This window comes from Eleutherodactylus coqui, chromosome 6 (genome assembly GCF_035609145.1).
Source record: "Eleutherodactylus coqui strain aEleCoq1 chromosome 6, aEleCoq1.hap1, whole genome shotgun sequence".
Taxonomy (NCBI): Eukaryota; Metazoa; Chordata; class Amphibia; order Anura; family Eleutherodactylidae; genus Eleutherodactylus; species Eleutherodactylus coqui.
Genome location: NC_089842.1, coordinates 17010346 through 17063949, shown reverse-complemented (window position 1 = coordinate 17063949; position 53604 = coordinate 17010346). Strand labels below are relative to the sequence as shown.

Below are 53604 nucleotides of genomic sequence, written 5' to 3'. Positions count from 1 at the left end.
TCTTCTCTTCTGGGCGGGAATTTAAAAATCCCCGCCTTCTGGAAGGGCTGGCTATGATTGGCTGACGCTTAGCCAATCACAGCCAGCGTTCGATGAATGGCAGTGATTGAACCAATCACAACCATTCATCGAGCGCTGGCTGTGATTGGCTGATACTTAGCCAATCACAGCCAGCGCTTCCAGAAGGCAGGGATTTTTGAATCGCCGGCCAAAAGAGGAGAAGATCACTGCTGGGGACCCGGGGAGAAGATGCGGCCGCGTTGACAGCGCAGGACAAGTGATGTATGTGTGTTTTATTTATTTTCTTTGTTTTCTGCAGCCAGGGCTTAAATGTTAGCTTTGACAGTAAGATTTCCTACTGTCAAAGTTACACCACACGAAATTCACGTTTTCATGCGATGCAACAGAGAGGAAGGCTCCATAGAGAAACATGGACTACAAAACCTTACGAGTCGCGGGCATATAGCGGGGCCCATGAGGTTTTTGTGTTGTTTTGTAGCATGCTACAAAACCTCGCATGTCTGAAGGAACCCATAGGAAACCATGGTCTTTTCATACATGCGATTTGTAGCAACACTAAAAAAATTGCGCGACCGGAGGTGTGGCCTGGCCGATGGAGAGCTAGGACGTGCCACACTTCAGCTCCGTCCTCCCCACGGCTGAAACCACGAAAAAAAAGGGCATCCAAACCTACTAACCACACCAAACCCGAACATGGTCAGGAGAAGAAGAGCTACAAGCCTTACCAGGAGCAGAGAGGAAGATTCCGGGCCCCTGGACCGCTTCATAACAGCCGGTGGGGATCGCTGCAGGCGGGAAGAAGAAGGCGGGAAACGGCCCCCGGCGGTGAGGACGAGAGAGGGGAGAAGACGTCGCACGGAGGAACCGGAGGAGGCGGACGTCCACGAAAGGCCCCGGGACGGAGAGCGCGACCGCAGGTCTCCCACACGGCAGGCGGACGATCCACGCGGCAACAAGATGGCGCCGGATGAAGCCCCGCTGACGAGCCCGAAAGCCACAACAGAAGAGGGAGCCCACCAGACTCCCACAACGGCGCACATCGGCTCCCCGCCGCACAAGGTGCCTCACTCACCAACCGCCGAGGCCCGCCGCTCACCGCCAGCGGAGTCGCGAGTCCGGAGAATCCTGCCGGAAGTGCGGGCCCGGCCGCCATCTTTATCCAGCGCTACACCGGAAGTGAGGGAGGAGCAAAGCGCGAGGCCGCGAAACGCCGGCACGGAGGCCCCCAGCAGCAGCCAGGGACCCGGGGAGACTCCAATCAGGGGGAAGGGAGGCCAGAAAACCCCCGAGGACCCCAGTCCTACCCGCAGGGCAGAAGCCGAGCAGGTAGGGGGGTCAAAAAAGGGCCAAAAGGAGCAGCCCAGGCCACATGAGCCCAGGATGGAGGGGGATGAGGAGGGGGCAGCCTCCCCCGGACCCCCACCCGCAACATGGGGTGGTAGGGACGGGACAGTAAATCCAGATCAGCGACCTGACACCAGGAGGAAACAGGGGGACCCTAACTCCTATACACCCCTGCCACCCAGACCAGCCCTAGATCGTAGGGGTCCACCGCCAGAGCAAACGTCCCACACCGGGGACTACAGAGAGATACCCCCCACTCCCCCTACATATGCCAACATAACTAAAGCCCCACAAAGGCAACAGAAACCGGCCACACAGCCTCCCACAATGACAAGCGACCGAGCGGGAAGCGGGACCCTTACACAGGCCATGGATCCCTCAAACGACAATTGGGACTGGAAGGAGCACCTCAGATCCATCCCAACCAAGGGAGATCTTGATCACCTCTTCGCCCGATTCGCCTCATCACAAACGGCAGCACTCGAATCCCTGCAAAAAGAAATCCAGCAGATGGGACACCGAGTAAGAGAGACGGAGGAGACGCAAGAACAAATACTCCACCACGTGAACGAGCATCACGACATCTTAAGCGAACACGCCAGCCTGATAGCAGAACTCGCCACCCACCTAGATGACATCGAGAATCGCCACAGGCGTAACAACCTCAGGATTAGAGGTCTAAGCGAGGAGATCGAAAGCAGACACCTGGAGACCTGGGCGCAAAAATGCTTCGGGGACCTCCTAAGCAGAACCTCAAACACACCGATCGAAATCGACAGGATCCACAGAGCCTTGGGGCCCAGGCCAACAAACCCAGACAGACCGCGTGATGTGATCTGCAGGATACACTTCTATAAAGAGAAGGAAGAAATCCTGCGGCAGATTCGATCGAAAGGCCCAATCAAGGTCAGGGATAAAGAGCTATTGATATTACCGGACCTGTCAAGAAGAACCTTACAACAACGTCGGGCACTTCGGCCCTTACTGACATTACTGAAAGAACGGGACATCCCTTACCGCTGGGGCTACCCCTTCCAGTTGGTGGCCGGCTCGGGAAGTGAGACAGTCATATTCAGGTCCCTTGGGGACTTACCTAAGTTCCTTGCCGCCTTCGGGCTCCCAATGATCTCGCTCCCGGAGTGGCAGATGACGAGTGCCCCGACACAGCCTCCACCCAAAAGCCAATGGCAGACCGTACAACCCAACAGAAGAAAGGAAAATAACAAGGATGGAGGCCGACGAGCACGTGACCCCGCCTACTGAAAGACAAGAGATCCTTAGACAAGAGAGACTTCCTTTTCACCGAGGAATCTTAGGGAACCACAAAACAGATTCAACCTGCTCATACCTCAGCCTGCTGCTATACTCTTCAAGATCTTTAGAAGCCCCCCCTCCCTGATGATGCTGTGATACTTAAGGCTAGGCCCTGAATCACTACCCAAGGAAGCTAGCCACCGAGGTCCATCACCCTGCTCCCGCTGGAACAGAGCCCTATCCGCGTGACCACTATTCCTCAAGCACGAGACCCAAGACGGATGGGACTATCCAGCTTATGCAGGCTCACGATAACGAGACCTCTTGGGATGCAGCATGGGAGGACTTCCCCCCCCCCCCCCCTTTTTATATATATTCTTTTTTTTTTTCTCTTTTCTTTTTTCCCTCCTTTCCCTTTTCTCTCTCTCTCTCTCTCTCTCCCCCCCTCTCTCTCTCTCTCTCTCTTTTATTTTCTCTCCGTGCCTCTTTTCTTTTCTTTCCCTCCATTTCCCCGCCCTGCCCAAGATACCCGCATCAAGGTTTGCATGCCCACCACACAACCAATTTTTTCTTTTCAGTCGCCGTGGGGGAGAGGAGCTACGTCCGAGAGACTCGACCCGACTCAGCCGCTCCCCCACTAGGGACCGCAGCAAGTTCTTGCTGTAGAGACGTTAGTCGTTTGAGAGCTAGTGTTTAAGTGTTTAAGTTTTCCACCCTAGGCTTTAGTTTGTTATGTTCAAGTGGCTACCAGGTGGACCAATGTTACCCCGTCGTCCCCCCCCCCACCTTCCCTCATGTGTGTCCCCCGCCCCTCCCCGCCTACAACCCCAGGTGCTGTACACGAGCGGGACTCAGCCCCCAAAAATTAACTGGCCAGCAGGTCATTCTCTTAATACGTCCAGATGACACGGCTAAATATATGCTCCTTCAACACAAAGGGGCTTAATAGCCCCAACAAAAGGAACCAAGTGCTGTACAGACTCCACAGGAAACAGGTCGCGGTTGCATTACTACAAGAGACGCACTTCCCACGCTCGGGCCCACCGGACTGTGGTAGGAACAAATATTATCCCCTGTGGTTCCATTCCACCCACCCTGAGACCAAAACCTGTGGAGTCTCTATCGCATTCCATAAATCTATAACCCCAACGGTGATATCCCAGGAAGGGGATGAGGATGGGAGGTATATGTTTCTCAAGGTGTCTATCAATAGTAAAATATACACGATTGCTAACATGTACTTCCCTAATCAAGGACAAGTGAGCTTCGCGGCCGGGGCTCTCCGGAGCCTTTCGGATTTCGCAGACGGAACCCCGATCCTGTTGGGAGGCGACTTTAATATGTGCATGGATCCCCGGCTGGACTCCTCTACAGGGCGCTCAGCGCTCTCAAAATCAGCCACCCGAAAGGTTCAGGAAATCTTCGTGAGTATGGACCTGATAGATCTCTGGCGCATTCTCCATCCGGGTAAGCGAGACTACACCTTCCACTCCATGGCACATAACTCCTACAGCAGGATCGACTATATTTACATCTCACACAGTTTACTAGACGGGGACCCTCGATGTTCCCTGGACATCCTGCTGTGGTCCGACCACTCCCCAGTGTTTGCATCCTTGGGCCCGGGGGACACGGAGTTGAGGACGCCCACGTGGCGTCTAAATGACAACCTGCTTAAAGACGTTGTCTGCATGAATGACGTCAAAAAAACAATAACTAACTTCAGGATAGATCATGAATTAGACCCCACGCCCGCCCCGCTAAAATGGGAGGCATTAAAATGCGTCCTGAGAGGGGTTTTCATATCACATGGTGCCAGGATTAAAAAAGAACAAACAGCTAGGCTTACCCAATTGATAAAGGACCTCCAACAAAAAGAACTGGTCAACAAGACGCACCCATCTCCCACCCTCCAGGCGGAAATCTCTGAAACGCGACACAAAGTCTTAGACATCCTCGATCAAAAAGCCCTATGCAGAAGGGATAAGTTCAAAGCGGGATTCTATGAATACGGGGACAAAAGTGGCAGATGGTTAGCCAGGGCCCTACACCCCAAATTGTCCCACCCCCACATACACTCCATAAACTCAGCGGAAGGTAGGCGAACCCACTCCCCAAAAGAAATATTAGAGGAATTTCGACGGTATTACTCAAAACTATATAACATCCCTGAGCCACGAGACATCTCTGACACTCAACACGCACAGAAGCTCGAGGAGTATTTAGACCAGTATGTCCCCAGAAGACTTTCGTCAGACGAAGCTGGGGATTTAGAGAGGGACTTCGATTTAGAAGAACTCTCAAAAGTATTAGCGGACATCAAGCCAGGAAAGAGCCCAGGCCCGGACGGTTATTCCCCGAGATTTTATAAGGCATGCGGGGACTGGGTATCGGATCTATTGATGCAGGCTTTTAACTCGGTGTCCCGGGGGTGCCCATTCCCCCCACAGGCCTTACAGGCTCATATTGTCTTGATCCCCAAACCTGGGAAGGATCCCCTGTCTTGTGGCAGCTACCGCCCAATATCACTGATCAACTGCGACATTAAAATCTTTTCTAAAATAATAGCCAATAGACTAAATCCGGCGATCCCGCGTCTCATCCACAACGACCAAGTGGGATTTGTCCCCGGGAGGGAGGCAAGGGACAATTCCACTAAAACCATGTCCCTGATAGATCGGGCCAGGAAAAAGGGAGCCCCACTCTGTCTGCTTTCTGTGGACGCTGAAAAAGCGTTTGACAGAATCAGCTGGAGATTTCTGGAGGCGACGCTGGGGAGGGTGGGGATGGGGACGAGGGCACTATCCTGGATACTGGCACTATACAACAACCCATCGGCCCGGATCAGGGTGAACGGCAATCTGTCCACCCCCCTAGAGATCAAAAATGGTACGAGACAGGGGTGCCCCTTGTCGCCAACTCTGTACATATTGGTAATGGAGACACTCGCAAATGCCATCAGAAATAATCCCTCAATAAAAGGGATGCAGGTCGGGCAGGCAGAATATAAAACATCACTTTTCGCAGACGACCTCCTAATATACGTTACCAATCCCCGTGTAGGCCTCCCAAACATTATCCGGGAATTTAACGAGTTTGGAAAAATTAGCAACTACAAAGTTAACGCACAAAAGTCGGTGATTCTGAATATTTCAATACCTCAGACAATCGTAGCTGACTTGTCCTCAGAATTCCCTTTTATTTGGAAACAGGTCTCAATCAAATATCTAGGGATCCAAATCCCGACAGACCCGACCGCGACATATGAACTAAACTACAAACCCCTTCTTAGAACCATTGAGAAGGACCTGGAGAAGTGGGAGGGAACCCCGTTATCCTGGTTTGGTAGGATGAGTGCGATCAAAATGGATATCCTCCCGAGGGTCCTATACATATTTCAGACCGCACCATGTAACCCTCCAAAAGCATTTTTTGACAAGTTACGTAGCCAAATCCTTAAATTTGTATGGAAAGGAGGATCCAGGAGACTTAGCTACAAAAGCCTAACCAAGCAAAAAGGGAAGGGGGGGGGGCGGGACTCCCAGACCTGCGTCTATATCACAAGGCGACAATCGGCACCCTCATATTAGACCTCTTTCACCATAGATCTGACAATCAGTGGGTGCAAATAGAGAATGATGGTAATGACATTGAGACGAGGGGGGTGTTCTGGGTCCCCGGCCTGAGGACACAGGAGAAATCGACGATCTCGTTCCTAATGAACTCCCTCCTGGGGGCCTGGAGGGGGGTGTGTGATGTGTCGATACCAGGGCCCCTCACACCACTGGCCGGCAACCCACAACTCCCAGCAACACTGCACACACGCAACCTGAGGTTCATGCCACTCGGCGTGGAGGCAAGGATAGGGGAGGTGCTGGAGGCGGGAAGGCTGCGGGACATGGCAGATATCAGAGGAGCAGTGCACTCTCCCCCGGGCTCATGGATGCAATTTCTTCAGATCCGTAGTTACTTGGAGAAAATAAGACCTGCTGGGGGCTGGACAGCGAACCTCACCCCCTTTGAGCAGTTATGTTGCGCTTCGGAAACGCCCAGACACACAGTCTCATTGCTATATAACCAATTACTGGACGAAAAACTAGGTGATCATCGCCCCAGGTGGGTGGGGGCTTGGGAAGAAGCGCTAGGCCGGCCGATATCGGGAGAGCTCTGGTCTAGGGCTTTTCAGCTCACACATAAGATGTCTATCGCGAGCAGAATCCAGGAACTAAATTTCAAAATCCTATCCAGATGGTATATGACCCCAGAAAGATTGCATACCATCTTTCCAACAACCTCAAGCATCTGCTGGCGCTGCAAAGCAGAGACCGGCTCGATGCTTCACATTTGGTGGGAATGCCCCATGGTCGCACCCATCTGGCACCAAATGAAAGACCTGTACGAGAGTACGTGCAGGGAGACTCTGGATTTGACACCGGAGCTGGCGCTTTTGTCGATCGCCCCCAACACCCTGTCCCTCAAAAAAGGCCTCTTAAAGTTCTTCCTTTTGGCAACCCGTCTGGCAATCCCCAGGTTCTGGAAGCAGGACAGGGAGATTCCCAGACACGCGTGGGTGGGGGCAATGGACGAAATAGCCCGGATGGAGAGACTGAGGCTAACCGATGACCCCCAGGGATACGACAATTTCTATAAGACCTGGGCAATGTGGATAGATATTCGGGAGACACCCTCATTCACCAGATGGCTACAAACAGGTTCTTGCACATAAAACCAATCGATCAAGGCTGGCCTCTATACCACTGAACCCAATGCCTGGACCCCCCCCCCTCTTTCCGCTCCTTCCTCCCCCCCTGGTCCCAAACCCCTGTCTTGTCATATGTTACTGTTTGCGAGATGACAAATTTCAAGCAAAACGCATCTCTGTTTGAATGGAATTTATTGCAATAATATTCATGGAGCCATGAGTGCTCTGCTCATGTTCAATATCATTTACGCGTTAATGTAACTGTTTTGCCTTAATGTTAAAATTCAATAAAAATTTATTGAACAAAAAAATTGCGCGACCTTCTCGCCTGTGTGAACGAGACCTTGGGCACACAAAATGGGAAACCACTGGGGAACACTGACATGGAGAAGGACTTGGGGGTTTTAGTTACCTGTAAGCTTAACTGGAGGAACCAGTGTCAGGCAGCTGCTGCCAAGGTGAATAGGATCATGGGGTGCATCAGAAGAGGTCTAGGGGCACAAGACAAGAACATTGTTCTTTCTCTTTACAAGTCACTGGTCAGACCACACATGGAATATTGTGGACAGTTTTGGGCACCGGTATTCAAGGAGGACATAGAGGTTGAACGGGTATAAAGGCGGGCGACTAAAGTAATATATGGAATGGATGGACTACAATACCCAGAGAGGTCATCAAACCTGGGGTTGTTTAGTTTAGGAAAAAGCTGGCTGAGGGGCGACCAAATAACTATGTATAGATATATCAGGGGACAATACAGAGATCTCTCCCATCATCTGTTATACCCAGGACTGTAACAAGGGGGCGCTCTAATAACTATGTATAGATATATCAGGGGTCAGTACAGAGATCTCTCCCATCATCTATTATACCCAGGACTGTAACAAGGGGGCGCTCTAATAACTATGTATAGATATATCAGGGGTCAGTACAGAGATCTCTCCCATCATCTATTATACCCAGGACTGTAACAAGGGGGCGCTCTAATAACTATGTATAGATATATCAGGGGTCAGTACAGAGATCTCTCCCATCATCTATTATACCCAGGACTGTAACATGGGGGCGACCAAATAACTATGTATAGATATATCAGGGGTCAGTACAGAGATCTCTCCCAGCATCTATTATACCCAGGACTGTAACAAGGGGGCGACCAAATAACTATGTATAGATATATCAGGGGTCAGTAGAAAGATCTCTACCAGCATCTATTATACCCAGGACTGTAACAAGGGGGCGCTCTAATAACTATGTATAGATATATCAGGGGTCAGTACAGAGATCTCTACCAGCATCTATTATACCCAGGACTGTAACAAGGGGGCGCTCTAATAACTATGTATAGATATATCAGGGGTCAGTACGGAGATCTCTCCCATCATCTATTATACCCAGGACTGTAACATGGGGGCGACCAAATAACTATGTATAGATATATCAGGGGTCAGTACAGAGATCTCTCCCATCATCTATTATACCCAGGACTGTAACAAGGGGCGCTCTAATAACTATGTATAGATATATCAGGGGGCAGTACAGAGATCTCTACCCGCATCTATTTATACCCAGGACTGTAACAAGGGGGCGCTCTAATAACTATGTATAGATATATCAGGGGTCAGTACAGAGATCTCTACCAGCATCTAATATACCCAGGACTGTAACAAGGGGGCGTTCTAAAATCTATGAACAGATACTAGCTGATATTCCCAGCTTTGCCTGAGTTAATTTGATACAGAAAATTTTATGAAGTCATAGTTACTTTAGAGGCACCGAGAAATAAAATATGCATACACATAGAGGAGTTAGATTCTCCTCAGACTGCATGTACAGATATCCCTCTGCAGAATGTGCCACCCCTTCCCCCAGGAGCATCCATGGAGGGTGGGGAAGACCGTTTTTTAAAGTGATTCCTCAGGTAACAGATAGATTACTTCCAGGCGCTTAGGCTTGAGAAAACATTTATTCGGGGCTGACCACTCTTTGGACACGACTTACTCAAATTCTGCATGAGAGGGAAGAGTCTTATGTTAACGTCTTGCACATCGGAAGGAGAAGACATCTGTGGTGGCAGAGGAATCCTGGTCTCTCACGTGGAGCGTCTACTTAACCGCCTCTATGAGAGGGTCTACTTTGGAGACTTTCGAAGACAATTTCTAATCTATGAAAGAGAATCCAATATTTTGCAGGAAAGCAAAGTGGGATGCGCTGGCCTGAGGCGTGGCAGTGGAAGGAGGCAGCGGTATATGACCACAAGGGCTCGGAGAGCATTGTTGTTTCCTGGTCCTACCATGCGTGTGTGCTAGTATGAACGGTTCCTCAGCATCAGACCCTTCAGTCGGTTTCTGGCCGATCTGCCCAGCATCTCCACAATGAAAATTGAGGCTTACATAAGGTACAAAACCGCCAACGCTAGGGAACGTGCCCATCCGGGGTCAGGGCCCTGTATGGGCATGGCAGGGGATGATCTCTGGGACAGGTTCCCTGACTGGTCTGAGAAGCAGTTTGTGTAAAGAGGCTCCTGAGACCACATGAGAATTTGGTGCGACAACAGGAGCATAAGAAGTATGTTGCAATGGCCATGCTCCGTTTACTGGTCTGCCCCCTAGAATCCAATATTGTGGTTGTACATGCAGAGGAAAATATACCTAACTGCAACGTATGCACAATGTGGTGGCAATAGGCTGGGGAGCTACAGGCGGGCTGGGGTGACGAAGAGCTTCATAGGGCAGGTCTTACCAGAGTCCAGGAGGTCCCCCAGGCCTGTGGGTGAAAGGGAGCCGCAGTGAAAATTGCAGCCAGGACTAAATGTGTGGCAAAACAGAGGCGGGAACGACTGCCAGTAGCAGAAATCCCTTTTCTAGAAGTGGGCCTCGCCAATCGTGGGGCGGCTGAATACGAGCACCCAGCAGCAGTGAGGGCATGGTCTGCGAAAATGCAAAGGAAACGTCTCTTCCTGCTGATGCAATGAGGGCCGGCTGGAAGAGGAGTTGACTGAAAGTACGCAGATAGGGCAGAAGGGGTGTTGACTAAAGTAATGCGGGTACAGCTCCACCGAAGTTTGTCATAAGGTCATGGCACCGAAAGCATCTGGACTGATGTTCAAAAAAATATCGGAACTCCCCATAAACACGGCATAGCCCAGGAAAGGCCACCCCCAAGCACACAGGTCAACCTCACTCTCAGGCCATTTGTATTGAAGGGCGCATGAGATGGGAGAAGGACAGGAGGCTGGGATAAGGGAAACTATGGGCCATCATAGTTGCGTTCCCAGAGGGAAGTGGCACATGCCATGACATCGATATCCAGCCTGATCCTTCACTATTTCTCGCCTCTCTTTGGTGTGGGAGCAGAGCCCAGCGACAATCTGCACTGGCGGGTCACAGAAAAGTTAGGGCCTCTCTGTGCCGCCTTGCCTTCAGGAGGTAGGGAAACAGCAGCGAAGTTAGGAGAACCCCGGTGTCCCTCCTCAGAAGGGTATTAGGGGAATTATATCACCCTGGCAACCCAAAAAGTCTAGGGAACTCCAGGATCCTGAAGACCTGCAACAGGAAGGTTACCTCCTGGGGCCAGTAAGCTAAAGCTGGTTTAGCCGAGTAACTACAGGAGGGGTATATCTGATAAGGGTCCTCAACTCTTCCTTTGCTTAGTGTGCGCCTCCTAAAAGCCGTATCGGAGGATCGCAGCTGTACTGAAGTGATGGGAGGCAGGCGTTTATGAACAAACACGGCCCAATATTGCGCTCGGCTGTGTAACACTACCCTGGGGTTATATTCATGCCGAACGGAAATGCTGTGGATTTTCTACAGCTGGAAACTACAAAGATAAATCCACAGCATTTCTACTGGAAACCAACTTGTGATCCGCAGCCAATTTCATCCTGAGCAGCGCTCCTCTCACTGCCCAATACGGTCCGCTGCTGCACACCAACTGCTACTGAGCGCCATCTCCAGCGTTCATGTTGTGCGCCGGTCATGCGACGTCACTTCCGTGTTTCCTGAATGGCGCGGTTCAGTAGCGGTTGGTGTGCGCAGGCCAATATCAGCTGCTGATCTGCAGCCGATTTAGTCAAAATCAGCACCAATGAGTTTCTGATGTGGAAAATCCACAGTATTTCCTGCTACGTGTCCACGTACCCTTAGGGCGAGTTCACGGTGGATTTTGGTGCAGACTGACGTGGTTTTTGCCACAGATCTGCAGCAGATATAGTTTCAATGGAAGGCATAAATTGCGCTGCTGATTTTGACGCAGACTTTCTGCACCAATTCCATTACATGTGAACGTGCGAGTCGGACAGAAGCTGCAGCTTTAATGGCTTAACTACAATCCTTCTAATACATAAAACACGGATTCCAAACAATGGAGTTTATTGCGGGTTCACGTACAGAATGGTGTCCTGGCCACACGCTAAGGCACCCAGATGTTAGAAGGCTGGAAAAAAGTAATAAAACACCTCTTATGATACATACAGACCGTTTTTGGAAGGGTCTTTCCAAGATCATCTGGCCGACCTGCACACATAGCGGTAAGATCTTATTATGGGTACGGGGGGCGTATAACGTGTGCAGCTACAACAATATCGACTGTTCAGGGAAAACCCACATTGCTCCCCCTTCTGACAGGTGGAGGGTTGGGGGTCTGCACCCACCATACACAAGGAAGGGGTTTAAATGTAGTCATTGCATATTCATCAGATGTACATGGAGGAGTCCATCCCGCAGCACAGGTACCTGCAGACGCCTCTGTTAAAACACAGTAGCGTCTCCGTTCCTCCGGAACATTTAGAGTCATTGTACTTTATCAGAGCTGGAGGAAAAGCTGCGGTCACGTCCTCCGATTCCTCCCCACCTCAACTGTGACACTCCGGAAATCTCTTGCCATGTACAAGAGGAAACTGTTATTCTGATTCCCCATCATCATCGTCGTCATCCTCCATTTTTTCTTCACTCTTTTCATCTTCCACTAAAAACTGCTTGAATTCTCCGGTCTCTGCCACCCACATGGATTTTATGGTCACTTTAAAATCTGCCATCTGATAGCCAAAGAGTTTCTACAGAAAGAGAAGTTTCGTCAGCAGAGGACCCAACATGGATGCCATGATGGCAGCGATAAACGAAGACTCACCAGGAGCCGCGCTTGTTCCGGGGTCAGGGTGTCGCCCTCTTTACACACCTGGTAATCTGACAGAAGGGTCACCACTCCTGCGGGGAAGAACAATGGAGACGTTCAACACAACTGTAGAATAATGCATTGAGTCTACAGGCACAAGACAGAGGACACCTACAGATCTCTGCTTGCTGTCAGTGTATGGTAAGACTTTATTCAGAGGCTGATCTACCCCTGTAAAAGCAACCCCAGAACTCGGACCAAACACTTCTGAACATTTGTCCTCCTTGTTCCCAACCGTCAGTTCCTGGGACCCCAATCCGGTGATTCAAGATGGCCATCGCACTGCTAATCAATGCACACTATGTATTGGTAATAAGCCATTGCATGCTGCCGACTGCTCACATGAGTAGTTTTTGGCAAATTAAGCAGTTTGCAATGGCTTAGACTGCTGATACAATACCGATCTACCGAGTGCTTCAGTCCAAGAAGTGAAGCAGCCATCTTGGATATCCGGAGTGGATCCACAGGAGTTGGCAGATCAGCGGCTCTATGGGACGTTAAAGAGGAGCACCAGCTAATATAACCCCCCCTACCCCCTGACTAGGGACAGGAGGTTTGCTTTAGGCAGACAGGGCAAACAACCCCCCCTTAAAGGGAACCAGTCATTACAATGAGCATCATAACCTAAGTTTATGGGACTGTAGGCCAGGTCCCGAGGAGTCCAGGGATGCGCTTCGTATTCTCACCCGGCTCCCTGTTCTGTACTGTCACCTGTGGAAGCCGTTACTCTGTCTATAATCATGAATCTTAATCAGTCAGTCATAGACAACAGTAGGAGTTGGCAAGCACCGACTGAAGCGAAGAGTCACTCTCATAGACCGAGCGCCGACTTCCATGTGCGACTCCTCCGGCCCGTCCTATGAGCTCCAGAACTTACTTTACAATGTTCATAGCCGGTGACAGGTTCCCTTTATAAACAATACACACAAGTATAGCGAGGCGAGGACTGACCTTTCTTCAGGGTGGTGGGGAGGCCCAGCTGCCGTAACTGTGGCTCCATTGAGTGTGTGAACTGTTCCAGGGGTCCCGCATCAAGAACCAAATCGTAGGTGGCCTTGTTTCCTGCCCGAGCAAAGTCTGTTTCCTTAAACTCATCAAACCATCTGTAGAAACACGTCCAGAGGTTAATGACCATTATTATCAATGCAGACATTCAAAATACAAGCTCCTCCCCTACAGGGTGATAAGTGCCACTCCACCCATATAGTAAGCCTTGCATGTGATCCATGGATTTCCCTTAGTAGAGCTGCAGTTTGTGCTCCAGAGCAGATGCTCTTAAAATGTATTCATCATTGCACTCTGAGCATGCTCAGGGTGCAGCAACCATGCTCTGCCTGCATCAAGCACATGCGTGAGCCATTCTGATGTACTGCAGGAAAGTCAAAGGAAGCAGCAAAATCAGCAGCCCCATGTAGCGGTAACAGGAGGGAACTTACTAACAGCTTTGCAGAATATATCGGGATATTACTTTAGGGACCCTCTGGTTTCGGGACAAAATTCTGTTCCAAGACTGAAGGGGAGAATATTATCTGCAGTTCTTTTCAGCCATCCCTTTGATCTGATAGGTCTGGGTCCTGTTTCAGCTGTCCAAGATGGCCGATACAGTCTTCAGACTACTTAATCCCCACGGTGCATTGGTGGTGTTCTGCTCTGATTGGCCAGAACTGCTCATGTGATCAGCATTGGCCAATTAGATAGCAGTGCACGGTGTCCATTAGGTAGATAGAAATTTGCCACAGACATCTTGGCTGGTTGTAAACAGGGCCCAGATCCGGCGGATCGGAGAGGTGACAGACAAGAACTGCAGATAATATATCTTCGCCCCCTCCTGTCCCGAAAGTAGAGGGTCCTTTAAATGACAGTATCTTGAGCAAAGTGCTAGGGACGGACAAGGACTTACTTTGTAACTTCTTTCATTGTGCGATTTGTGAACAGAATCCCGACTTCTCCTACAAGACATTTACTCAACTACAAGAGGGGAGAAAACAGGGATGTCATTAGAATATTTCGGTTAGCGAGCAGCGCAAGGAGCGGCTCTGCGCAGAATCTTACTTTGTGCAAGTTATCCTTGTACTCGTCGCATGGATCCTTCCCCAGAGCCACGGACATCACTTTGTTCTTACCAAAGAATAACCTGGAAGGAGAAGATACCAAGATCAAACCCATCAGCGCTCTACAGGGCTGAGAACATCTACCCCACCCAGAAACAGATGCCAAGAGCATCAGATGATCCTTTTATTACACTGGTGCCCTTTAAACTGGGTACCCGCAGAATACTCCTGCAGGGTAAGGGCGCCATTACATGAGCACCATTAATGCACAGCTAATAGCACTAATTGCTGGGCTGCATCTGCGCTTGTAGGTTCAGCCTGGCAATTGTCGGGAAGACACGAGCACTAATAACAGTAATAAAAACTACAGCTCAACCTGCAAAAATAGCCGTCGCAAAGGCCAATCGACAAACAAAAAAAATGTTAATAAATTACGGGCTCAGATTACGGCGACAGGAAGACGTTTTCTTAAAAAAAAATACTTTTCATTTATAAAAAGTTTAATAGGTTAAGAAACTATATAAAATTTGTCATCACTGTGAATGTTGTAAAAACCAACCCCCACCCAACAAAAATAAAATAAATAAAAAGCGCAATTGCTGTTTTTTTAATTTTGTTAATTTCTCCCCACTTAAAACATTTACAAGTTTTTCAGGTATATTACATGATACCACTTAAAGAATTACAACTTGTCCCGCAATAACCGAGCCCTCAGACTGCTGTGTCAAGAGGAAAAATTAAAAAGTTAAGGCTCTTCGAAGGCGAGGATAAAAAAAAACCAAAACAAACAAAAAAAAATCTCTGGCCTTGAAAGGGTTAACAAAGAATCAAAAGGGAGATAGATCTAGGTTAAGGACTGGAGTGGATTCCTGTAACCCAGTGAACAGAGGCAGATACCGGCTGTGTTTCCAGGCGTTGCGCACGTCCTTCAGCTTGTTGTTCCTCATGTTCTGCACCGACAGAACAAACAGGTACTTGTAGGTGTCCACACATTTCCGCAGCTGTAAGAGGAACACAAGATACATAATGAGAACCCTAAAATGGTTGTGAAAGCACAGATTTCCTGTATATATGCCGTATTAGGGCACATTAATGGCACAGGAGCCCCTCTATGAGCCAGAGTAGAGAGCCGCTCCTGCACGGGGGGTCCCTCTGCCGCCCCGGTATTACAGCATGGCCATTAATGTGAACGGCTGCCCCGTAATACTACGCTTCCTGCAGGACAAACTCATGGGTTGTCGTGGCTTCCCTTGCGATGCCAGGAGTGGGACGGGCATCCTGGGTGAGGGTTACGGTTTAGGGTTAGTGTTTAGGGTTAGGGTTTAGGGTTAGCTAGCCCTAACCCTAAACCTAACCCCGTGTTACTTAACTGTACTGTGTAGTGCACGGCTGCTGAAGGCAATGCGCGTGCACGCTGTGTAGTCACGTGGTGCCGATTCCAGCCACCTCATTGGCTGGAATCGGCAGCGTGCATAACTGAAGCGATTAGTGTTAATATGCGTCCAGAACTCCTGGCATCATGGCGCCCAGGATGTGAGAGCGGATGCCAGGAGAACGATTAGTGACCCTGCGGCCTCAGATTGGCTACAGCTGTCACATGACTTCTGTACGTACCGTGATCGCCACCTGAGCCGCTCAGCTGTTTCTCTGCAGGCTCTAGAGATCGGGGGAGGGGGTGATGGTGGTGTCACCCTCCTGGTAATTTTTACCCCGGCCAGTTTTTCTGCTGGTAAAACCCCTTTAAATGGCACCGATACAAATCATAACTTGCCCACAAAAACACCCTAACATGGTGGAAGAGTCGCGGACAGAAGTGGACGAGGGCCGGCAGGACATTCAGCCTCTGCATGTAAACAAATGTGCTCGTTCACTGATAGCAAGCAGAGATCTTGACAACAGTAAGAGAGGGCCACACAAAGCTCATTGGAACATTGCGGATACGTGAAGCCTCGCCGCAGTCACATGATACAACGGGGCCCGTGGCGTCACGGACTACGGACTGGGGGGTCCTTACCTCCTCTATGAGGGTCTGCTTCACCTGCAGCCCCTTCTTGGTGGTCTTGGTCAGGGACACTGTGGAGAGACAGGAAAGTTACATCAGACATGTCTAGCCAGCGCCCCCTTCCTGTACCCGCCAGTACTGTCTGCTGTGGCCCCCGGGGCCCCGCTCACCCTTCTTGTCGCGCTTGGATTTAGGCATCTCGGCTCTCTCTCAGTCACGTGTAGTTCAGGCAAAACGTGTGTAAGGACCCCGGCCCGCGCACAGCATTGTGGGATTGCAGGTCCGTCCATCTCATTGCCTGTTCGGGACGCCCACCGACCGCCGCGGTCCTCTACCGGCCCCGGGACAGACTGCCGCCGCTGTTCATGTAATAACCTCATACATATTATTCCAAGCGCTACCGTTGTGTTAAAAGTATTCTCTATGGTAGATAGCCGCTCAGGCAGCTCTCTAGCCACTCTATGATGCGGCGTGTACGCTCTAGCCGCGGCTCCTCTCTACTGTGAAGGGAGCTTTCTGCTCCTCTCTATGGTACTGAGGAGGTGCTCTGGCCGCAGACGGACCTTTATGGTGATCGGGAGGACTGCCCGGCCTTGTGCTGTCATGGAGGCGGCTGGACGGCTCGGGCTGCTGCTGCTCTCGGTGTCTCTCAGTGCCGCCGTATACGAGGACCAAGTCGGCAAATTTGATTGGTGAGTGCGGGGCGGAGGTGCTGCTGTCCCGGTGAGACCTTCCCGGTATCCGGGCTTATTCATTAGAGGTCCGCAGAGCCCCCACTGATATGTGAAGGGAGTAACATACATGTAACCAGCTGCCCTACACCCCCACTACATGTTACATGTCAGCTGTTCTGTATGTGACCCCCCCCCCACTACATGTTACATGTCAGCTGTTCTGTATGTGACCCCCCCCCTACATGTTACATGTCAGCTGTTCTGTATGTGACCCCCCCCACTACATGTTACATGTCAGCTGTTCTGTATGTGACCCCCCCACTACATGTTACATGTCAGCTGTTCTGTATGTGACCCCCCCCCCCACTACATGTTACATGTCAGCTGTTCTGTATGTGACACCCCCCCCCACTACATGTTAGATGTCAGCCGTTCTGTATGTGACCCCCCCACTACATGTTACATGTCAGCTGTTCTGTATGTGACCCCCCCCCCACTACATGTTACATGTCAGCTGTTCTGTATGTGACCCCCCCCCACTACATGTTACATGTCAGCTGTTCTGTATGTGACACCCCCCCCACTACATGTTAGATGTCAGCTGTTCTGTATGTGACCCCCCCCACTACATGTTACATGTCAGCTGTTCTGTATGTGACACCCCCCCCACCACATGTTAGATGTCAGCTGTTCTGTATGTGACCCCCCCACTACATGTTACATGTCAGCTGTTCTGTATGTGACACCCCCCCCCACTACATGTTACATGTCAGCTGTTCTGTATGTGACCCCCCCCCACTACATGTTACATGTCAGCTGTTCTGTATGTGACCCCCCCCCCACTACATGTTACATGTCAGCTGTTCAGTATGTGACCCCCCCACTACATGTTACATGTCAGCTGTTCAGTATGTGACCCCCCCCACTACATGTTAGATGTCAGCCGTTCTGTATGTGACCCCCCCCCACTACATGTTACATGTCAGCCGTTCTGTATGTGACCCCCCCCCTCTACATGTTACATGTCAGCTGTTCTGTATGTGACCCCCCCACTACATGTTACATGTCAGCTGTTCTGTATGTGACCCCCCCCCACTACATGTTACATGTCAGCTGTTCTGTATGTGACCCCCCCCACTACATGTTACATGTCAGCTGTTCTGTATGTGACCCCCCCCCCACTACATGTTACATGTCAGCTGTTCTGTATGTGACCCCCCCCCACTACATGTTACATGTCAGCTGTTCTGTATGTGACCCCCCCCCCACTACATGTTACATGTCAGCTGTTCTGTATGTGACCCCCCCCCCACTACATGTTACATGTCAGCTGTTCTGTATGTGACACCCCCCCACTACATGTTACATGTCAGCTGTTCTGTATGTGACACCCCCAGCACTACATGTTACACGTCAGCTGTTCTGTATGTGACACCCCCACCACTACATGTTACACGTCAGCTGTTCTGTATGTGACACCCCCCCACTACATGTTACACGTCAGCTGTTCTGTATGTGACACCCCCCCACTACATGTTACACGTCAGCTGTTCAGTATGTGACCCCCCCACTACATGTTACACGTCAGCTGTTCTGTATGTGACCCCCCCCCACTACATGTTACATGTCAGCTGTTCTGTATGTGACCCCCACTACATTACATGTCAACTGTTCTGTATGTGAGCCCCCCCCCAACATGTCAGCTGTTCTGTATGTGACCCCCCCCACCACTACATGTTACACGTCAGCTGTTCTGTATGTGACACCCCCACCACTACATGTTACACGTCAGCTGTTCTGTATGTGACACCCCCACCACTACATGTTACACGTCAGCTGTTCTGTATGTGACCCCCCCACTACATGTTACATGTCAGCTGTTCTGTATGTGACCCCCCCCACTACATGTTACATGTCAGCTGTTCTGTATGTGACCCCCCCCCACTACATGTTACATGTCAGCTGTTCTGTATGTGACACCCCCACCACTACATGTTACACGTCAGCTGTTCTGTATGTGACACCCCCACCACTACATGTTACACGTCAGCTGTTCTGTATGTGACACCCCCACCACTACATGTTACACGTCAGCTGTTCTGTATGTGACACCCCCACCACTACATGTTACACGTCAGCTGTTCTGTATGTGACACCCCCACCACTACATGTTACACGTCAGCTGTTCTGTATGTGACACCCCCACCACTACATGTTACACGTCAGCTGTTCTGTATGTGACACCCCCACCACTACATGTTACACGTCAGCTGTTCTGTATGTGACACCCCCCCACTACATGTTACACGTCAGCTGTTCTGTATGTGACACCCCCCCACTACATGTTACACGTCAGCTGTTCAGTATGTGACCCCCCCACTACATGTTACATGTCAGCTGTTCAGTATGTGACCCCCCCACTACATGTTACATGTCAGCTGTTCTGTATGTGACCCCCCCACTACGTTACATGACAGCTGTTCTGTATGTGACCCCCCCACTACATGTTACATGTCAGCTGTTCTGTATGTGACCCCCACTACATTACATGTCAACTGTTCTGTATGTGACCCCCCCCCCCACTACATGTCAGCTGTTCTGTATGTGACCCCCCCACTACATGTTAGATGTCAGCTGTTCTGTATGTGACACCCCCACCACTACATGTTACACGTCAGCTGTTCTGTATGTGACACCCCCACCACTACATGTTACACGTCAGCTGTTCTGTATGTGACACCCCCACCGCTACATGTTACACGTCAGCTGTTCTGTATGTGACACCCCCACCACTACATGTTACACGTCAGCTGTTCTGTATGTGACACCCCCACCACTACATGTTACACGTCAGCTGTTCTGTATGTGACACCCCCACCACTACATGTTACAGGTCAGCTGTTCTGTATGTGACACCCCCACCACTACATGTTACACGTCAGCTGTTCTGTATGTGACCCCCCACTACATGTTACATGACAGCTGTTCTGTATGTGACCCCCCCCCCACTACATGTTACATGTCAGCTGTTCTGTATGTGACCCCCACTACATTACATGTCAACTGTTCTGTATGTGACCCCCCCACTACATGTCAGCTGTTCTGTATGTGACCCCCCCACTACATGTTAGATGTCAGCTGTTCTGTATGTGACACCCCCCACTACATGGTACACGTCAGCTGTTCTGTATGTGACACCCCCCCACTACATGGTACACGTCAGCTGTTCTGTATGTGACCCCCCCACTACATGTTACATGTCAGCTGTTCTGTATGTGACCCCCCCCCACTACATGTTACATGTCAGCTGTTCTGTATGTGACCCCCCCCCCACTACATGTTACATGTCAGCTGCTCTGTATGTGACCGCCCCACTACATTACATGTCAACTGTTCTGTATGTGACACCCCCCCTACATGTCAGCTGTTCTGTATGTGACCCCCCCCCACTACTTGTTACATGTCAGCTGTTCTGTATGTGACACCCCCCCCACTACATGTTACATGTCAGCTGTTCTGTATGTGACCCCCCCACTACATGTTACATGTCTGCTGTTCTGTATGTGACTCCCCCCACTACATGTTACATGTCTGCTGTTCTGTATGTGACTCCCCCCACTACATGTTACATGTCAGCTGCTCTGTATGTGACACACCCCACTACATGTTACATGCCAGCTGTTCTGTATGTGACACATCCCACCACTACATGTTACATGTCAGCTGTTCTGTATGTGACACATCCCACCACCACATGTTACATGTCAGCTATTCTGTATGTGACCCCCCCCCCACCACTACATGTTACATGTCAGCTGTTCTGTATGTGACACATCCCACCACTACATGTTACATGTCAGCTGTTCTGTATGTGACACATCCCACCACCACGTTACATGTCAGCTATTCTGTATGTGACCCCCCCCCACCACTACATGTTACATGTCAGCTGTTCTGTATGTGACATCAGACTATAATAAAGCTGCATTAATGGGAATTCTTGTACATTGTTCCTGGGGTGATCTGCCCCCAACGTCTGATCGCCCCCCATAATGACAGCAGAGGGTCTCCTGTATAATGCATTTCTATAGTACCTCGGTGCCTATAAAGGGCAGCGGGCTGTTGGGGGGCACTGATGTCTGGTAACCCCTGTGCTTGCAGGAGGCAGCAGTCTGGGGGGCCGGTGGGGGCAGCAGTACGCGGGGGCTTATTACACTGATGTCTGGTAACCCCTGTGCTTGCAGGAGGCAGCAGTCTGGGGGGCCGGCGGGGGCAGCAGTACGGGGGGGCTGATTACACTGATGTCTGGTAACCCCTGTGCTTGCAGGAGGCAGCAGTCTGGGGGGCCGGTGGGGGCAGCAGTACGGGGGGGCTGATTACACTGATGTCTGGTAACCCCTGTGCTTGCAGGAGGCAGCAGTATGTGGGGGCAGCAGTATGTGGGGGCAGCAGTATGTGGGGGCAGCAGTATGTGGGGGCAGCAGTCTGGGGGGCCGGTGGGGGCAGCAGTACGTGGGGGCTTATTACACTGAGGTCTGGTAACCCCTGTGCTTGCAGGAGGCAGCAGTCTGGGGGGCCGGTGGGGGCAGCAGTCTGGGGGGCCGGTGGGGGCAGCAGTCTGGGGGGCCGGTGGGGGCAGCAGTCTGGGGGGCCGGTGGGGGCAGCAGTACGCGGGGGCTGATTACACTGATGTCTGGTAACCCCTGTGCTTGCAGGAGGCAGCAGTATGTGGGACGCATGAAGTTTGCTGCGCTGGAGTCCGGACAAGGAGCCAAGAAACTCATCGCCGCCACCGAGAAGAACATCGTTGTAGCCTTGAACTCTCGGACCGGCGACATCTGTGAGTGCAGCTTCATGTATTGCTGACTGTACGGAGCGTGTGAGCGACCGCAGGGATGGCGGTGTGTGATGCTGCAGAGTCTACACGGATTGTCCTACCATGTAGTATGTTCCCTGTGATGTCTGCAGAGACTACACGGATCTCCCTACCATGTAGTATGTTCCCTGTGATGTCTGCAGAGACTACACGGATCTCCCTACCATGTAGTATGTTCCCTGTGATGTCTGCAGAGTCTACACGGATCTCCCTACCATGTAGTATGTTCCCTGTGATGCCTGCAGAGTCTACACGGATCGTCCTACCATGTAGTATGTTCTCTGTGATGTCTGCAGAGTCTACACGGATCTCCCTACCATGTAGTATGTTCCCTGTGATGTCTGCAGAGTCTACACGGATCTCCCTACCATGTAGTATGTTCCCTGTGATGTCTGCAGAGTCTATACGGATCGTCCTACCATGTAGTATGTTCCCTGTGATGTCTGCAGAGACTACACGGATCTCCCTGCCATGTAGTATGTTCCCTGTGATGTCTGCAGAGTCTACACGGATCTCCCTGCCATGTAGTATGTTCCCTGTGATGTCTGCAGAGTCTACACGGATCTCCCTGCCATGTAGTATGTTCCCTGTGATGTCTGCAGAGTCTACACGGATCTCCCTACCATGTAGTATGTTCTCTGTGATGCCTGCAGAGTCTACACGGATCTCCCTACCATGTAGTATGTTCTCTGTGATGCCTGCAGAGTCTATACGGATCGTCCTACCATGTAGTATGTTCTCTGTGATGCCTGCAGAGTCTATACGGATCGTCCTACCGTGTAGTATGTTCCCTGTGATGTCTGCAGAGACTACACGGATCTCCCTACCATGTAGTATGTTCCCTGTGATGTCTGCAGAGTCTACACGGATCGTCCTACCATGTAGTATGTTCTCTGTGATGCCTGCGGAGTCTATACGGATCGTCCTACCATGTGGTATGTTCTCTGTAATGCGTGCAGAGTCTACACGGATCTCCCTACCATGTAGTATGTTCCCTGTGATGTCTGCAGAGTCTACACGGATCTCCCTACCATGTAGTATGTTCCCTGTGATGTCTGCAGAGTCTACACGGATCGTCCTACCATGTAGTATGTTCTCTGTGATGCCTGTGGAGTCTATACGGATCGTCCTACCATGTGGTATGTTCTCTGTAATGCGTGCAGAGTCTACACGGATCTCCCTACCGTGTAGTATGTTCCCTGTGATGTCTGCAGAGTCTATACGGATCGTCCTACCATGTGGTATGTTCTCTGTAATGCGTGCAGAGTCTACACGGATCTCCCTACCATGTAGTATGTTCCCTGTGATGTCTGCAGAGTCTACACGGATCTCCCTACCATGTAGTATGTTCCCTGTGATGTCTGCAGAGTCTATACGGATCGTCCTACCATGTAGTATGTTCCCTGTGATGTCTGCAGAGACTACACGGATCTCCCTGCCATGTAGTATGTTCCCTGTGATGTCTGCAGAGTCTACACGGATCTCCCTGCCATGTAGTATGTTCCCTGTGATGTCTGCAGAGTCTACACGGATCTCCCTACCATGTAGTATGTTCTCTGTGATGCCTGCAGAGTCTACACGGATCTCCCTACCATGTAGTATGTTCTCTGTGATGCCTGCAGAGTCTACACGGATCTCCCTACCATGTAGTATGTTCTCTGTGATGCCTGCAGAGTCTATACGGATCGTCCTACCATGTAGTATGTTCTCTGTGATGCCTGCAGAGTCTATACGGATCGTCCTACCGTGTAGTATGTTCCCTGTGATGTCTGCAGAGACTACACGGATCTCCCTACCGTGTAGTATGTTCCCTGTGATGTCTGCAGAGACTACACGGATCTCCCTACCATGTAGTATGTTCCCTGTGATGTCTGCAGAGTCTACACGGATCGTCCTACCATGTAGTATGTTCTCTGTGATGCCTGCGGAGTCTATACGGATCGTCCTACCATGTGGTATGTTCTCTGTAATGCGTGCAGAGTCTACACGGATCTCCCTACCATGTAGTATGTTCCCTGTGATGTCTGCAGAGTCTACACGGATCTCCCTACCATGTAGTATGTTCCCTGTGATGTCTGCAGAGTCTACACGGATCGTCCTACCATGTAGTATGTTCTCTGTGATGCCTGTGGAGTCTATACGGATCGTCCTACCATGTGGTATGTTCTCTGTAATGCGTGCAGAGTCTACACGGATCTCCCTACCGTGTAGTATGTTCCCTGTGATGTCTGCAGAGTCTATACGGATCGTCCTACCGTGTAGTATGTTCCCTGTGATGCGTGCAGAGTCTACACGGATCTCCCTACCGTGTAGTATGTTCCCGGTGATGTCTGCATGATTGCTGGTCGCTGATTGTCGCTCTCTTTGCAGTGTGGCGTCACATTGATAAGGACACGGCAGAAGGATCCATCGATGCTCTGTTTATGTACGGGCAAGGTAAGTGCTTGCTGGTAATCGCCCGCATTGTGTGTAGGAGTATGAGGTGTCTCATCAGACGCTTGGGCAGCCATTTCTGTCCCCCATGCTTTACAGTGCAGTTTTGCTTTTTTTAGTAATAATAATTATAATAATTTTTATTTGTATAGAGCCAACTTATTCTGCAGAGCCCCCGTTATGTGTTACAATTTATGAAACTGTTCCTAGCAGATGAAACAACTACACTTTAACTATATTATGGTTTACTAAGATTACTCGCCTGATACACAATGCTGAATGCTGACAGCTTCCCCTGATAACGACTGCCTCCAGGCATGGCTGCAGTACCACTTTTCACCACTTCAATCATCAAATTCTTCTCAGACAACAATGCAACAGCGCCCCCACCTCTAATCTACTTGTCAAAACCTAATTGTAATAAAAATATTCTCTCTCAGATATATATATATATATATATATGTGTGTGTGTGTATTTTAGTTTTCCTTGTGTTTCTTTTACCACTGCAGAGGCCGGTCCCGGGCTGTACAAGCGTTACATTTCTTTGTTCTTTCTTTTCCACTATTTATTTTACATCTTACTCTTCGGTCTTTTATGATACTTCTTCTCTTTTCCAGATGCCATCACTATTTCTGGTAGTCGTGTTTTACGTTCCTGGGAGGTTAACATTGGAGGACTGAATTGGGAAGCGCTTCTAGAGCCTGGCAGGTAAGTAGTTAAGACTAAGGCCTCATGTCCACTGACGGATCGTATTCTGTGGGCGGGAGTTCCACTGTATAATCCCACCCAGCCCGCGGCAAGAGGACATTTATTACTATTCAGGAATCTCTTTGTGGCTGTCCGGGTCGTCCGTCTTCTCCTCTGTGGATGTGGGCGGCCGCACCGGTACATGGGTGGGGCCGCTGGCCGGCCGGCATGCCGCCGCACATGCGCAGTGAAGATTTTTTTTTTTTAATCTCCTGCTTACCTGCGGGATCTGTGGCACGCCTGCAGTGACAGTTGCAGGTTTGCCGCAGCTCGGACAGTTCCATTGAGTTAATTGGAAGCCGTTTGCGGGATCTGCAGCAAAATACAGCATGCTGCGATTTGTTTTCTGGACCAGAAGATCTGCAAAACAAATCTGCATGCTTTCATTAAGCTGTGGGCACCCATGATTGTCTATGGGCGGCTTGAACTGTGGCTCATCCAGGCGGGCACACCACGTGGATTCTGTAATTTAAACCCGCCCGTGCACATGAGCTTTAGAGCAAAATCAAGGCAGTTGTGCGGCCATGTGAATATTTTTTTTAATGGCTTATAATGATGCTTCCGGGTCCCTCGCTGGTCTCCACCAATCACGTGTCACTGCGACACAACGTGTCATCACTGCCAAGAACTGGGACATTAGTGGTGCTGATATGTCACCACTGCGACCAGTGATTGGCTGCGGTGATCACACTTCATCACGAGGGCCACGAGGGATCAGCGGGGATCGGTAAGGCTGGCATACGGCCAGACAACCCATTTAAACCCTTAAAAACTCAACGTTTATTTTTTTTTCTTTTTCGATTTTTGGTTTCCTTTCACCACTTTTAAAAATTCGTAACTCTGTATTTTTCCATCGAAGGAGCTGCCTGCGGGCTTGTTAGCGGGGCGCTATGTCCTGTTTCATGTACCATAGAAGATACTAGTTTTTTTTAAAATTCTAAATGGAGGGAAATGGAAGGAAAAACGCATTTCTGCCATCTTTGTTGGCGCGGTTCTTGTTTTAGTGCATACACAATGCAGCAAAAATGACGATACCTTTTTTCTGTGGGTCAGTGTGATCATGAATATAGCAAAATTATATGGTGGGGGGTTTTTTGGCCGGTCTACTTTTTAAATGGGGAAAAAAATTATTTTCTGCCCGCCATAACCTTTTTTATTTTTTTCCGTAGATATAGTCGTGCGCGGCTTGTTTATCTATTTCCAGATTTCCTGTAGTTTCTATTGGACAGTTTTGGCGTCCGGGCGACTTTTTAATCACTTGTTTATTCAATTTTTTTGTTGCGGACTCTGTGACCAAGAAAAGCACAATGCTGACACTTGTGGGTTTTTTTTTTTAGCTTTTTTTATTTCTCATGACATTCAGCATGTGGGATAAATAATGCGTTACTTGGATAGATCGGACTTTACGGACGCGGCGATACCAAATATTGTTTCGATTTAAATTTTTAATTATAAATATGGGAAAAGGTTTTTTCCGCCTTTATTCGCTGGCACGGCTTCTGACGCTATGCTGTGAATCTGCCAACCGTACGGTTACAGCCTCTCACTGCTAACGGCCGACATTGACCCTGATTGACAGTAAATGGTGCCGACCTCCCACTTGGCAGATTCACAACACAGAGAGTCACATCTGCATGGAGGAAAGTATGGGGAAAAACAAAGTGATAGTCGGCAGCGCCGGGACAGCAGAGCTATACGGCCGGCAGCGCTGACTTTATGACAGTTTTTTAAATGGGTTGTCAAGCTACATTACAGCCTTCTCGGTCCCCCTCCGATGCCTCCAGGCCCCAGTGATGATATGCCAACGGGACACGTAACCGCTGCAGCCACTTACCGGTCACAGTGGTGACATGGCGGCACCCAGTAGGGTGACTACTATGGCCAGTGATTGTCTGCAGTAGTCCGATCTAAGAAGAGCTCGTACGGGCGAAGTGGCAACAGTCAGTAAGGCCGCAGCTGCCCGCTGACTTTACGATGTGACCGGTCCTCTCTGACTGTTCAGTTGGTATTAAAGCATAAAGTATCTGCTCAGCGTGATTATGGACTCTTGAGACTCGGCGCCGACCATCTGACAGGCCTACATAGATTGCGGTTACGTCTCGGTTCTTCCGTGGAGCGCGGATCAGGCCTCACCTCGCTGCCGTCCGGCTTGTTCTTATCTGTTGTTTGTCTGCAGCTTTCAGGCAGCCGGTTTTGCTGGGACGCAGGACGCGGCGAGGTACATTGCGGTACTGAAGAACTCTGCGCTGTCTCTCCACTATCTGTCCAACGGGCACCAGAAATGGACTGAACCTCTGCCAGACAGGTATGAGCTGTGGGAATTCTTTGAATGGGGAGATCATAGAAGGTCCTTCACTATCTGTTTATGAGTCCTAAAAGCGGGTTGAGTGGACTTGACCGGTTTTATGACCAAGGATCATTGATGCGCCTCTGTTGAGGTATTCCCACTTTCAAAAGATCATAACTTTATAAACTTTTTCCATCGCTGGTGCTATGTGAGGGCTGCTCTTTTGCAGTGTGACCTGTAGTTTTTATGGGTACCATTTAGGGTTTGATACAACTATTTTATCACTTTTCAATCAGGGCAGCCCTGGTGGCCTTCAGAAGGCCCCAGGCTGCCATAATACCCAGACGCCAATCCGTGATCTTATTGCGGCATTCAGGACCTTTAAGTGAAGCAGTTCGGATGTATATATCCCCACAGTGTCTCCTTAGGATGAGCTGTATACATGATGGCTGCACGTAGGTCCAAGTCCTCTGTATTCATTTCAGTGTATAAACATGTTGCTAGCAATTGAATGTGAGTATGTTTTGAGTTTGGGGACTTCTCCCCGTAATCAGTAGGAGTTGGTAGCGCCAAGACCATTGTGGTTCATATCTTTACCGCCTTGCTTCTCCCACAGTGGCACCGTGCAGTACCAGCTGCTTCATTCCTCCTACAAAGGAGTGGTCCATGTGGTTGGCATCGTCCCCCACAGTCACATCCGGATCCTGACATTCAGCGTGGAAGATGGATCCATCAGTCAGCAGGTTAGCTGGATCAGTCCGCAGTCACCCATCATGCCGGGGGCCCTATTATGTCCTGATCGCTGGCCATCCTCTCTTCACAGGTTCAGGTGTCCACTCACTGGCTGGGCACCCTGCAAGGGACGTGCGGGATAGTCGCAGAGAGCGTTCTGGTCTGCGCAGATTCGGTCACCACCTCCCTCCATACCTTGTCTCTGCTGTCCGGAGAGGAGACCACGCAGCATCACCTGCAGGTCAGACACACCTGATCACTTCTACTTCATTGCAGCACACTTGACATTGTAGGTGTTTAGGGGGAGGGGATTTCCTGCACTTGGTGGTCTTCCTGTTCTGTAAGCCAATTGAAGAACACAGCCGTCATCCTTTTCACAGTATGAAATAACTGATAACAGAGAACAACAAATAACTTTACTCTTCTGGCTCAGTGACAAGGATGATTGCTTCCAACATCTAACCATGTAGCGGTGGTTTATAGTAGTCTGTATGGTAAATGGTGCCAGTGTACTTAGAGATGAAGGCGTAGGTGATGTTTGGCGCCGTCTTCCATTACGTGTAGTGACCGCTGTTTTTCATACCTGTTTTAGGCTCTCGGCGTGGAAGCGATTGATGATGTCACTGAGCTGGGTGTTGTGCCCGCCCCACGTACTACAACAGGACTACCGCTGCCGCAGTTCTTCCTCAAGATCTCTCCACGACGCTTCTTGCTAATGCAGTATCGAGATGGCATCCTCACCCCGCTGCGGGACTTCTCTCAGGTAAGTATCCTTCCTGCCGCCCAGCAGGGATCCTTCAGTGCATTGCACCCTGCAAACTGCAGGTACTTGTAGTCCCACTTCTCACTTACTAATATTAACCCATTAATAATAGGGTTTTTTTGTTTGTTTTTTTTGTTCTTCCTCCCCACTTTCAAAACATCATAAGGCTGCCTGTCCACGGCCGTGATGCAATAATGCTAGCGATATTCCACCGCGGTGGAGCAGGGGGGAGAACTAACAGGCGGCAAATCTCAGTATGCCAAAATTTGAAACCCGCGAGTGGAGAATTGCTTATTCTCCGCTCGAGGACGTCGGGCTGCGCTTTCCATAGTTAAGTCTATGGGAAGCGTTCACTGCATTACCCGCGGCCAGATTATCGCTGCGGATAACGCAGTAACATATCCCCCATGGACAGAAGGCCTAACTCCTGTTTATCCATCCACGTAGCTGTCTGAGGGCTTGTATTTTGCGGGACGAGTTGTATTTTGCAATGGTACTATTTAATGTACCATATAATATACTGAAAAACTTTAATAAAATTTGGAGTGGAGTGAAATGGGGGGGGGAGGGGTGGAGACACAGTTACACTGTCTTTGTGGGTTCGGGGACCCTCAAACACCAATTGGGGTTATTTAAATGCACCTGTCAGAATTGACACTGGTATTTAAAGGGTTAACAGCTATCATGGTTCATACTGATTGTGGCTGTTGCAGGCGGGTTTCAGCTGTCAACAACAACAACCAGCACTGGCCAAATATGATGTAGGATTGTCTCTCATTCCAGTTCCATACAAACCCTGCAAGACATGAATGTACACCCTGCGGTGTAATAATACAACAGCACCCCAACCTCTTGCATAACTGACAACTAAGCGGAAAAGCTTGGGGTCCTATAATCCAGTACATTAGGGATTTCTACAATCCTGCACTTATTGGAACTGCCACATAATCCAGAATGGCAGAAAACTGGAAACGACAGGGCAAAGATACCAGTTAAAGGGGTTATGTGGGGAAATAAAGTTATACGAGTCCAGTCCGTGTCCAGCATCTACACTTCCTGCCTGCTTCCAACATTAAAGGGGTTGTCCTGCGCCGAAACGGTTTTGTTTGTTTTTTTTCAACCCCCCCCTTCCCGTTCGGCGCGAGACAACCCCGATGCAGGGACTTAAAAAAAAAAACGCACAGCGCTTACCTGAATCCCCGCGCTCCGGTGACTTCTTACTTACCAGTTGAAGATGGCCGCCGGGATCTTCGCCCTCGGTGGACCGCAGGGCTTCTGTGCGGTCCATTGCCGATTCCAGCCTCCTGATTGGCTGGAATCGGCACGTGACGGGGCGGAGCTACACGGAGTCGGCATCCTGCACGAGCGGCCCCATTGAGAACCGAAGAAGACCCGGACTGCGCAAGCGCGGCTAATTTGGCCATTAGACGGCGAAAATTAGTCGGCTCCATGGAAACGAGGACGCTAGCAACGGAGCAGGTAAGTGAAAAACTTCTTATAACTTCTGTATGGCTCATAATTAATGCACAATGTACATTACAAAGTGCATTAATATGGCCATACAGAAGTGTATAGACCCACTTGCTGCCGCGGGACAACCCCTTTAAGTCATGCGGTATGGAGTCTTCCTCCATTCCTCTTATTGTCAGACGGTGGACTGACAGAGTCACTCAGTAACTAAGACAATCCCCTTCTGTATATCCATGGTGACTGACAAGGGGGCTGACGTAGTTATGCAATGAGCCACTCGGCCCCCTGCAAGCACATCAGCAACTCCGAGAGGAGGAAGAGTCCATAGCATGCCGTCTGATGTCTGAACTGGGTCGGAAGTGTTCGGTGCTGGACCGCCTCTACCGGATGACCGTAGGCTCATCTAGTAGACCTAGTGATAGCGATTTCCAGGCAATCTACTTAACATTATTCTCTTTTATTAGGCGTATTTGGTCACTTTCGCTTCCACTGGTGACAAGTCAGTGGCTGCAGTTCTGCAGTGCAAGACCGACACGGTGAGTGCCCCATGTATAGTGACGTACTATGCCTAGAAGTTGTTAAAACTATTTTCTGACACGGCGGGCAGAGTAGTAGTTGATAATGAAGTAATACGCACCAGTCAGATGTCCCCTGGATAATGGAAACTGTTCTAGTCCCCGCTGCTGCGGAACCGGGAAGTTGCTACAGCAGTCGTGCCCATTCATTGTGCACATGGCTGTTTAGCCAATAGTAGACTTCAGCGGTCATGTGCCGTTCATGACAGAATCGTTGCTGAAGCCTGTGATTGGCTTAGCGGTCACATGTGCAATGAATGACATGTGACTGCTGCAGCAACTTCCTGGTTCTGCAGCGGCTGCTATGTACTCTGGGGACATCTGACTGGGGAGTATGTTTTAGTTTATTTTGTGCTCTCCGCAGCCTCACTACTTTTTTGGAGCGTTGGAGAGTCCCTTTAAATACATATATCAAATTCAGCAAATCTTTAAAGGAATATTCCTGTCTTGACTTTTATGGCTTATCCACAGAATATGCCATTAAAGTCTGATAGGTGTGGGTCTCGCCTCTAGGACTTGCAGTTATTTATCCCAAGTTGTGTCTCCCACCTCCACGGACCCGGCTAGACGTGCTAGCTTAGGGGTAGTCAGCAGTTACAGAAACAGCCATGTGTGCTGCGCTATGCTGCTACTACAACTCCCATCAAAGTGAATTGGAGTTACAGAAACGATATAGCCCAGCCAACTAAGCTGTGTCAATAGTTCTAAAATTATAGAAACCCTGGCTATGGGATACATTTTATGATTGGGGGTCCGACCACTGCAGCCTCCACTGATCCCTAGAATGGGAGTCCCAATAGTCCCTGTATTAATAAAGCAGAGGTCACACATGGACGCTGCTGCTCCTACCCTTTCAGTGACGACGCCTGCAGTTGCTAAGTACAAATGCTCGGCAGTCTGTGGATAAGGGGATAACTTTAGATTTAGCTTTTTTTTCCTTTTTTTTTTTTTCAGCATGATCAGTGTATAATGAAAAGTTCTGAAACTTGGTAATACACTTTCCAGGACTTAGCTCCGCCCCTCCCATTGCAAATAGTGGCGAGGGGCGGGAGCTCAGTTTACTGCTCCCGACTCTTCTAGCCTCCTCCCCTACAGAGAAAGACATTGTATATCAGCTGGGCGTGAAAACACGGCTGATATACGGTCGTCTGAATAAGCCCAGAGGCTGAAAACCTATTCCGACTCGACACTTATTGGCAATTAAATACATCAACAGCTTAATTCTCTTTCCTATGCTGATGGTTTGTTACTATGTGTCAGTGCAGGAAAGTGTTTCATTCTGGGTTGCAAACTATCGCAGGGGACTTTCTAGACTGGATACAATTGTAGCAAACGCCCAGCTATGAAAAGTATTTGGTCTCTGCAGGTTTTCAGCCTTTGAATGTAATCCATTATGTTCCTATTCAGTGACAGGAAGCGGTGATCTTAAAAAGGTGACGAATTGAAACCTACAGTTTATTTGGAAGCTGCACTACTTAATTCTAGAATAGATCCCTTTTCATTGCAGCTGTCGTGTACAGATCTTCATACTCCCCATACAATGTATTACTCCTTAATGTGTATATTTTTTCTTTCCTCTTCCGAAGCCGAGAACGCCAGAGATGGAGATTCCTGCGGCGCTGAGCTGCTCCCAGGTACCGCCTGCACTAGGATGGGCAGCTGATTGCACGCCTGTGACTTATTACACCCTGTAACCTTGTATTTGCTCTGCGCAGGATGCCTGGTCGTGTCCCGGACAGACCTATACCATCAGCCTGTACATGGCGGACAGCGGCCGGAGGCTCCTGGACACCACCATGATCTTCACTCTGGAGCAGAGCTGCGTTAAGCCTGACGCTGTGAGTGCCACCATTGCTCCGCCCACAACCTGGCGTTGTCGCTGCCGCCATCTGTACTCTTACCTGTCTCTCTCTTTCTGATTTTTTTTTTCTCTAGCTGTACCTGCAGCTGTTCCTGAAGAAGGACGACTCTGTGGGCTATCGAGCTCTAGTGCAGACCGAGGACAACCAGCTCGTGTTTCTGCAGCAGCCAGGTGAACCCCGGGACTTATAGTATGAAATCTGTCAAATTATGGGCTTTAAATCACACAACATTAACTCCTTCCTGCTCCATCCTTTTAGCATATTCATAATTTTTTTTTTTTTAGCGAGAGACCCCCCCTCCCCCTCCCGAGACCCCTAAACTCTTGCAGCCCGGTTTTCTATTAGTAACTTCTATTTTTCTGTTATTGACAGGGAAGACCTTATGGCTACGAGAGGAGTCGCTAGCAGATGTCATCGCCATGGAAATGGTTGATTTGCCGCTCACAGGCGCCCAGGCTGAGCTGGAGGGAGAATTTGGGAAGAAAGCAGGTACAGGGGTCAGTGGGTGCACTGCAGGGTGCTTAGGAATCTCTTCGCGGGCACCTTCTGCTCTGTAGTCTTGCATGTAGTCTGTTTCATAGCCTTTTCTTTTTGCCCCTTTTATGCTGCCCTGGATCCAGCTTTACAAGGTAACGACCCGCATGAGGAAAGGTAGAAAATCAGTCGTATTATTAAAGCAATTAAAAAGTAGATATCCTTGAAATGGGTCATCAGTACCAGATCAGTGGGGTCTGCTGCTCAGGACCCCTTCCAATCAGCTGTTTGAAGCGGCTTTGGCACTTGAGTGAGCAGCCGCTTCACTGGATACCAGACACAGCGCCGTACATTGTATAGTGGCTGTGTCAGGTATAGCAGCTGAGCTGCTCTTAGGTGATGTGGCCAATGAATGTAACATCATCACTGTGCAGGACTGTTAATGTATTAATCTCTGGCCTCTCTTCCCCCAATCAGATGGACTCTTGGGAATGGTGTTGAAACGTTTGTCCTCCCAGTTGATTCTGCTGCAGTCCTGGAGCGCTCACTTATGGAAGATGTTCTGTGACGCTCGGAAGCCTCGCAGCCAGATCCGCAATGAGATCAACATCGACACGTTGGCGAGAGACGACTTCAACCTGCAGAAGATGATGGTCATGGTGACCTCTTCTGGGAAGGTGAGGGTTCAGTCTCTGCAGGGTTCTGCTCTACTTGGCACAATGCGGCATAAGCTACACAGAGTGACCAGTGATGACTGGTGTATAAATGAATGAAAGCCTCGTTTACTTGCCAAGATTGTCAAAACCTGTCCTGATCATGTCCTACTGAAACAGGTGCCTGGATTGTTTAGTGTATGAGAGATGCTTCCTGCCATGAACCACGAATGCTTCCATTTACTGACAGGAAGCAGAGATCTTGAAATTGGCAAGAAATTAAAGTTCAGTCTATTAGAAACTTACGGGGCTTTTCTTTATACCGTGATGTCAGATTGCTTTAATGTTCCTAGAGTTGTATCTCAGACCTCCTCCTTTATCTGCAGCTGTTTGGCATTGAAAGCAGCTCCGGAAGCATCCTGTGGAAGTTCTACCTGCCAGGAGTTAAGCCTGCCGCCTCCTTCAAGCTTGTAGTCCAAAGAACGACGGCGCATTTCCCTCACCCTCCTCAGTGCACCCTGCTGGTCAAAGACAAGGTGAGAATAATATCTTTACCTGCTGTCTATAGATGTAGCAGAGCTGATATTGTCAAGTACAGCAGGTTTAGGTTTGTTGTCTAATGTAACATGATATCGGTCCCTTTCATAGGACTAAAATAAACCTGCTGCATTGATTTATTTCAGAATAACCCAGATGCCCCCCCCCCCCCCAAAAAAAAAGTTAAAGCGTACTCGAATTTATTTAAACTAATTTTCTAAAATACACCAGGTTCTCCCTACCTGCTCATTTGCTGCTGTTTGCACCCTGTCTCAAGTTCTGATTTGCAGGTGTCTTCTCCATTTTTCTGCTGCCCTGCTGTTAGCAATTCACTTCCAGACAGGGTGCGTGTCACAAGCCTACCATTCTGCCAGTAGTTCCCTGTCCTTCTTTTCCCCCACTTCCCATGCTGTATTGCTCTGTCTTTGGTCCAATCAGCAGGGAGGCAGTATCTGAATGCCCCCTCTTCTTTCCCAAGATTGCTATATGAGTTTGGCATACAGAGAGACTCTGGTCTAATAGTAAACCCCATTACAATGTGTATACACACATATAACAGCAGGAGAGATGGAGATTGTGGAGAATGCAGGCACCCTGCCTGTAAGTACAGGGGAGCAGCCTGTGAAGTTGGCCCCTCGCCCACCGCTAAGAAAACGTCCCAGTAGCTACAGAAGCTGAATACCCAACAGGCAGTGGATTGCAGAGTTGCTGGAAGGCAGATCCCTGATGGCAATAACTTCCACCCTCATTTATTGGGGTAAAACTGCAATATTTGTAATGGAAGTTTATTACAAGACTGATGAGACGCACGCAGGCTGTTATTACATGAGCAGAGGTCGTCTGCAAAGTTAGTGCCCCTTTAAATGCAAATCCTGGCTCTGCTACATCTGCATGTTACTGATAAGCTATGATCGCGCCGGCTGATGGTGATATAATAATAAAAAAAACGTTTTGGTCATCTGTTATCTAATGGGTAACATTCTGGTTTATTTTAAAGGAGACGGCCACAACCTCTGTCTATGTCTTTAACCCTATCTTTGGAAAACTGAGTCAGATGACTCCGCCTCCTCTGCAGCGACCGATCCTGCAATCCCTGCTGCTCCCTATCATGGATCATGACTACGCCAAAGTGCTCCTCCTGCTGGATGATCAGCATAAGGTCAGAAGGGCAGAATCATTTCATTAGTCCTGTATTTTGGGAAAGCCAGTTGGTAGCCAATCTGTCCCTCAGTGCAGTTTACGCAGGGGGCTATGCCCGTGGAGTTAGGTAGATATATGGGGGAATCACTTTTTAAGTAGTTATGCCACTTGGGAATCCAGGAAAGCTGGATACCTACCACTATCAGAATGCGGCTCCTGGGCGATCAGCAGCTGACCCCGGGACCTGCTTCTAGTATCCCCGCGACTGTTACGCTTGCTGGGGTAAGCTGCAGCCAGCCAAGCAGACGCTGCAGGGGAAATGAAGCATACAGGAATTTCTCAAAGTCCACTAGGACAGGAACTGCTCTTTTATATAGCAGATCTCCATTCTGGCTTATAGTGTGGGGTCCCAAGAGGGGGGGGGGGGGTCTCCTCTGAGATATCCATATGCTCCAATGCAGCATATAAACAGGGATTGTCTTCTTGGAGTGACCCTTTTTAATGTTCGGAGTGCTGGACTATAATATCCTTGTTATACATTGATGTCTTCTCCAATCTTTTCAGGTCACCCCCTTCCCGTCCACAAAGTACGTTCTCCAGCAGTTGCAGGAATTGTCCTCCACGGTCTTCTTCTACCTGGTGGACTCGGAGAAGGGGAAACTCTCTGGACTTCGCCTGCATAAGGTAACACATTGGGCGTTTCTGTTAGTCTTCCTGTTCCTTCTGAGGTTTCCTCTCACTTGGGACTTTCTTCATCTTGCAGGATCTTACCACAGAGGAGATCTGGGAAATCCTCCTCCCACCGGAACTCCAGAGGATTACAGTGGTGAAGGGAAAGCGTTCCAATGAGCACGTTCACTCCCAGGGGCGAGTTATGGGCGACCGCAGTGTCCTCTACAAGGTAAGACGAGGGAGCATGCATTGTCCCCTATACATATGGTATCGTGTCCCTATAAGATGTGGTGATCAGCTCTAGATCTTTCTGTTATGTAGTACTTGAACCCCAACTTGTTGGCGTTAATTACGGAGAGCACAGACACCCATCCCGACCGCTGCTTCATAGGAATCTACCTCCTCGATGGTGTGACGGGGCGTATTATCCACTCGTCTGTGCAGAGGAAAGCCAAAGGTCCCGTCCACATTGTCCACTCCGAGAACTGGGTGGTGGTAAGATCCAGCTCCTAATACTCTCCTTTACACTTCATCCTTTGTGTGTCTTCCCAATATAATGCGCATCTCTACTTCTCCCTATTCAGTACCAGTACTGGAACAGCAAAGCCCGCCGCAACGAGCTGACTGTCCTGGAGCTCTATGAGGGAACCGAGCAGTATAACAGCACCAGCTTCAGCTCTCTGGACCGACCTCACCTCCCTCATGTCCTTCAGCAATCCTATATCTTCCCCTCATCCATCCGCGCCATGCAAGCCACAATTACCGAACGTGGCATCACCAGCCGACACATCCTCAGTGAGTAGACAGGCCCCACTACTGCCTCCGATTGGGTAACGTATTGCATAAAGATAGACAGTTGGTGCTATTTAATGTACTGAGAAACTTAAAAAAATTTCAAAGTGGAGTGAAATAGAAAAAAACAACACTTTTTAGTCCCCATGGGGAACTTGCAATCCTTTTACCGATCCTGCGGTATAATGTAATGCCATAGTGTTACTATATACCGCAATGTGATAGGCAGTCTATTAAGCCGCGCAGCAGGCATGGCTTAATAAGCAATCTGCAATGGCAGCCTTTCCCATGTCAATGTTCCCAGTGGTTCCCATTTGGTGTGTAATGTTGACAAACCTTACAGTTATCAGTGCTTTTACCTCCTCTGATGCATTGTGACAATGTCTGTGTGAGCAATCACTGGCAGCAAGCAGAGATCCTACAATCAAGGTAATGCTCATTAACATAGCACTGGAGCAGCAGCTTAATGTCAGGAGAAGCAGAGGCGATAGTTTTACAGATAGACTCTCCTATGCTGCTGATAAAGCGCAGCAGCAACCTGATTTAATGTCGGGTTTGTAGTGAGCGACGCTGATCTCTTGCTTCATTGATTTCCGCAGTCGGACTTCCATCAGGAGCGATTCTATCCCTTCCTAAGGCGTTACTGGACCCTCGCCGACCGGAAATTCCAACAGAGTATACGAGGTAAGGCGGAGCTAACAGTTGGGTCATTGGGGAATGCAGCCCCCACGGGCGACTACTGGGGGAACACGGGAACAGTTTCTCAGGATCCTAGTTGTCGGACCCGCTGTTCCTGCCAATATGATGTCACGTCCGCCTCGCCGTGACGCCATTCTCCTGTATAGTACCTCATTTTCAAAAATCCCGCCCTTACGAGGAGTTGCTGTTTTGCTGTATAAACCGTCCTGCGGTTCCATCTCAGGCAGATCTGGAAATGATGAGAGTTGTGGTGATTAGATGAGCGGTCTTGTCACCGGAGGGCCTAATAGTGATCCCCCGCCTTGGCCTACAAGAGGCTCTCGGAGGCTCCTTGTGTGTAGTGACCTCTTCTTCCGCTTGTAGAACTTGTTGGCCACTAGACACCTCTACGACGCACCCGAACGCGGCGGGTGAGATGGGCAGCAGCGAAGAACTAAAACTGCCGAGATGCTTTAATGGGGGCTGCTTGGGCATCACTGGGAGATTTCTCTGAAGCCTCTGATAACACTTGTTGTCACCGATGACCCTTTCCTTCCTGGACCGATGCAATTTCTTGTCATTTTGCAGGGAGGAGAACCTGATTCCGTACACGCCTGACATTCAGATCCACGCCGAGCGCTTCATAAATTACAACCAGACCGTTTCCAGGATGAGGGGGATTTACACGGCCCCGTCCGGCCTGGAGTCCACCTGTCTGGTAAGTGACGGGGACGCGGCCGCTGCTGTTCTGCGCTGGCGGTCGGTGCAGTTTTTGATGATTGTTTCCCCTATGCAGGTTGTGGCCTACGGTCTGGACATCTACCAGACTCGCGTTTACCCCTCTAAGCAGTTCGACGTGTTGAAGGACGACTACGACTACATCCTGATCAGCAGCGTGCTCATCGGCCTGGTCTTTGCCACAATGATCACCAAGAGACTGGCGCAAGTCAAACTTCTGAACCGGGCCTGGCGCTAAGCCAAGAGGATGGTGGCAGCTTCAGGTGACATCTCTGGAGACTCCCCACCTCTCCGATGGCTGAAGAGGGGAGACTGATGTTAGACTCTGGGACTGGGGAAATAACTGCTGTAACTTGAATCTGTGACACACCAGCGTGCCGTCACGTTACTGCCCCCTACTGCTGGTGGACTGATCTGCACTGGACTGAATGGGATGTAAAGCTCTATTGTTGAGAGGATGAGTGAATTGTTTTTTTTTTTTAAGAACTTAATGCGACAGTTCGGTTTTGGGACAAAATTTTCTCTTGGGGCTGGAAGGTGGAGGGGACACGTTACCGGTAGTTAATTGTGTTGGTTTTCATTTGATTTCGCTAATTCCAAGTGCCGTTTTAGAGGCGACCAAGATGGCCGATGCCGTTTTCTAATTGCAATATTCACTGCACTATGATTGGCCAGCACTGATCATGTGAGCAGGTCTGGCCAATCTAACACTACCTATGCATTATGGACGATTAGTAGTCTAAAGATGGTGACGGCCATATTGGGAGTCTGAAAACGGGACCTCGAACCGGTGGAATTAAACAGCGGCCAACCAAATCAACTACAGCTAATATACGTCCTCCACTGTCCAGATCTGGGATAGACTTCTGTCCCCAAATCAAGGGTCTCTTTACTGGGGGTATCCGGTTCTATGTCCAACTATTATGGAATGAAATGTTCTGTAACTTTCTAGAATATGTGCTGCAATCTCTCACTATTATCAGGATCTCTGCTTGCTGTCAGTGAATGGGGACATTATTTACATCTAGATGTAGAACACCTGACAGACTTGATACATCTGACAGTATAGAGGTTAGCACAAATGTATCCAGTCGGAGGGATACTTTATGAGCTTAAGGCCTTATTTACATCGCCAGTTGTCATTTCCGTTGATCTGTTCCTTTATGGGATAAAAACAGTGAAAATGGCAGCGATGCACGATCCGGTACTCGCCGGACACTATGATGAGGTCTGTCAGGTTTCTGTACAAAAAATAGCGCTGCGTGCTGTGCTTTACTTGTGGTAAGCTAGCAGGCGCTGAGGGGCTGGGCTGAACTCAATGGGCATAAACTGCCATAGTAGAAGTCCCAAAATCTTTATTATAGGCGCATTAAAAGGATGAGCAACCACAGGAAAACCCCCGAGCCGCGGGGGAGAATAACCAGATGTATATGAAGAATTGGGTCATGTGTCCTCAAAAGTGCTGACTGTGCAGAAAACGAGCCGTTCAAAAACATCTCATATATGAAATAATTTACCTGGCAGCACCAACCGGAGTACTTCACCTGGATTAACAAGGATTCATCCCACCATGGCGTCGGCTCCGACGTACACAGCGGCGTGGACCGAAACCTACATCGGGGCGGACTCCATGCTGTGATGCATCCTTGTGCATTTATTTTCTTACCTTGGCAATGTCCAATTCAATTATTTCCCATATATGTGATGTTTTTGCACTTTTTGTTAACACTTTCAGGGACACGTGCCCCAATTATGTATAAATATATGTACAAAATAACTAATATCTGTCGTGGATCCTCACCCGCTGCTCACATTTTTCCGGCGGTTGTTTATCTTTTTAATGCATCTATAATAATGATTGTGTGTTTAGTTTAGTTTTAGCCCAAGAGCAACAAAATACAAAAAACTGCCCTAGTAAAACAAATCTGGAATCAGTCAATGTAAACAAGAATTTCTATTCACTGACAGAAAGCAGAGACGTGGAAAATGTTAAGGAGTTAATCCAGAAAGAAGGTTCTAAAATTGTAGATTTTCTTAAAGCGGCGTTCCCTAAGCGGCGTCTCTCCAACTATTATGGAACTACATCTCTCATTCTGCGGGCCGCTGGGGCACGGTGGGGGTTGTAGTTCTACAACACCTGGAGAGCCACAGGTAGGACAGTGCCGCCGGGCTACACGCCGACGTGTCACGTGGCATAAAGTCTCAGAAAAGTGGCATAACCAAAACCTTTGCGGGACTTGTCTGCCGCTCGCTGCTGCGCCTCGGCTGGTTGGGCTCACACGGGCGGAGTGTAATCAGTCGTGGAAATATGCTGCGTATTTACGCGCCCGAACTGCGTGTTTTCCCCTTTTTTCTTTCTTTTGCACGTAAATGCGCAATACTGACTGCATATTTATGTGTGATAATAAAACAAGAAGGCCCCATTGTGTTCGTGTGTAAATACGCAGGTACGTATCTGTAAAGACTTAGATTGTCTGTGACTGTCATGTAACAATCGCATTAAGTCACAACGCTTCACCACTGGCAATCATTATGACATTGCGGTCTGTGTCACATGACCCGTGTAGCCCCACCCCCCTTACATGATGATGATGCTTTACTTACACAACCATGGAAAACCCCTTTAAAAGCCACCTGACGTTTGTCGGGCTCCTTATTTAGACAGCCCCATGTACGGCTGCTGGGACCCAGTGCCCGCCTCCACCTACCCACTTCCACCATCAGTTGGTATTGGCAGGGTGAAAGGAAGCATTGGTTGGCACACACTGAAATCCATGGATTATTTGGGTCGGGCACAGAAGTGTCAGATGTTTTCAGTCTGGTTATCTATCGCCCGCTGGTGTAAAGTAGTTTTGCGCTGACTTCTGAGCCACGCCCACCTGCCAACCAAGACTACTTCCTGGACAGGACCACCGCCACGCTGCGTGACAAATGGCTGCCAATCGAAGGACGTGATGCGACTCCATCCATCAGCGCCTCCCACTGGAGGCTCTGTGCAGTTCCCAGCTTGTTCAGACCTGCGTCCAGAAAAGAAGCTGGCAGGAGTGCAGAGCATCTCAACAAGGGGTGCAGAGCATCTCAAGGGGGCGCAGAGCATCTCAAGGGGGCGCAGTCCAGGAGGAAGATTTGACTTGTGAGGGGGTGTGGCCTTAGAGAAAAAAAAACTGCGCAGAGCCAATGAACACTATGTAGTAGGAGGCATAATATGCCCTGCCCGCTGTCCTGTACGTATGTAGACAGTGGAAGAACTCGGAAGATCCCCAACAGGAGATTCAATAGGGATTTGTCTCCATCCGGTAACCCTTCCACCACTATGAATGTGTTCTTTAGGGGACGTCCACATTGGGCGGGTTTTCCTGCGACGGTTTCAGTAGCGGCAAAGTGAATGAAATGTTAAAAATCTCGCTCTGCAGAAAAAATCCACTGCGGAAATGGGCATGCGATGCGGAATCTAAACCCACAACATGTCAATTACAGCAGCAGGTTTTCGGTTTGGAGTCGGCCTCCTCAGATGAGCGGGTGAAGGCCGCACCACATTGTGCGAAGGAAAAAACCACCAAATGTTGCAGATTTTGCGTTGCGAATCTTCTGCGGATTGTCCACTGCTGACACTTCACTGCAAACCCTTAAAGCGGGTCTCTGGGACTTTACTATTGGTAAACTATCTTTAAGGCAACAGAATAAAGAGGAGGATAAGGAAAATTCTCAGTGCCAGATTAAAGGGAACCTGTCCCGACCCCGCTGAGTTGTGCTGTTAGGGGACGTGACGGAGAGGTATGTTTTATACTCTGCTGCTCCCTGCATCCAGCGGTGCCGCCTGTGAGGTCCATGCGCTGGCCTAACATCTGACTCTTCAGAGTCCCGTGCCCCCGCCCTTCCATAGATTTGTATAGGAAAGCATGCGCACGGGACTCTGAAAGGAGTCAGGTCTTCGTGTGTCACCAAAACTTCACAGATGGGGAACGGGCGAGTGCAAAAAAAAAACATCTCCCCATCACGTCCCGCAACTTAGTTGATGGTGGTGGGTTTATCTCTATGGGCCATGCATCCACTCCCTACCAGGTCATCGCCCTTCTTTTTTCCTCTGCTGTATGCATGTGAGGCGCTTCTGCGGTGTTACGGAATCTGAGATTATTGACCTCGCTAATTTATATCATTATTGTTTTGTTTCCGCCCAAAACCTGATGATTTTTTTCTAGAGATGGTGTAAACAAAAGTTGACACTTAAGGAGAAATTCCAGAATAAAGCCTGATAACGTGTAAAACCTCTCCGGTGTCCGGTGACGTTTGTGTGGTTGGACCGGGGACTAGACTGACGGCACACAGATCCGTAATGGTCAACAGGGCGCATTTACTGATACTGTTTAATAATCGGACCCTGCAAGCTTAGACTAGACGGTCTTACGATGCCCCAGATTTATCACAGTGACTCGGGCTGAATGAGAAATCTGTTGAATCTTTTTGGACTGTCTGGTCTAATTTTATGCCACCTATTAGTTGACTTGGTTTGTGCCAAAACTTGGTGTAATTTTGGCACCTAATGTCAACTTTTGGACCACGTCCCCTTTTCCCACGAAGGAATACCCCTTTATTGGAAGTGTTCTAAAAAGTGTCCATTCTTAAAACACATAGTAGATGTAGCGCAAACTTCACCAGGTCAGTATAACAATGTATCGACCTACTTTGACAAAAACCCTCCGGCCCCAGAAGCAGTTGTCGTTTTACTGCAGAACCCAACACACAGTTCCATCTCAGGCAGATCTGTGAATGATGGGAGTTGTGGTGATTAGATGGGCGGTCTTGTCACCGGAGGCCCTATAAGTGGTTCCCCCCTTGGCCTGTAAGAGGCTCTCGGAGGCTCCATGTGTGTAGTGACCTCTTCTTCCGCTTGTAGAGCTTGTTGACCACTAGACGCCTCTACGACGCAGAGAAGAGATTTCACCCCGTTACCAGAGTCTGAGAGGGGCGCATTATTGGGGTGTGAGAAGCTGGACGGTCGTATCGATGAATTGTCCCCCACCGGCTGTTCTGACCAGACTGTTAGGAGGTGTTGGGACCAGTGGATGTGTGAGGGCACACAAGGTGACCGGGCTCAGGACCCCCTACAGACCACCAGTAGAGAGGAGCATCTGACCAGACTGTTAGGGGATGTTGGGACCAGTGGATGGAGGCACACAAGGTGACCGGGCTCAGGACGCCCCCTACTGACCACCAGAAGAGAGGAGCGTCTGACCAGACTGTTAGGGGGTGTTGGGACCAGTGGATGTGTGAGGGCACACAAGGTGACCGGGCTCAGGACTTTCCCTACAGACCACCAGTAGAGGGGAGCATCCGGTCGTCCGACAAGCCCTAGTGGCTCAAACTGTTTCATTGTCCGCCATCCAGAGCTGGGGCGCTATTGTTAGCCCCCCCCCCCCCCCCTTCCTTCCTGTGTCTGTCGGAACTATTTCCAGGCTCTTGGCTGAAGGATATTTGGTCTTTCGGCCCCCATTACAAGTACGGCCTCTGACACCCAACCACTGTTGCCTCTGTTTGCAATGGTGTCTTGAATGACGAAACTGGACTCTAAGGAGTGGACCCAGGTTGTCTTCAGCAACAAATCCAGATTTAGTTTGGTTGCTGACGACAGCTATGTTCCTGACCGCAGACCTCGGGTGAGCACCTCAATCCTGCTTTTGCTGTGGAGCGGCACACTGCCCCCTTCTGGTATGGTGGTGCCATTGCATACAATAGTTTACCACCCACAAAGTTGCAATGCTTCTGTGGCTGCCTGGTCACCAGATTTATCGTCAAAAAACCATGTGGGACCATAAGCTTACATGATCTAGGGGCTCCATGCCCGTATCACATCTTGCATCCAAGGTAGATGTGGTACAAAAGGGTACTAGAGCCTTCATGCCTGCCCGCCCATATAACATCTTGTATTCAAGCTAGAGGCTCCAGACTCTCCCATATCACATCTAGGGGCTCCATATAGAACCTGTATGCCTTTATGCCTGCCCCTATCACATCTTGCATCCAAGCTAGATGCGGTACAGCAGGGTACTAGAGCCTCCATGCCCGCCCGTATCACATCTTGTATCTAAGCCAGAGGCGGTACAACAGGGTACTAGAGCCTCCATGCCCGCCTGTATCACATCTTGTATCTAAGCCAGAGGCGGTACAACAGGGTACTAGAGCCTCCATGCCTGCCCGTATCACATCTTGTATCCAAGCTAGAGGCGGTACAACAGGGTACTAGAGCCTCCATGCCCACCTGTATCACATCCTGTATCCAAGCTAGAGGCGGTACAGCAGGGTACTAGAGCCTCCCTACAAGGGTCGGTTCTCCATAATAAATGATCCTTTTGCTCTGATATTGTGACCACTTATAACATCATTACAATCTCAGAGAATCCATGTAACCCCTGTACAAAAATTGTGTCTGTGGTTCCTATTGATTAAATGGTAAAAAAACAAATGTTTGCGTTAGGCCCCCTGCACACGGGCGGAAATTCTGCGGCGGGATTTCCCACAGAATTTCCGCCCCCGCCTGCATAGGATTGCATTACAGAACGCACTCCTATGCAGACGGCCGCGATCTGTCCGCCAAAATCGGGGCATGTTCTATTTCTGTGCGGGTCTCGCAGAGGTCCTCACAGACATGTTAGTCCCGGTGCCTGGCTCTGCTCATGCACCGGCAGCTGACACATCACAGAGCCGGAGTCGCGGGAGAAGGTGAGAGCCGTGTGCAGGCGGCCTTAGAAGCAAATTACAAATAAAGAGTTTGTTTAAAAAAAAATGCCCATGCAGGCAGATCACATGACAAGCGCGTACGCTACATTTAGGTTTTTTTTCACTGCCCTATCAAATAATCTTTTGAACAAATAAAGGGACTTGCTGCAATTTTTCTATTTTGAACTATCGGTCTGAGAGAAAAAATAAAAATCTCTCTTCTGCATCTGCCCATTCAAGGGTTCATCTTCCATGCAGGTTCCATCCATATCACAATCAAACACGGCTTGCACAGGATTTTGTCCATGTAAATACACCCTTAAGGGTGACTACCCACCACAGTTCTTTTTCTCTGCGAAATTCGCAGCGGTTTTTTTTTTCTGCAGGGGTCTATGGGACTTGTAATGTTAAAATCGCGATTGCGCAAAATCGCAGTGAAAAAGAACTGTAGTGGGTAGTCACCCTAACGCTTATTCAGGCGCGCGTATATCGGTCGCGTTTTCACGCCCGGACGATATACACTGTCCATCCCACTCACCGGCTCTCTGCTTCTCTCCTCCCCTCCTTCCCTTGTTTGTTTTCTTGTGACAGTTAGGAAGATGATGTGTCGTCCTTCAGATTATAAAGTTTAGAATAAAAGACTGAGGCCCCCTGTCCACGGGCATTGCAGTATCCCGCAGCGGATCACCGCCGCCCGGGAGCAGGAGACGGCAGACAGATCTCCGCTGTCAGCCTATCTGACAGATAGACTGACCGCGGAGAATCATGGCAATCATGCTGCGATCTGCCGCCCACAAGCGAAGAATCGCAATGATTCTCCACTTGTTGACAGGGGGCAACGCTATGAAAAGCTTCAGACGGCGTGATTCGCAGGCAATTTACCATCAGTGAAATCACGCCTGTGGACAGGGGGCCTAAAAGTGTCCGTATGTATGAAGGATATATTTTTCTCGAAACAAAGTCCAACTTCCCATACTTGTTTTATTCCCCCTTCTGCGTATACTTTTGATTCAGAACCAAGCGAATTGGGGTCGCAAAATAACCTTGATTTCCTCCTAATGGCTCTATGTAAGAACCAAACCCCCCACATATATGTTAGAGCAGAGAGAGAAAAGTAAAAAGTAACTTTTGGATAGACAAAGATAAGCTGGCACATCATTATGCCTTCTCTCACAAATCCCCCCTTTTGCGACTGTTTCCTCTTGTGACATCGCTCCCATGGTTAGCATGATCTCCATTATCAACGTTTGCTTTTATATGTTCTTGCTACATTTCCACGAGTTTGTTTGTCGTTCAGAAGATTTTTATTGAAGCTTTCAGGGTAATACAAGAAACAGGAGTGAATAAAACAATAAAGATATAACAAATACGCTGCAATAAACTAAATTGTGTAACTTGTCATATTGTCTTCTGCTTTATAACAATTCAATCACATTTTCATATAGACTTAGGGGGGAGTAATTTTATGCCACCCCTCCGTACATTCCTCTCCAGTATGAATATACCTGAGGACCTGGTTATGATAACCGGAAGGGGATCCACATATGGTGTTATGTTGCATCCAATCCAAACATAAACTAAAGTAAGAAACCAAGTAACTAATTAAAAAAAAAAAATGTGGGGGGTGGGGGGTAAAAGTAATATAGGTGGGTACCTAGGAACGGGCAAGATGAAGAGTAGAGAAGGAGAAAAGAAAAAAGAAGCAGCAGCTCTGAAGATGTGGACCGTGAGTCATGAGCAGGAATGGTCTATTGAGTGCTTGACTAGATGTATAGATGCAGTATCCCCTCCTACTGAACAATCCTGCTTGCCAGGCAGTTAGAGAAAGACGGCGAGTCTCAAATGGCCATCCATACTGCCCAGGAGGAGTAGAAATCTGTACATTCCTCTTCCACCAATATGTTTAAATGAAATTCAGGTTTGGGAATGAAGACATAATAAAGAATGGAATGGGGGGGGGTTATCACAAGCATACCCTTCCACTAGTGGTTTGCAGTTAATTTCCTAATGACAAGAATCAATAGTATGATATAGAATTCTAGGTAACGATCAAACTCTGTATGAACTAACAAAATGTATCACATCCCACTCACTAGAGATGAGCGAACGTTTAGGGCAATTACTCGATCAAGCATCGCTTTTTTCGAGTAACTGCCTACTTTGGCAAAAACATTCAGGGGGCAGCGTGGTGGAGCAGGGGGTAGCAGTGGGGAACAGGGGGGAGCTCTTTCCTCCCCGCCACTCACCCCTGCAACACCCCGGCGCCCCCCAAATCTTTTCGCCCGATTAGGCAGTTACTCGAAAAAAGCGATGCTCGATCGAGTAATTGCCCTAAACGCGTACGTTCGCTCATCTCTACCACTCACCAATGTACACCGATGCTTAGTAAATATCGATCAGGGCACAGGGACGATGACATGAAAGTCCGGGACGGCTTCCCGTTTCTCTCCTCCTTCCCTTCTTTATCTAATTCTTATGCTGTGAGATCAGTTCTCATTTTATGACTTTTTTTGCATTGTTCATGCATTTTTGTATCCGACTCACCAAGTCCTGAACTTCTAGGGAGGAGATAAGGAAGTCGGGTAAAGTTGATGTTCAGGAGGTGTCAGTGGCGCATGTTGGGGACCTCTACGAAGTGCGGCCGGCCTTGATCCGTCCACCAGATTTTCCACTGCGTTGCTTACAGGAGTTCGAGGCGATGTAGTATTCCGGCGCACCACGGCGCGTCCCCAGACTGACTGCTGACTCGGATGTTTTACAAATTGTGTAGGTGTTTGAAGACGTTGAGGAGCGCAGGGTATTGTAGCTGGAAGCGGACATTGTATGTAGTGTGGTGCAGACCATATTGAATGCACGCCTTGGTTTTGCTACTTTTGCAGAGAAGTCCTCGAATACTAGTATTTTGTAGTTTCTGATATAGATTGGGTGATTTCTGGTTCTGAAGCCCCTCATTAGAGCCATTTTGTCATTGACGTCCGGGTAGCGCATTATTATTTGACGGAGTCTTTGCTGCGTTGGGTTTTTTTTGGGACACCTCTGACATTTGCTGGTTCTGGACATACAGGGTGAACCTTTCCTATTCTGCGGTACTTATCGAGACCCTGGGCAGCGGTTTCAGCACTGCTGAAAATGCGGCACAGTTTGGTGCCGCGTTTTGGCAGAGTTAACCGCACACTGATTTTTGTGGGGAGGGCTTGAAATATAAGCCCTACCCTGAAAATCAGCCCTAGCTACACTAGATGGGGAAAAAAAGCAATACTCACCTAGCAGGTGCTGTCAGCATCCTGGCCGCTGATATGTGGCGCTGCTTCGGGCCGGCGAGCTTTGATTGGCTGAGCCAGTAAATGAATGGCTGTGATTGGTGCATCAAGCCAGCGCCGAGAACCAATCACGGACATCTATTCTTGGAGGCGGGGTTCCCTAACCTTCCTTACAGCAATAGATGATCTGTCAGTGCAGGGGAAGCCCGGAGCAGCGCCAGAGATTAGCGGACGGGACGCTGAAGGCACCTGCTAGCTGTGTATTGCTTTTTTTCTCAGCTTCCCTAGCTGCGTTTTCAGCGAAACCGTCATAACGCACGCCAGCGCTGCAGAAACCGGGCTGAAACTGCAGTAAACACAGCGCCTGTGTGGGGGGGGGGGCCTTAGAAAGAAGAATCGTCAGGTCCGCGCGGACGCCGGTTCCTGCCAGGGCCATGTTCTGCTGCAGTGTTCCGCATGCGTGCAGGCGGCCTATTTCGCCTTGATTGGTTTTCTAGATCATCGATTCTCCTAGCCATATTGTGAATACTGACGGATTGCTCCTGCACCGTTCGCTTCAAGGTCTCCATCTCCTTTTGCCGCTGTTGTAGTGATTGCTCCAATTCATCTATTCGTTTGGAGTTAGCGGCTACGAGGATGTGGGGCAGTTCCACCAGCCTCCGACTATTTCGCCTTAATTGGTTTCCCAGATCATCGATTTTCTTAGCCGTGTTCTGAGTACTCACGGATTGTTCCGGCGCGGCTTGTTTCATATTCTCCGTCTCCTCTTGCTGCGGTTGCATTGATTGTTTGGAGTTAGATGGTGCGAGGATACGGGTGAGAGAGTTTCGCAAGGCCTCCTCTAGGGCTTTTTGCATGTCAGGCGTTATGTGCAATGCCACTTCTGATGCCACTTTTAATGCCACTTCTGATGCGACTTCTGATACATTTTGGCGAAAATCCAGTGAAAGTTTTGGGGTCGGCTCCCCTGTTGCCTGCTGTTCTGCTTGTTTGCGCGGGTCTGGTGTCTGTGTTTCCTGGGTCGTTAGGCTGTCGGGCGCCGTTGAAGTCTGTGTCGATGTAGACATGTTTTCGGTGCTTGAGACTCTTGCTTTGCTTCCCGGTGACTTTTTGCCGCTCCTCTTTGGCCGTAGGTTTCTTTCCATACAAGTTTGCGTTAGGCGTTACCCCTTTAAATAGTCGCAGGCAGTAACGGAAGCACCTGCAGAGCGTCCTATTTTGCCTTTAGACCCCTTTACTTGACTCTTTTGGTTTTAAGTGTCCTTTTTCTTTAGAGTCTGCAGCTTTGCTTGTGCAGCGGTGTTCCGGTGCTTCAGGGGTTAACTCTGCAGGCTAGAGGTCTTGTCTGTATAATTACTGCTTCCCTCTGATGTGTTTCTCTGCTGCAGTGCAGAATGAAGCGGCTTTCTCCCAGTGCTTCAGGGGTTAACAGCGTTGTCTGAGCTCAGCCTTCCCTGCTGCGCTCTGTGCTGCTGATGGATCAGGGGTGCCCAGCGATGGATCAGGGGTGCCCAGTGTCACCTTGAGTAGTCTTCTCAAGGTCGCCTGTGTCCTGGGAATTCCCACTGTGCTTTGACCTGTCTAGGTGAGCCGGGGTGACTTGTTTCAGCTCTGTCTCTGTTCAGCAGCGGGAGTTCATCTAGATGCTTCTCCTCATGTCGGACGGAAGCGGAAGTCCCTTTTATTGTGCAGGAATAAACACTAAGCAGCCGCCCCCCCTCATTATAAAGAGGGCTTGTGATTGGCTGACTCCTCAGTGTCCTCACATGTGTTACTGCCTCCTCCATATAGCAGTCTGGCCTCTGCATGTTTGAGGGATATGTGGTTTATATGCCTGTCCTCTTGTATCAGTAAGTGTGCGGCCATAAAAAAGACAACTGTAAATGTTCAAAAATATATAGAGATTTTTTTTTTAGCTTTTTACCCTCAATAAAACGGGTAGGGGGTGGGGGAGGGAGAGTGCAAAAAATATATATAAAAAATGCAGCAAGAATAATTTTGGTAGCTGAAGGAGGAAAGAAAAAAAAAAACACCAGATGGGTAAGATCCCTAAAACAGCCTGGTCCTTAAGGGGTTAATAACATGAGTTGCAATCTTGTGTGTGTTCATAGCCCAATTATTACATAAACCTCGTTAGATTAGGTATGCCCTGAATGCAACAGCAAAGAACTACACAATTTACCAAAAAGTAGACTGGAAAGTCGACAAAGCCAAGATGTACTGAACCAGGAACCGGGAAGCCAATCCAACCATCCCTGGTCCCTCATTTACCGGAGGGTCTGAAATAACTTTTTGATATCTTGATTATGTTTGTTAATAGATTGCGAATCGTCGGTTAGGTTGAAACAACTTTTTGGATTGAACAAGCCTGTAGTGTCTGTGTTGACCCCCAGGGAAGGCACTTGATCCCCTGCTGTGCATCACAGAAAGCACCACTACCCCATTACAATAGAGCTACATTCCAACACTCATCCATCAACAATACAGCCAAGGGCTAGGAGGAATGGGTATGGGGCAGATGGGGGTAGGGAAAGAAGACATAGGGCCCGAGGCTTTATTGAAGGACAGAGACACCAAGGAGGGGGTGAGGAGAAAGGAGATGGGGGTCAGTCCTCCTCTTCCTCCATACCCAGACAGTCCATTATGGAGTAGTTTCTGAGCAGGCTGAGGACCAGCCTGCGGTAGTCCTCAATGGACAGCCTCTTTCAGTTCATGACGAGTCGTTTTCTTGCCAGCCATAAGGCATCCTTGAAGTGCAGCGAACAGAAGTTGGCAGGAGGGTGGCTCGAGCGGTTCCATCAATTCTAACTATGTCACAATGGTTGCTACTCTGCCTAGTGATGGCAACTCGTGCAGCAGGTGGAATGCAATAGGGTGCCCACCGGGGCTGTTTGCAGTCAGTATAGATTCAATGTGACGCCAGTGCCATTTGATGTAATGCGACAACGAAATAAACAAGCCCAAGTGCTTTAGTGAAACCGAAGGCACACAGTTTACGTGTAGCTTGGAAAACAGAACAGAGTCCAACAAAAGGTAACCACATACAATTTGTTACCATGCGGAGGCGGCCAGGCGCTGGCCTCCGCGGTCGGGGCGTGTCCCCTTGGCTTGTTGTCTGGCTGTCGGGGGCGCGGTGCGGGCACTCGTGGGTCCGGGCTGCGCCGCGCGCGCCTGTGATTACGGATCACTTCATGAGCTCCTGTATTCTGGATCCTGCTGTGAGGTAGAGCCTCCCTCTCTCCGCCCCTGGGCGGAGGCTTCTGTTTATAAGGCTGGCAGTGAGGTGCATCCACTGCCAGTTATTGTTTTCCTTCAGGTTGATAGCTAGTCTTCATCTGTCGGTCTCCTTCCTCTGTCAGCTTGTCTGCTATTTGGTTACCGTCTGCCAGGTTGTTCCATCTGCCTCGGTCCTATCTTGTATTGTTTCGTGTTGGTTCTTTAACATCTGCCTGTCCTGTCGGTAGTCTACCCAATTCTTCTAGGTACGCCAGTGCTCCTTCTCGGTCCCTAGCTAGCATAGGGACCGCTGCCCAGTTGCCCGCCTGGGGTTAGCCAGGAGTGGTCCAAGTAGGCAGGGACAGGGGTTGCGGGTAAGATCCAGGGCACCTGGGCTGGCGTATCCAGGGCAGATTACTGTAACACAATTCCTTTTTAACTCTACCCTGGAGACGGAGGCAAGCTGGTCAGGCTAAGTTATCTGGCAGCTGGGTTAGGAGGGTATTTGTGGATGAATGGATGGAGCAGTAGACTCTCTAGCGGACATTATGATTTCCGATTGAAAAGCAACAGATTAAACTCACAATTCAAGCGGCTGACTTTCTTCCCGCTGACCTTCCATGGCAATACATCTAGCAGTGCCGTGGATATGCAGCCGGCGGCGTGCATGACACAATGGAACGCCGAGGATCCGCGGAGACAAGGCGGATGGGAGCTGTCAAATCGCCGGTGAGCGGGGAGATGGAACCGCAGCCTGGACTGGCCGGTGACTGTAGCTGCGGCAGCGGGCAGCACAGACTGAGGGAGTAAAGAGCAGCATGTGGGAGCTTAGCGGTGGCCAGCAAACAGCAGGAGCGGGGATTACAGGGCCGACCAGCAAAGTCCAGGCGCGGGGAGCTGTTTTAGGAGCCAGGATAGCGAATGCTGCGCGGGGGAGCTGTATTAGCAGGCGGGGAAGCAGCCACGGGGGGCCCCTATTCACGGCAGGGGAGCCGACTGCGGAGAGCAGTATTAACACCTGGGGAGCCAGCAGGGGTGAACAGCAGCACAATTAACACCCGGGAAGCTGGGACATTTGAGGGCCACTGATGGCAAAGCAGGAGCATACAGCAGTATTCACAGGGGACAGGATAATTTAACTGAGCTGCCAGTACCTGATGCCGAGCCTTCTCTGCAGCCAATTAGCTTCTGGGAGAGTTACTAGGCAGTCAGTCTTGTCTCCACCAGGACTTCCTGGTGGCGTCAAGATACACTAATACCCTTAACTACAATCTAGGCTCACCTACAGGCTTCAGTTTTGATTTTTCCAGTCTGACGTCTTGGCTGCTTTTCTCTGTGCTCTTCGTTCTTCTGCTCGTAGGAATGTTATATCCACTCCTCCCTTGCAGCTATTACATCCCTTTTGTCTTTGCATACCACCCGCATATAAGTTTTAGCAGAAAGAGAAAAGTCAAAAATAACTTTTGGCTGCACAAAGGCAAGATGGCGTATCACTAGGCCTTCTCTCACAAGAGCAGACCGCAGCTTCAGATGTAGATGACCTCACACATGGTGAAGAGTAACCAAAGGGGTCCGGCTGTAATTTGGACTTCTATCACCTTCATTTGTTGTAAAAGGTTATACATGTGCTTTTGTTGTGATTTTTTTGTATTGCGAGCTAAACTGGACCGTAATACCTCGAATATACGTGTGCATTCCATAAGGAACAGGGACTCATCTCAGATGTATGGCTTATAGTAAAGAACTCCTTCAGGTCAGCAAGGA

At 49.4% G+C, this 53604-nt stretch overlaps 2 protein-coding genes across 2 annotated transcripts; one reads left to right on the top strand and one right to left on the bottom strand.

Annotated features, from left to right (window-relative positions):
• Window positions 1-11674: 11674 nt before the first annotated feature.
• On the bottom strand, window positions 11675-16821 carry MRTO4 (MRT4 homolog, ribosome maturation factor). The gene is made up of 8 exons (XM_066606355.1): window positions 16717-16821; window positions 16559-16617; window positions 15442-15545; window positions 14546-14627; window positions 14394-14461; window positions 13445-13596; window positions 12449-12525; window positions 11675-12374 (listed from the first exon to the last, which is right to left on the bottom strand). The coding sequence occupies exons 1-8, from the start codon at window positions 16742-16744 to the stop codon at window positions 12222-12224; spliced, it is 723 nt and encodes a 240-aa protein (XP_066462452.1). The 5' UTR covers window positions 16745-16821; the 3' UTR covers window positions 11675-12221.
• A 276-nt stretch (window positions 16822-17097) lies between these two features.
• EMC1 (ER membrane protein complex subunit 1) lies at window positions 17098-42919 on the top strand. The gene is made up of 23 exons (XM_066606354.1): window positions 17098-17238; window positions 21936-22060; window positions 24467-24532; window positions 25148-25238; window positions 27454-27582; window positions 28181-28307; window positions 28388-28537; window positions 28889-29059; window positions 30994-31065; window positions 32691-32738; window positions 32820-32942; window positions 33040-33136; window positions 33339-33455; window positions 33918-34117; window positions 34480-34629; window positions 35628-35789; window positions 36335-36454; window positions 36534-36671; window positions 36764-36937; window positions 37027-37237; window positions 37834-37918; window positions 38501-38630; window positions 38709-42919. Exons 1-23 carry the CDS (start codon window positions 17114-17116, stop codon window positions 38886-38888), a joined length of 2991 nt encoding a protein of 996 aa, XP_066462451.1. The 5' UTR covers window positions 17098-17113; the 3' UTR covers window positions 38889-42919.
• The last annotated feature ends 10685 nt before the right edge of the window (window positions 42920-53604 follow it).

Excerpts from the sequence above, each read along its gene's own strand:
- MRTO4 (XM_066606355.1), bottom strand. The coding sequence starts at position 16,744 with ATGCCTAAATCCAAGCGCGACAAGAAGG. Across the intron at positions 15,546-16,558 it reads AGCAGACCCTCATAGAGGAG|CTGCGGAAATGTGTGGACAC; the intron begins GTAAGGACCCCC and ends TTCCTCTTACAG. Across the intron at positions 14,628-15,441 it reads AACGCCTGGAAACACAGCCG|GTTATTCTTTGGTAAGAACA; the intron begins GTATCTGCCTCT and ends TTCTCCTTCCAG.
- EMC1 (XM_066606354.1), top strand. The coding sequence starts at position 17,114 with ATGGTGATCGGGAGGACTGCCCGGCCTTGTGCTGTCATGGAGGCGGCT. Across the intron at positions 27,583-28,180 it reads ACTGAACCTCTGCCAGACAG|TGGCACCGTGCAGTACCAGC; the intron begins GTATGAGCTGTG and ends CTTCTCCCACAG. Across the intron at positions 37,238-37,833 it reads CACCAGCCGACACATCCTCA|TCGGACTTCCATCAGGAGCG; the intron begins GTGAGTAGACAG and ends TGATTTCCGCAG.